The following is a 72,089-nucleotide window of genomic DNA, read 5'->3' as shown; positions in this document are numbered from 1 at the left end:
AAAATGCAAGGAAAATAATCAAACATCGGTTGTCGGCTGTCGTAACGTACCGGAATATCAAGCTCTCTGGTAACTGTTAAGCGGAAACTCGACCGACAGCCGGTATCAGATACTTATATTCTAGAACCGGTGCAAACGGTAAATAATCCTGTCTGCAAGAAACGCTTGTCTAAATCATTCTACTGAAAAAGCGTACTAAGTAGTGAGCCTTTGCATTAATTACTATATTGGTTAAAAGTAAAATGTTGTATAAAATTTACGTGTATTAGCATTATACCCAAAACTTATTTTAGATTTATGAGCAGAGCTATAATTATTGCTGGCATGTGTAGTTTACAGAGTTGACAATGTAAATGCATGGCAATTAAACATTGTACGTTTTGTTATTTCATTTTCACAATAGTCACCGATGAGACAACACCTTCAATAGATGAGAAACATCCTCCTATTACACCAAACACAGGTAAGCATTTAACCTTATTTTAAGAATATTTTGTTTTTAGTTCGACTGTTCGAAGAAAAGGTAGTGCTGTTGTACTCAAACCGGCGTCGGCGTCCTACTTTCTTTATCTTTGCGTGCAATTAAGTATTTACAAAACTACTAAAGGAAATGGTTTGAAACGTTATACACTTGATCCTTGCTCTGTGATGATTTCAAATGATGGGCACAGGTCCGAAAACTCTGAGTTACCTGTCTGCAGAATTATCCCCCTTTTCTTACAGTCAAGCAGTGAGAACATTCAACCGCGCTTTCTTGCGGACTACTTTTGTTTGATAATTATTTACTCAGTTTGTATTGGCACTTAGTTTTGATTGTCATTTTTGTCAAGCTGATAAATTGTTTACTAACTAGAATTTTACTTTGATTATTTTCTTTTTCACAGGCAAAGAAGTGAAAATTCAATTCGAAATTGAAGTTGGAGACGCAAACACACCTTTTGATAAAACTTTGTATAATCATAACTCAAAAAAGTTTAAACATTACAAAGAATCATTTGAAAACAAGGTAATGTAAAATTCTTACATGTCTTAGAAATAATATGATATATTAAGTAACTATTCTAAGTCCATGTACTTGTTTGTAAATGTATAAACATTGTATACGATGTAAACTTTCTATTCTTAGGACGTGAAAGTATGAGTTATGTGAACTCCACTTAGGTCCAAACGCCAGAAAACTTACATATATCATCTAGAGCACTTAAAACGAAAAGATATGCAAAATATGACTGAGAAATATACTTGGGATTAAAACAAAAATCGTATTTTTGTGCGAATTTGGTCCCAATTTTAGTTAAGAGCGTTTTAGCGCTTTCCATTTTGAGTCAATGTTCACAGATGAGAAAATTATTCTGAAAATAACATGGCTGAAAAAACGCAGTGGAGGTCAATTATGTAGGCCCCAGAAACGCTATTTTGTCACTTGGCATTTTTCTTTTATTTTTTGGTGTTCTGTTATAGTTTTTGAAAGACTATCATATACTATATAAAATATAAATCAAGTGTTTGTCACTTATATCAGAGTAGTTTATATAACATTCCTAATTCTTTCTTTATCTAAAATACATCTTAATTTGGTTGTAGCTGAACAATTTATATTACGGTACTCCAGGATACCTTGGCGTGGAAGTTTATGCATTTAGGTAAAATATTTTTATTTAATTTCTTACATAATTTAAAACTTTGTTACATTTGTCGGAACGGCTTCGTGAATTGTTATATGTAGATATTACATCTAATGTGAACAATGTATGGACAAATAGAAGGAGATTGGCACGCTGAAAAGCTAAGATCAACGTTAAAAGAAACTTTCACTATTGAAACAGTTATCCAGGCTACCAACTGTTTTCTTATCATCGACCTTTAATCATAAATAACTGATATAATATGCGATTCTGTTCTTGCATATTTAACAGAGCGTATAGGAAGAACATTGTTATATTTCAAATATTTATATTTCAGAAAAGGATCGATTATAGCGGATTACAAACTTACTATTGAGTCTTATGATAAAGTTGCTGAAGCCAAAACTCATATCACGAAAAAAGTTTTGGATAAGATTCCAGATAAAATATTAGAATTCAGTGTTAATAAAACCTTTTTAGAAGACAATATCCAGCAAACAGTTAAACAGTGTAAGTAACATTTTAGTATGCTTATTAATCTTTGATACTTTTTATTTTTAAAATAATCGTATTATTTTATAAGAGATCCAATAGAATATAATTTGTGAATGGTGAGTAACGTGTTTGAAATTATTTTTGTTTAATAGGATTGCAGTATTTTAAATGAATCGTAACACATTTACTTTGGTAAATCGGTTAGATTGTGAATCAGTCTAGTAAATCGACTGTTTATAAAAATAATTTAAAACACTAAGCTGGTTAAAATTTGTTAGTATGTACGAGTATTTAAAAAAATAAATTGGTCGCGCGGCTAAAAACTAAAAACTTTAATCTATACTTAGAAAACAGTCTTGAAACTATGCAAAAAGTTATTACATTACATTTTACGCATGTATGTTTTAATTTCAAACATAACTCAAATGCAATTAAAACTATATTTGAAAGTGATTAATATCCCACACTAGCAAAGCATTTAATTCCAAACTCAAAGGCCTTCACAAACAAGTGCAAAACTCGACTTTTCTTATTACCAAATTCAAATTAGATTAATGAAAGCCTTCATGGTGAAAGTCTGTCAAAAGTCAGTCATATACGAATTTTCAAAAAAGCTTTATAAGCTTCCTACTCAATCCCAAATTTTATGTAGTAAAATACCTTTATTGGCATTAAGATAAAATGTTCAATTACATTTTTTTCTTTTCTAAGCAGTGATTTAACTGTTATCAATTCTGTCTTGCATTCGCGCTGGCACTTACAGAAATAAACAAACATATTCACTCATACAGATATTTTAGAAGTATTCTTTTTCGAAATTAAAACAATAAGTGTGTGATCAAATATTTAATTTTGAAGATCGTTTTAAGGTTTAAATCATATTCAGTTCCAGGCAGTATGATGATGTTGAACAACATCACTGAGTTATTTATTAAATATTTGCTTAGGTTTCTAAGAATTAAAATTTAAATAAATCTTTCAAGTTGTCCTTGAGGGTCAATGCCAATTAAAGGTCAAGGTCTTGAGTAGTTTTGTCTGTTCAAATATGATTCATTAACATTCATTGATAACAATGATAAACAAATATGAGACAAATTCATTCATTTTAACCAATATTTAATCAATTTTATGAAAATTCAATAGTTTTACACGAAATATATCTATGTCATTCTTCAATTTCTCCATTTGACGATTTCATCTTACGTGATGGTTAGTTGATCAAAATTTTACTCGCATCAGTCTAACACAATTTCGGCAATTTTACCAAATTTAATTAATTGACCTTATCTGTTTAGGTCATTTTAAGGTCAAAGTCATATGAATATCGCTCAAAATAGTAAATGTTTGGTAATTTTTGGTTTGTCCAAGTATAAATTGAATTGGTATATGGACCAATTTTAGTAAAAATCAATAACTTAACTGTAAGGGTCAAGGTCATGTAAAGGTCGCGGTTAAGTTCAGTTTTGGCTACTTGAAGGTTGTTTTGCCTCATTATTCAAAACATCCAGTAATAACTAAGTTATGGCCAATTTTACCAAGTTTTCAGGTTAATGTTAAAATGACGGCTTTATGCTTAGTGTTGTTTTGATCTAGTATAAGTGAAATTAATCCATAACTAATACAATTATACCCAATTTTAGCAAAATGCAAAAAACTTTATCATAGAGGTCAAAGTCATATAAAATTGAGTTTAACCTTCTTGAAAGTATTGTTAAAAGGATTCTTATGTTCAAGTTCATTTATTGCAAAGTTACATAATATTTACAGCCAACCTCAGCAAACATTTAAGAAATTAGCATCGACGGCCAGTATTTTTTGCTCAATCGATCATGTAGGAAAGTAGAACTATAACAAAACTACCTGAAAAGTTTGTTTTAGTAAAGAAAGTTGATCAATAAAAGAGTAATTTCTCATACAGGCAGTCATACAAACAGACAGCCGGACTGACGGACAGTCTTAAATAAGCATACCCCATTTCAAACTTCGTTATGCATAATAATTTAAAATAATGGAGAAGGGTTTCAACAGCAATATGAAATATCTCTTTATAGTCCTCCTAAAATTGAAGCCTGTAAACGTTATGGTATTTCTGATGTTTTTGCTTTCCTTACGGTTTTCTTTATTTATAACTTCCAGTCGAATCTGGTTGTGAGTACTTTTCTCAAGCAGTTTGTCCAACGGGATACCGATGCGAGATGAAAAATAAAAAACCCATTTGCACTGAAATTTGTTGGAAGGAAGATGGTAGTAATTTGTGTGGAAACCATGGAACATGCTACGTAGATATTAAAACATACAAAGGAAAATGCAGGTAGTTTCACATATAAAATTATTTATATCATGAAAGACAACTTTTAAAAGTCGATTTTGGTCCTTCATTACTGAGTACCTGTCTCTGTCGAAATATACATTGGTGAGTATATTCTGCCTATATCGTATGTTAAGTACAGCTCGAATTCGCTATTGTTTACATTGACAAATAGGTGTGTCGTTAATTCCTTATAGAAAAACATACAATTGATCATCTAAATCTTTTACCACCTACAACGTGCACAATTGCAGATTTGAACACGAAATCTATAACCAAAGCGCCTCATAACCTGAAGTATCTAACCACTACGCTACTCGGATGAACGTATACACACATTTATTTGTCTATAATGCAAAAAAGCAATATCTAATAATTAAATAACTTGCGCAACCCATTATCTTATAATAGTATGATCGAATTATGTAAACGTTATCATGTTCGGCTTATAGTTGTGCAATAAAATTGTTCAACAATAATACTTAAGTGGTTGCACTTGTATAAAGGAATAAAATCTATAGAACATAAGCAAAACGCTTAGATTTTAAAAATATTCTATTTAACACAATAAAATAACCAAAACATGAATATTCCATTTACGGTTCATGAATATTGTCTAATTAAGGAAATGTGTTACTGAATATGAAGAAATGATATAATTCGTTTAATATCTTAAAATCCTGGAAAGAAATACGGGTGCGATTTTATATTGACATGGAAATTATGATGTCTTAAAAACGAGAAAACGAATATTTATACAACTGATCGTTTATGTTAAATTTAATTTAATTTAATTGATTCTAAAAAATTTCCATGTTACTTATTTCCTTTAAATCAACAGCTGTTCAAATAGCAATGGGTTCGTGTACCACGGGGTATATTGCGAGAGAAAAGCAGAAGAATTGAAATTAGACTCCGTATATATCATAGCTATTGCATCAGGAAGTGGTGGTGCCGTTTTCATTATTGCAGTTGTTGCTGTCGCATGTCTAATTCATATGAAAAGAAAAATGAAGACATTATTGTAAGTTTGTTTCTTCTACTTTAACAAGCATCTATGCATGACAGGAACAATAAAAAGTATTTTAAGCACTATGACAATTTGTAACGTAACATAAACAGCATAAGGTATTCTAACAATGTTAAATGAAAAAAAGTCTTGACTAACAGGAAGTTCAAGGACTAGACCAGTTCAGGTTCTTTTGGACAGGAAATGTTTTACTATCACTAAGTCTATATGACATGGATTTCAAAACGGAGTTTCATAGGAACGGATGTCAAAAGGCCAGAGTTTAGTTTCATTATTCGTTTAAGGTCACTTTGTTGAAATAATATTAATTCTCTTTCTTTCGTTTCACAGTTTAACAAACACAGATGTTAATTCTGCAGAAATGGATGATTTTGGTTGGGAAAGGTCAAGCGATTTAAACGCAAATCTTTATCGAGCGAGAGTTAAATCAGTAGCAAATGATAATAAAACACGACTCCAAGAGCAGGATGTGACATATTTCCAGGGTCGAGAACATAGACTATACAAAGACGATAAGGGGGATGAGGTAATTTATCTTTATTAAATATTTTACTTGTATTGTTTTATGTGACAACAGTCATAAACTGTCACAGTAAAAGGGTATTTGATTAATAAATACAAATCAGAAGCACTCAACTTTCTTTTACAATAATACTGTAAATAATATAGCTCGTGAAAAGGTTTTTATTAGTTGAATAATACAAGAGCGATCAGTGATCACATGTGTCGCCGCCTGATGATAGCCAGTTGCATGTTGCAGCAAGTGTGTGTCAGGAGACAACAAAAATTATTAACATGGCAAACGCGTTTTTTATTCAAGGGCCATAACTCAGCCAAAAACCATTCAACCAAATAAACCGTGTATTATGCGCAAGTACTTGAGCAAGATCAATCCTGTAAAGTTGTTTCATTGAAATTGGATAAGTGGTATCAGAGGAGTAACCAGGACAAACGTTAATGTGAAAATCATTAAAGGGCCATAACTCTGAGAAAAATCATTGAACCGGAAATGCCGACGATTTGCTATTGAACATTCCTGTAAAGTGTGGATGAAATTGCACCAATAGTTTTTGAGGACTAATCAGGACAAGTTTTGTGACCTATAAACAGACAGACAGACAGACGACGTAAAAGTGATCCCTTTGGTACCCTATGGATCACTTTTTCGTCGTTTGTACGTACGGCTGTCTATGGATCAATTTTTGTCGTCTGTCTGTCAAGATGTCTGTCTGATCGTCTGTCGTCATAACTTTGTAAAGGCGACACAAAATTCGTTCATATCGTTATATTTTATTCTGCAGGCTTATATTTACCAGCCATCTAGTCATAAATCTTCAGCTGAAACTGAATACAATACTGGCCCATCTGTGTATGATTACATTGACACAGATTCAAAGGTAAATTATTTGTGTTTAGTTAATTCTCAAATCTAGGTACAATCAATACGTTTTAAGTTCTAATTTTTAACATGCAAAATATATAAACATTCTTTACTTCTAGAAATAGTGAAAAACAGAATCCCTAAAGACAGCCCAACACGACAAAATTGTAAAATGTTGCAGGCTCGGTTTGATTTAGCCTGTTCATGGACGGTAATGGAAATTGAAAGTTACCGTCCACGCCCCCTAGCACCGGCTTAAGCAGAATTCAACATTTTAACACGGAAATGGTGTTTTGAATTTAGAAACATCCGCAGATGTGTTCATACGGCGGTTATCATGGAACCTTCAACGTGACACAAGTGTCATTCCATGAAAAGCGGCGTATGGTCCCCAAGTAAAAGAATGCGTGTGCCCTAAACGAGAAAACAATGGGCGGAACTAATTAAAATGGAATTTTGAAAGGGGATCTGAGGTTATGAAGCCTGCATATCACAGGCAAGACGTCAAAAGACAAATTTAAAAAGCAGGCAACATATCCTAAGGGTGATTAAACAGTATTCAAGTAGGAATACTGGAACCACCAAAATTGAAAAAGGCCAAATACAAGAAACTAAAATACCATCTTAAATGTATACACAACAATAAAACTTGATTTCTCTGATATCTGATAAATATATTCTAAAATGTCGATATTTGTTTGAAATTTTATTTCATCGCTAAGAAAACGTGACATTTGTTAAATTAATACGATAATAAAACGTATACTTATGTATTTGAAAAAAAAAAAAATAGAATGATCATGCTTTTTGTGTCGGTTTTATATGTAATGTCGAACTGTTCCATTTCTTCTTTTTTGTTTGATTTCAGTTTCAGATACAGAGACCAAATATCCGTATTGGACATCTTAATAAATATTAGAAGATTTAAAGATGTGTAAATTGAAGTGTAAATCAATCAGCTTTCAACGCATTTAAAGCCAACAATGATTTTCACATTCAAATAGTCTACAAATATAGCTCTTTGCTCCATTGTCAGAACTATATTGTTAAATGAGCATAATATTTTGACCTTATAAGCAGATGTAGTGTTAGTTTGTGCATGGGTGGTACACTTACCTTATTTTTGTTGCATTAATGTTTTGAATTGTATCTAGATAATTATTATAGGAAGATAGAAGTATGCCCCATTGACTGATGACAAATATACCGGTTTTCTGGACCCACACTCTTTTTTATCAATACTGGCACGTACCTCTTTCAATTAATTAATCTTTTTGTAGATACATGTATGCTTTTATTTTGCTGTGTTTCTTTTTCATTTGAAAATTATTGTATTCTTACCGTAAAGATGAAATAAGTAAAATGTTCTTTAACTCATGAACACGTATTTGTTGCTGTTGTTCAATAAAACTAATACAAAAGGTTACATTGTTAATGATTTTCTAACAGAATGGTTCATTTTGATTGTTTTTTTTATATAAGTGTTCAAAATAGGTTAATGTTTTTACTTGACTTTCAAAACATTGTGAATAATACATCTTATGCAGAGGGACACCGCATTGGAGCAGCGAAACCACTACTGGAAAATTCAAGCCAGATAAAGGTGGACTACACCTTACTCTAAGCACTAATGTAAAACGTTTTCCTTGTCCCTGCATGCTGCAGTAAAGTTTTGAAGAACATAGCCAAACTTGAAAAGAAAATGTTTCACACACCAAATATCAAAACCAATAACGTAATGAATGCGTTATTGTATTGGATTTAATTATCTTCTATCGCAAATGTAAAAAATCACCATGTTTAGATAAACATTTCTATACAATGTGCAAAAGGGTTGGTTCAAACGTTTTTGCAACTTTATCGGGCACCCATCTTTATCATTGATTCCAACACTTTTAGGTGTTGAAAATTGAGTACCGCTCAAGCCGGTGCTGGGAGACGTGAGGGATGTTGCACTTTTTCATTATTTCTCGTGTACAGACTCAGTCATGGCGAGTCTGCAATTTTCATGTGATTCTGTTGCGATTGATGCTTCCAAGTGATCACACTTTATCGAGATTTTTTTATCTATGCATTATTGTATTGAAACATATTTATGAAACACGACGAAAAAAATGCCAAGGTAGCCAAAAACACGAATGATATCGAAAGTAAACACTTTCCTGGAAATATTGTACTGAGGTATAGAATATAATGTCTTAAAGGCGTTTGTTCTAACTCATATCTTTTCTTATATATATTGTCCGTTTTTATATTAAGATTTATATATACGGTGTAAACCCATTCATGAATCGCTATATATGTGACTGTGCAAAATGTATCATTGGTGTTCAAAAGATATATATTTTATAATTATTATGAACATGGATATTGTTATTTAATATCTAGTGTTTATCTTGGTAAGGCAAAGGGATAATTCTAATTGGTTGCTTGTTTTGTTAAATTACAAGTCACACCGACACCGTGTGTTATATTGCGTTTTTCCTGCTTTACTGACGGAGGAAGACATCATGTGCAATATTCATGACGAACTGATCTGTATTGTTTTTTACCTTGACCCCTGAATGACCTTCTAGAACATCCAAAAACTTGAACATTGGTCATAACTTCTTATTACCGGTAGTAAGTGGAATTAATTAATCACATTGAATATCTAATTGTCCAAAAACAAGTAATCTATCTTGTCCATAAATCAAAGGACAAAGCACCACTTCGGGGGCATTGTCAACTTATCGTGACAGTTCTTGTTCTACATACTTTTGTCAGTCTTCAGCTCAGGATAAACACATATATGTGTGTATCACACAAATTGTGAAATTGTTGAAATATTCATAAGCTCCCCGTGATGTTCACTCGTGCCACACTATAGTATACGAAATAAAAATACCTGACTTACCTCCCCTGATTAGTTCTTCTGTTAATCTGATGACTTATGAATATGAAGAATAATTTTCAACATTTCAGTGATTGGACATGGGGTCGTTGCCCTGGCCTTAAAAAGATAAGAACTACTAGAAAAACTGTCAGTGATGCATAAAAATCAAAAGAAAAGTTGGGGTCATGTCTCTTGCAAAACATTCTTTTCAGTCAAACACACTGTAAAATCAGCTAACCCAAAATTATACAAGTGGTGTAACACCTAAGAAGTCAAGATTTCTAAAAATGCCACTATTTCATGATGAAAATGCTATTTAAATGTCAAACACAGACTGTCATGAGCTTTCTAAGAAAGACCATGAAAAATGCTCTACAGAGCAAACAAACGCTGAGAACTATTTGAATCTGTTATAATGCGACTATCGTTTTTCGCGGAGGATTACTTATTTAGTGTGTTTTAACTTTTAAACACTAAACAAGTATATTCTTAGCTTAATAGATAATGGTAAATATACCTATGATTTTGCAAATGTTTTGCTGTTTGTGCAAATGGTAGTGAACTATAATAAGTGGAGGGAAATTATGTATTTAACTGCATATACTTCGTGTTGCGAGATATAAACATGCCTGTATTTATCCTGAGCTTCATTCATGTTAGACTGGCCAAGTTATGTAGAAAAAGAAGAACTATTGCAAAAAAAAATATTGTGCAATAACGTTTTGATTGCTTTTGGTAGATTGAAAGTTGTATTCTCGCCATTTGAATTACATATTAAAACCAGACAAGCACTGCGCTTGTCTTGCTCACAACGAGGTTATGGTGCTCACAACGAGGATTAAAGAAAAAAGGGTATATCTTCGTTTCTATGAAGACTTTCAGATAATAATTTACGCTGAAGACTTGTGGGCATCTGTTTAAGGTTAGAATGCACAAAACTTCACAAGAATCGACGTTTTCAATGTTAAATTTGGTCTGGAGAGAAGTTATCTCCAGTTTTCCAGCTACCACGAGTGAATTGTCCACCAACAGGCAATATCTTTACATGTGCATACTCGGAAAACACATCGCTAGCTAACTGCATTCCGATATTTTTACATAAATGTCTGTAATGTTCAAAAATTATGAAAAACTCACCTTGTTTATTGTGTCACACGTCCTAGATGGGTGCTCACAACGAGGAACGGAAGTTGCTCACAACATTTTAACCGATGGACATTTTTCACTCGTTGTGAGTTAAACGGGCGTGTTAATCCATTTTGTCCATAGAAAACGGATGTTTTTCTTTTTACTATTCAACCTATTTCATACGCTTTAGGCACTCTAGGTTTCTAAAATTTCTGTCTTTCCATGGTCAATCTGGTGATGTTTCGTGGAGAACATCGGAAAATAAGAGTGTAAATTGATTTCAAAAAAAAATTCGTGCACTGATTTCAATCGGACAGAATTCACTTTCATTCATTACAAACATGTTAAAATGGCTGCCTACCATAGTATATAGTCAAATTTATTAAAATCGATTACGTGTGATAAAACTCGATCAAAATTGAAACCGACTCTAAACTTGTATTGCGCCATGTTAAATGAATATCGTTTTTAACCTGAAATTTGGTAAGTTCTCATTCGCACGCTAAACGTAATGAAGACCGTATGCGATGCTACTGATAAGAAAAGTATTATTGCCTGCCAGCAGTGAAGTATATATGGAAGCACGGAGGGGACATTCCGATTCTTTTTCAATGTCCAATCTCGTAGTCACGAGATATAACTCAGAAAAAAAAAACACAAAGCAAAATGCTAGCTCGTTGCCACAAGATATAACTTAGGAAAACAGAAAAACAAAATGACATATTTGCGTACAAAGTATCTTGTCCGCACCACTTAATTATCTCGTACGCACGACTTGGTAACTTGTGGATTTACTCCCGAATTGCGCGATTAAGTTCACCACAACTTTCCGTTTTGGGGGCAATTAAAATGTCGCCTGTTGAGATACAACATCAACTAAATATTTTGTATAAGCTCGACTATTCGAAGAAAAGGGAGAGCTACTTTGCTCACTCAGGCGTCAGTGTCGGCATCTCAGTTTGGTTAGTGTTTGCATCTCGAAAACTACTGAAGGGAATGAGTTGAAACTTCACATACTTGTTTTAGAGAATAATAGTATAGGTCACTATCAAAGGCCCATAACTGTAATACGGACTTTGACATAAACTATGTTCATTTGTGAACTACATCATCCAGGCTCTTGTTTTATTATAAAGCAATGACAATAGTCGAGCACGCTGTCCTTCCGAAAGCTCTTGTTAATACATAGATTAACCATTTTCTTAGAAAGAACTTTTTTTCATAATCACTTCTTTTGTAAATAAGCTACAGCTCTCGAAAGAAATATGCGAGACATAATATTTATCATCGCGATTTTTTTTATTTTGACTCCCACTTGGATAAAAGAATTCAACATTGAATTGCTGTAAGAGTTAAGCTCAACAATGTTAAACTCTCGCTACTTTATCTATATTATGCAAAAGGGAGACACAAGACTTTTAGTAAAAAAAATATTCATGTCAATATTTGTCATTTAACTGATGCAAACAGGACAACGTACATTTCATTTGCACTATTAAATCCACGTGGGCGATAACAGTTATTTTAAAGTGTCTTGTTACAGACTCTTTTTTAAAAGCTCTGCCTGGGGTATAGTCGTATAAGAGTTGAAATTTATGAATATATTTCATGCATGCCCGACATCGGCCACATCATGTTATGTTTTTGAAATTTAATTAATGTCAGTATAATTTAAAGATATGTAAATATTGTCTGTTTTAACATATGAAACCAAATTAAAATTTATGTGCCGCAAATGTCAAATAAAGCCTCACAAATTGTAAAATAATGTCAGCGACGACAACAGAAGGTGACAATGTCTTTGTCTTTAGTATGCAAACTGTCAGCATTGTACAGCTCTAACTGTTTCCACAAACTGTCACCGACCGCGACAAAAAATGTGTTAATATTGGCACAAACTGGACATCCATTGGATATAAAAACAAGGTTAGCTTTTAAAAAAGCTAGTAGCGACTCGCTTCGTAATTTTTTTTCCAGGGGTGTGTTAAAATGTAAAAATGACAGTTCTGTTAGCTGAAGAGACTTGAGCGAACATCAAAATAAAAGTGACATAAAGTTATGGAAGCCAGTTCTCTCAGTTTAACAAAGAGGAATATGAGTATATATGAAGATGCATGTAAACAGATAGAATGAAGCCCCTATGTCTATGCACATTTACTATATGGCCTGTTGACCTTGCTTCCGAAGGATCACTTTGCTTCCAGATTTTTGACCAAATAAATGTTAGATAGGTAGAATTCATAAATATGTCTCTTTATACGAAGTTAAGTTGTAATATGATATTTAGTATTGGAATGAGTGACAGACATAAGTCCTAAAGTAAACACAAGTTGTCAATCAATTCAGCCAGAAAAGCCGGGATCCTATTAAAGATATAGGGATCCCGGAAATTGACTAGTCTAAGATGTTTTTCAGATAAGCCGGGATCCTAATAAAACATATAGGGATCCCGGGAATTGAGCAGTTCAAGAATATAGTTTTCAGAAAAGCCGGGATCGTATTAAAATATAAAGAGATCCCAGGAATTGGCCAGTTCAAGAATATAGTTTTCAGAAAAGCTGGGATCGCATTAAAACATAAAGGGATCCCGGGATTTGACCAATTCAAGTATGTAGTCATTGATTTTTCCAATTAATAAGGCATATAATTATAAGTATTGTGATTTCCGCATTTTAAGTTTGTTAATAAATAGCTCTAAATATATTTATATCCTAAGTTAAATTAATTTAACGTTCATTATATACAATAACACAGTATATAAACGATTTGAACCCCAACCGGATCTTGTGAGAAGATCTCAACATCAGTTCCGTACAAACAGGCGGGGTGACCCATAAAACTTTTTAAGACGGCTTGCATTTAATCTGTGACGGTATGTAAACATTTGAATCATATTACGAAATATTTTTTCTTTGCATATAGATACATCTATAACCAGCTTCTTTAAATTTATGCGCATAAAACGCCTTGCTCTTCGTTTCGTGTTTTGTTTATGTCAACACACGCCGATTACACAAGCAAATTTATGCCTAAAATTGTTTTATTTCACTATAACTCATATCTGAATCTTAACTTTATTGTCTTACCTCGTGTTACCGCACAGACACTTGTGTAGATATCTCTGAATATTGATAAAAACGTAGTAAATAATAAAGGCGAACATTCTGATAACTTTACCTGTCTTGCTAAAACAATTTTAATGATCTGTACCCTACTTGTGTTTTCACTGAACCATAACTTGCGAGTCACTTTTGATGATTTTTATTGTTTTTGTCCTATGTTCCAAATTATATCTTGCAGAATATGAAGTAATTGTGTTACAAGGGCATGACACATCTTTTAGTTCTATACAGTATACAATGTAAGTAACCAATACTGCACATGAATGGACCATCATTATGTTTTCACTTTCCATGGAAATACCAGCATGAATAAAGTAGCTGGTAATACAAATTAGAAAGCAAATTATTTCTTGACAGGAATTTATCAACCAACAAATCTTATCTGCATTTACCATTCATTTTCTTTGAAAAGATATATAAAGCTAAGATATAACATAACTACTATAAACGTTTTTTACTATTAAGTTCAACGGCATTGTTGTTGGTTTTGACGTAACCGTTGTATAACGTTACATATCAATCCATCCTCCTCGAAAGATCATCACAGGATTTTTTTTGGCAGATTACTTACTAGTATTCCAACATGTTGAAAGCTTTATACCTACCGTTGATTTCAATGTGCTTTTTGAAACGGTTTTATATTCTCATAAATGCCTCGACTTTCTTTTTCTGACATGCATGACTACACTCTCAATTAATCATTTTAAGGAGTTTCCTGCATATTGTTGTAAAATGTCTAAAAGGTAGTTTTCACTATTGCAAGTTTATTTCTACTTATTTTAAATAGACTTAGTTTAAACATCTTTAACAGGCTTTTTGATTTTTTGACAATTCTTGATTGGAGATTATTTTTAAGTCCCTCTTGTCTTTAATTTTTTACAGTTTTTGTAATATCAATTGATTTTAAAGTCCTTTTTAATTATCTCAGTTCTTTTGGAATCATTCTAAAGTCTTTTGAGTATGGTTTTAATGTTTCTGTTATTGTTGTCAAACTAAGAAATTGTTATTTTAAGCTTTTGTTATGGTGTCCAAATTATGAACACTAGTGTTTCCGATTTTTTTAAGAGAAAGGGGGCAATGAAGACAACTAAATTCTTCCATTTTGCCTGTCAATAAACAAATAATTTGTGTGTCCAATATGAGTAGAATTCGTATACTAAAATAAGGAAATTATGACCAATTTTTAAGTTTTTGGACAATTTAACCTTCGAGGTGAAGGTCATTCAGGGGTCAAGGTCAAAAGAATATAGGTCAGTTTGAAGGCCTTGTCCAAAGATGTGTTGTGCCTAAACATGAATTAAATTGATTTACTAATAAGGACACTATGGCCAATCTTAAATGTTTTTGGACAATTTGACCTTCAAGGTAAAGGATATTTAGGGGTCAAGGTAAAAAATACAGGTCCGTAGGAAGGTCTTGTGCTAAGGAATGTTGTGTTCAAATATGAATCAAATCCGTTTACTAATAAGGAAGTTATGGCCAATGTTAAAGTTTTCGGACGGATTGACGGACGGACAGTTCAAAACTAATATGCCTCCCTTCGGGGTATGAACGACATCTTGCAAAGAAATGCTGCTGTGCAAAAACGTTTAAATGCTTTGGTAGATTAAAAATTATATTTTCACCATCTGAATTACATATAAAAACCAGACACACACTGCGCTTGTCTTGCTCACAACGAGGTTATGGTGCTCACAACGAGGATTAAAGCAAAAAAGGGTATATCTTCGTTTCTATGAAGACTTTCAGGTAATAATTTACGCTGAAGACTTGTGAGCATCTGTTTATGGTTAGAATGCACAAAACTTCACAAGAATCGACGTTTTCAATGTTAAATTTGGTCCGGAGAGAAGTCGTCTCCAATTTTCCAGCTTCCCCAAGTGACTGCGTCGCGCGATATTTCCATCAAATTGTCCACCAACAGGCAATATCTTTACATGTGCATACTCGGAAAACACATCGCTAGCTAACTGCATTCCGATATTTTTACATAAATGTCTGTAATGTTCAAAAATTATGAAAAACTCACCTTGTTTATCGTGTCACACGTCCTAGATGGGTGCTCACAACGAGGAACGGAAATTGCTCACAACATTTTTACCGATGGACATTTTTCACTCGTTGTGAGTTAAACGGGCGTGATTAAGTAGACGATTAAAGCATGCGGGCGTAAGAAATTATTGCACGTTTTTCATTATATCTCGTGTACAGACTCAATCAAACCTAGTCTGCAATTTTCATGTAATTTTGTAGTAATAAAAGCTTCCGAGGGATCGCCCTTCTTCCAGATTTGTTCCTAAGGATTGCACATATTTAGAAATACTATGTTTACTTTTGTATATTAAACATTCAGAAGAAGCAAGTGATTACAATCGCCATGATGTAAATGAAAAATCGTTACGAGTTAAGAAGCTCGTATAAATGTTTAGAAGTCGTACACACCTTTATCATAATTACAAAACAAATCTTTCAATATTTTGTATCACCATTTGTCATCTCAAATTTTAAAGGATTGTTCTTTTTACTTTAAAAGGCGATTCTTGAGTTATGAATTTCAGAAAGTTGGAAAATTAGGAAAAGTTTATTGCTTCATCAGCATTGTCAAGGGTCTCATTCAAAACGACACGTTCTACAATTATCATTGAAATTCAATCCAACTGGATTGATTTGCCGACGGTCACTTATTATTTGAAGGACAAAATCAGCAAGCAGCAGTTTATAGGCTCTGTAAATCATGAATTAAGACTTTTTTTACAAAAAGTAAGAGTTCTTTATTAGGAAATCGCCAGGAAACCTTACTTTTTAGCATGATTAATTTGTAATTAATGACAATAAAGCATACACATGTACGTTGTTAATAAACATACACGTATGTGACATTAAAATTTCCGATTCTCTTCTAGTACAAAAAAATAAAAGTTGCATATTGTACCTAGGATTGCGAGATAAAATTTAGTTGTACGCATCAATTCAGCAAAAAAGATCATTTCCTAATTGTCTGTAAGCTATGCAATGTTTGCACGGTTATTGAACTGATTTACATAGTTTTCACTGGTACAAATATCTATAATATTTCACAACTTCTACCGATCTTAATAAATACAAAAGTCAGAATATAATTTGGTCATTTTTCTATTAATCTTTCTCTACTTTAGTTAAATAACCTGAAATGAAAATTAATTTTTCGAAAGACAATTTTTGAAGCGTAAAATCTGAAAATGATCATATATATAGAATGCACTAAATGTTAGAATTCGGTGGATTTAGTATATTGTGACCAATTGGAAGTCGATTAAAAACAAATTTACGCTTGTATGGCGTCCATCGTCACTTTTATGAAATTTAATCATTTAAAAACAGTTACAAGAAAATTGCAAAAAGGAGAAAATTATTTGTCCTTCTCATAAAATGTTTTTCTTTGTTCTTGAAACAGTTTGTAAGTTTACGGCCATAAAGTTCAATATATGTCCTGACGTGTTTGGTAAATTGTCGGGTATTCTATTCTTATTAGATACGTTCAACGTGTTGAGCGTTCCCTAGAGAACAATAAATCTGTCTTTAAAAGAGGAAAGTCTGGGAAACTGTTGTCAGTAGCTAGCACTCACGAATGTCTAAAATCTCTTTAAGTATTTTATGTATGCACTTTACTTCACACAATGTTTCAAAGTTTATAACTGGGTACCTCTGCGTCGTTCTTTATACATTTGTCTGATTACGATTACTTGAAGTATAAATAATTATTGGTTCGATTACTGGTTATATATTTTGTGCCCATAAAGACCTGTTTTATGATCCATGAAGAAATAAAAAGTAAGTCAGTTATTTAAAAATTAAATCATTTAATATACAACAATGTTATGATGCCCTTGTCTTATAATATTATACTTAACTAATCCAAATTTTACAATGTCAAAAAAAAGTTCATACACAAAGTAAATTATTTCAACCATTCTTATCATGTACTAATAGCTTTTCCTAAATAATAGTTAAAACTGATACGAATTGAGTTGAATATTTGAATAAATAATAAATTTAGGCAAACAAGACATGAATCAACAAGAAAGATGTTCTTTTGACTTTCTGTTATAGCTGAACGTGCCTTAAATGATCAATTTATTATTGCCTAGAGTACTTTAATGATTATTGACATAATTTTCCAAACTGTACTTGTATCTTCAATATTGACTGTAACAAACTCTTGATATTTTAAATGTAAAAAGGAGTAAAAAAAGATTTGCTAAATGTAAATGTAATAACAAATTGTTTGAGCTATGCATATTTTGCACGTGTCTTTTAGATAATTTAAATAATATGCATTTTGACATCATAACTTTCAAAACATTGAATGTCAGAAAAGTAGATAAATACTTGCAAGTTATGAAAATACATGTAGTTTGATAATTATTCAATTTTTCTTTGAATTTTCAGTTTTGTTTCGAAGTTTAATGTGCATTCAAAACACAGAGACGTGTCAGCAAATTTTTGTACAGGCTCTAATAATTCATATGCTGCAAAGATTTCTCAAGTTGTTGATTTCGGTCTGAGCATATGAAATTAAATTAAAAGATTTCAGACTGCAATAAATGACAGTTTGGAAACTCTAATTACACATGCTTTATCCTTAAAGATACAGATTAACTGGTCCCAAGAACGCGTTCAACATTTAAGGCGGGTTTTCTCGAAAATTTTCTTCTATTAGTGAAATAAACTTTGACAGTAATAAATACGAATTCCTACAGTGCGTCAAAACTATACCATGTTGTCATTGCTTTGTAACAACATAAATTTCGTTTGAATTGAAAGTCAACAGATTTCATTGTCTTCACTAAAAAAATCTTCATTCAATATCGATAATTTCAAACAGCGATTACAGAATAATAAAGTTATCAACTGGAAAATGTATTTACGGTAAAGGTCATGATGACATACTCAGTTTCCTGTAATATTCGTAATAGAAAGAGCATCTAAACACGAGGCTATCTGATTCGTACGAGGGGGCGAAGTCATACACACCTTTATCATAATTGCAAAACAAATCTTTCAATATTTTGTATCACCATTTGTCATCTCAATTTTTAAAGGATTGTTCTTTGTACCTTTTTAAAAGGCGATTCTTGGGTTATGAATTTCAGAAAGTTGGAAAATTAGGAAAAGTTTATTGCTTCATAAGCATTGTCAAGGGTCTCATTCAAAACGACACGTTCTACAATTATCATTGAAATTTAATCCAACTGGATTGATTTGCCGACGGTCACTTATTATTTGAAGGACAAAATCAGCAAGCAGCAGTTTATAGGCTTTGTAAATCATGAATTAAGACTTTTTTAACAAAAAATAAGAGTTCTTTATTAAGAAAACCTTACTTTTTAGCATGATTAATTTGTAATTAACGCCTATAAAGCATATATACATGTACGTTGTTAATAAACATACACGTATGTGACATTAAAAATTTCCGATTCCCTTATAGTACAAAAAAGAAGCATATTGTACCTAAGATTGCTAGATAGATTCCGTGTAAGCTCACTTAAATTTAGTAGTACGCACCAATTCAGCAAAAAGATCATTTCCTAATTGTCTGTAAGCTATGCAATGTTTGCACGGTTATTGAACTGATTTACCTAGTTTTCTCTGGTACAAATATCTATAATATTTCACAACTTCTACCGATCTTAATAAATACAAAAGTCAGAATATAATTTGGTCATTTTTCTATTAATCTTTCTCTCCTTTGGTTAAATAACCTGAAATGAAAATTAATTTTTTCGAAAGACAATTTTTTGAAGCGTAAAATCTGAAAATGATCATGTATATATAATGCACTAAATGTTAGAATTCGGTGGATTTAGTATATTGTGACCAATTGGATGTCGATTAAAAACAAATTTATGCTTGCATGGCGTCCACCGTCACTTTTATGAAATTTAATCATTTTTTCAAAACAGTTACAAGAAAATTGCAAAAAGGAGAAAATTATTTGTCCTTCTCATAAAATGTTGTTTTTTTTTTTGGTCTTGAAACAGTTTGTAAGTTTACGGCCATAAAGTTCAATATATGTCCTGACGTGTTTGGTAATTGTTGGGTATTTTATTCTTATTAGATACGTTCAACGTGTTGAGCGTTCCCTAGAGAACAATAAATCTGTCTTTAAAAGAGGAAAGTCTGGGAAACTGTTGTCAGTAGCTAGCACTCACGAATGTCTAAAATCTGTTTAAGTATTTTATGTATGCACTTTACTTCTCACAATGTTTCAAAGTAGGACTCTTTTCTTTTATAACTGGGTACCTCTGCGTCGTTCTTTATACATTTGTCTGATTACGATTACTTGAAGCATAAATTATTATTATTATTAGTTCGATTACTGATGATATATTTTGTGCCCATAAAGACCTGTTTTATGATCAATGAAGAAAGAAACGGTAGATAAAATATATACTCTAGAGCCGTATATTGTAGAGCCGTAAACGAAATATGACTTACTTTTTACATTTATTTGTTAAACAAAGTACACAAGACATACATGATCTAATAACTTTCTTATCAATTAAAAAGCAGACTTTTTAAAAAGTATTTTAATTCAGTTTTCAGAGTTTTGGTTGACAAGTTTGTACATGTATTTAAAATTTATGCAAGTTCTTATGTTTGTTTGGTCTGAAATATCTAGCACAGAATCTATAACTAATCTTAACTTAGCTTGAAACAAACTTTTTTCTTTAAAACAAAGAAATAAAAAGTAAGTCAGTTATTTAAAAATAAAATAATTTAATATGCTACATGTTGTATACAACAATGTTATGATGCCCTAGTCTTATAATATTATACTTAACTAATCCAAATTTTGCAATGCCAAAAAAAGTTCATACATGAAGTAAATAATTTCAACCATTCTTATCATGTACTGATAACCTTTTCGAAATATAAGTAAAAACTGATACGAATTTCACTGAGTTGAATATTTGAATTAATAAAGAATTTAGACAAACAAGACATAAATCAAAAAGAAAGTAGTTCTTTTGACATTTTGTAAGAGCCGAAAAGGCCTTTAATGACTTACATTTGACCTAGGAGCAGAAAAGGCCTTAAATGAGCAATTTATTATTGCCTAGAGTACTTTAGTGATTATTGTCATAATTTTCCAAACTGTACTTGTATCTGCAATATTGACTGTATTAATCGTTGGATATTTTAAATGCAAAAAGGAGTCAAAAAATTTGTTAAATGTAAATGTAATAACAAATTGTTTTAGTTATGCAAATTTTGCACGTGTCATTTAGATAATTTAAATAATATGCATTTTGACATCGTAACATTCAAAATATTGAATGTCATAAAATACAGCTGAAATAAGATAAAAATTGACAAGTTATGAAAATACAGGTAGTTTAATAATTATTCAATTTTTGTTTGAATTTCCAGTTTTGTGTCGAAGTTTAATGTGTATTCAGAACACAGAGAATTTATAATTTGCAAGAATTTCTCAAGTTGTTGATTTCGGTCTGAGAATATGAAATCAAATTTAAAGATTTCAGACTGCAATAAATGACAGTTTGGAAACTCTAATTACAAATGTTTTATCCTTAAAGATACAGATTAACTGGTCCCAAGAGCGAGTTCAACATGTAAGGCGGGTTTTCTCGAAAAATATTCTTCTATTAGTCAAATATACTTTGACAGTAATGAATACGAATTCCTATAGTGCGTCAAAATAAAACCATGTTGTCATTGTTTTGTAACAACAAACGTTTCGTTTGGATTGAAAGTCAACAGATTTCATTGTCTTGACTAAAAAAATATTTCGTCATTCTATATCAATGATTTTAAGGATTACAGAATAATTAAGTAACCGGCTGGAAAATTATTTACGGTTAAGTCATGATGACATACGCAGTAACCTGTATTATTCTACAGGAATATTGCTGAAGGCGATGAATGCTCCCCTGAACCTGCACATTTGACAATGTTTTCAATGCACATTAGTCAATAAAGGCTGTAAGAGCAAAAGTGTAAAAATCGTATTTTTGCACCACTGGAATGGATCCGTATATACTACCTTACTTCGTCCAAAGTTAGAGGACAACGTAGGTATCTACCGGTAAATGAATAACCAATGCACGAACACATATTTCGATCTATACTCTTACCTAAAGAATTATTAAACAGTAACAAATTAAAAACAGATCAAATTAACAAAATTATTTATTTGAGTTGATATAACTTAAGAGCTAATAAATTGAAGATTATTTATATCTTTTTAAATTGATTTAGGATGAATATATTTTCATCATAAATATAGTTTTGTTTTAATTTTTGGTGGATGCGCATAATATTTAGGGACATTCAATGTTTATATAGTGATAGTTTTATAAGTTGTTATTTTTTTTTTCATTCTAGAAATTGCAAATTTCTATTTGATACGCCGGTTAAAAATGGGATTTAACTATAAAAAGGCACATGGATAGCGTGCGTCGTTTAGTTTCTACAATAACTTCTACAGGCAAAAACGGATTTTAATATTACTTTTTACAAAATCTCTTTTAAATGTTAACTTTCATAAATTTATGTTGTTTTTGCTTTATATTTTTTGTTGTTGATGTTTTTGTTCAAACTTGTACAACTAACCACTCCGGACGTTAAGTTTATAGAAAAAATGAAATGGAAGACAGAAGGTGGAACAAATAGAAAAAAGATACACACATTTTTAAACGAATTTTTGCAGAAAGCAATAATTCTTACTTTGAAATATAACTTTCCTGTTGTTAAATCATGGCAATTTCTTTATTTTGCCTTTAAATGTTTTCTATTTGCTCTTTTTCTCATTAAAATAGCTTAAGTATCGACTGTTGCTTTTCCAAATAATATGATAATTGGCTCCTCTATTAATGATTTATGTTCATTAAAACAGCAAAACTCCGAAAATTATTTCAAAGCATCTTTTAGAAACCAGTATTAAACTGAAGCACCAACATTTCATGAACGTTTTAAGTTCATTTCAAGGAAGAAATAAAATGAATTGTATACGGAAATGAATTTTTGAATTTCATTGAAAAATATTTTTAGTTAAACATTTGTCAGACAGCTATGATACTAAATAAATTGGACATTGCAACCGTACAATGTGCTTATATTTGCTCAAGATATCACATATAACTTTTTATTTGAGTAAAAGAACTTGTAAATGTAATATCCCTCCTGTCATTAATTGTAGTTTAAGGCAAATAATTTTATAACAGTCATATGTTTTACAAAAGTTGAAACAAAAAGCAACACCAAAGGTGAAAGCCACCTCACCCGCTGAAGCTTATTTATATACTCTACAGAGGATTTGCATTCAATGAAATGGCCTTTTACGATCACACAGGATTAAAATTGACTGCAATTCTGATGTCCTAACCACACTACAACATGGGATACCTGTGCATACGCCAGTTCAAAATATGGAACGGAACTGTTCTTTTGAAAAGATTAGAGTTACGAAAAAGAAATCAATCCTTTCTGTGGTCTTGTACAGATATCACAAACTATACAGCAAAGAACATAAATCAATTTTGTGTGATGATTCAAAAATCCAAGGAAAGTATTTGTATGTTAATGTACACATACGAAATTGTTTGTTTGGTTCTCTATAGTATATGATATGATAAACAAGATCGGCGTTCAATAAACACGAACAAGCGGAATGGAGCCCAGGAGGACCCCGAACAAAATACAGGGCAGGGCACAAGGCAGAGCACGGATAGAACAATCACTAAAATGATACTGAAAAAGAAATAATAGTAACCACCAATGGAATTAATGAAAACAAATAATTGGTCGATTAATAGGCCCACATAGTTAGAGAGACTTGGAGTACGGGGAAAGGCAGAGGCAAAATAAAAAAAAACAAAAAACAAAAAAAACTAAGGTCAAAAAGGAAGATACCGTCGACGGGAAAAACAACAAGAAGGGGACACAAAAGTGTTACCATAATAGTATGAAACAAGAAAGACATACATCAAACTAGCTTGGCAACTCGCTACGCTACCTGTATCTTGTTCCTTTCACAATGAAAAATATTTAATCTGTCTGTTTAATAAACACCATTCTTCTTACGCAAAATCAGCTGAACAATTAAATGAACAGTTTGTCAGCAGCATTGTTTGCTATTTACTGATTTTAATGCAAAGCAGCTGAATAACTTACGATGTTAACTAGAATCGTAACAAGTTAAAGTAAAGTATGTAAGTGATTATATTCCCTAAAGAAAAATGGTGTACCTCCTGATCGTTTCTCATACTTGAACAGTTACATGTGTGCAAATGACATTTTAAGTCATCGGTACAACCGACGATTTCATAATCAAACTGATTGATTTGGTTAAAAATTTCGGCACAAATTTTGGAATCCTTTGAAAGTTTTAATATTAAATTTGTAACAAATTCTACATATTTTGTTTGTGTTTAGTTCTGTCGTTTTAAATAATTTATATCTAATTAGTTTATACAATGTGTTTGCTATACAATGTACGGGGGAAACTATATCTAATTCAATACTTACAAAAGAGACAGAAAAAGGTTTTTTTTTTCATGGGTATATAACAAACATACAAAAACTATACGCATGACTTGTGTATGATTTTACAACGTTGATGGCATCAAAACAAATACTAGAGTCTTTCCGATTAAAAAATATAACCACTTAAAAAGTATGGAGGGCGTTAGTTGCCAAAATTCCAGACATGTAAAGTGTTCCTTTTGAAAAATACTTTTGAAAATGCAAACGTGCATGTGTAGCATTTTTTAATTGTATTCGTGAACAACAAATAATATGCCTCTTACTCCAATCTTTTAATTGAAGTCACCTGCTTTTAAATAACAAGTTTACATGTAGATCTTAACAATTGACTTAACATGAAAAAAAACAGCAATATATTTACAAGACTTTTTTGTATCTTCCATTGCATATAAAACATAAGCATGTTTGTACACTTATCAAGCTTCTAGATATGTAACCGTATCTGAGATATATAAATGAAATGTAAAACTCGAATACAGAAAATACAGTTTAAGAAAACGTGTTTCCAGTTGTAGAATTGCAACAGTACATTTACACAGTAACATGTTTAAAAAAACAAAAGTAGATTTACAAAATTAAACGATTTTAAAATAGAGAAAATAAGAATCCCTAAAGATAGCCCAACACGGCAAAATTGAAAATGTTGCAGGCTCGGTTTGATTGTGTCTGTTCATGGACGGTTCTGTCAAGTACAAACTACCGTCCACGCCCCTAGCACCGGCTTAAGCAGAATTCAACATTTAACATGGACTGGTACAATGTTGAATTTTGAAACATCCGCAGATGTGTTCATATGGCGGTTATCATGGAACCGTCAATGTGACACGTATGCGCCATTCCATGAAAAGCGGCATATTGTCCTCAAGTAATAAAATGCGTATGCCCTAAACGAGAAAACAATAGGCGGAACTAAATATAAGTCATGCATGACGCCCCGCCCTTCTTTGAGTATTTGAAACTCCTGTTACGGAATAGTACGGACGGGTAAAAAACCCGGCGCCTCTCTCCTATTTCTCAATAAAGTGAAGGAAAACACGACGTCCCTTTTAACTTTTTAAAATTTTTTTATAAAAAAATAAATAGTTTTGGTATCAAATGAAAGATTACTCCATAAGCTTTCTATGAATGCTTCAGAAATTAAAATGAATTAAATAGAAGTATTAGAAGTTTTGTTTCAAAATTGATCATTTTTTCCTCTGAAAATCACACTCTCAAATTCGGTAAGAAAAAACACAGCGTCCCTCCAAACTTTTCTTTTTGATTTCGTAATCAATTTTGATAGTTTTGGATTGAAATAAAACTCTTTTAAAATAAGTGTTATAGTCTATAATTATATAATGCCTAAAAAGTAAAAATGAATTAAGGAGAAGTATCAAAATTTTCGTTTCGTTTATCAGGTTACTTTCTGAAAACCACACTCTGAAATTAAGTAAGAAAAACACGGCGCCCCCTACTTACTTTTTAATTTTTTGATAAAATTTTATAATTTTGGTGTCAAATGAAAGAATCCTTCATGAACTTTCTAGTGATGCCTTAAAAATAGAAAAAAATTAGGTAGAAATATCAAAATATTTTGTTTCAAACGGCGCTCCCTTTAGATACTTTATAAATTAATCAATTTTCAAAAAAGAAAATGAATATAGAACGAAAATTAAAACCATAAGATTCAAGTATATTAAAAAAAATATTTATTTATACTGAAAATACCTTATTTAAGATAGCACATATGTACTTTCTTGATTTCTAAAGAAAATCTCGATGGCCGCTTTAAAATCCTATTTTTTCAAATACTCGCATAGTTTTTGTTAAAATGAAATTTTTTTTTCAATGATACAAATATTGAATGGTGTTAAGATTATGAATAAAATTGCTGGCTTGAAGTTAATCATTTTTCCCCTGAGAATTTCCCAATCTGCGATGTTTCTCAGGAAAACAAGAGGTTAAATAATAAGTTAGTGCATAAGTTATCTTAATCATTTTGTATTAAATAAATGGTATAATCAGCAATTTTCCAGTGATGTAGCTAGTAAAAAACTTTGTAACAAATGCAACAAAAATATGTTAGGAAGAATGCGGCGTGTTTTCCTTCAGTTTTATGTAGAAATATGGGAGAGACCTGTCCCCAAAAGTTCATAAATACTCAAAGAGGGGCGACTTAAAATGGTTTAACATTGTGAATCTACTTTTGTCATTTTATACGTGTTACTGTGTAAAGTACTCTTGTAGTTCTATAACTGGAAACACTTTTTCTTAAACTCTATTTTCAGTGTTCGAGGTACATAAAGATATCTATATAGATATATAAGTGTGCAAACTTGCATATGTATTGTATGCAATGGAAGATACGAACTTGTAAATTTGTTGTTGTTTTTATGTAAGGTAAGTTGTTACGATCTATTTATAAAGGCGGGAACCTTCAAATAAATATTTGATAAAGGCGCATATTATTTGCTATGCACGGGTTCAATGAAAATGGCAGGCATATAAGTTTAAATTTTCAAAAGTAATTTTTAAAAGGAACACTTTACATGTCTGGCATTTTGGCAACGAACGCCCTCCATAAAAAATAACTAATTAATTTCGGAAACTCTATTTATTGACATTTTCTTGAGTTTAATATAAATTGTATTTTGTTTAAATTTATTTCTCTGTTCCCCGTACAAAAATTTCGTCTTTTGAGTAAAACGTCAAAAAAAAGTGTAATTAGCACTTGAAGAAAGTATTTTACGTGAATTAACAACTAAATTCTTTTCTTTTTTTTTTTTTAGATTAAATGAGTGTTGTTTGGTCTTCATTTCAGTAAAATGTTCTAAATATCGTCTGCTGTTACACTAGCATTTATCTTGATTTATATTGTACAAGCAACACATCTTTTTATATTATATAGTTCTTACAGAAAGTGCATTTCGTTTTATGATCGTATTATTAATAAATGCTTACCTTTTCTAAACAATCGTAATTTTATATCAAAACCGATGCATTGAATGTCTTACCAACTTCTACACAAAACGCCTTTTGTATACATATATAAGGCGAAGACATAAACAGTAGTAAAGAATCAATAAAATTGTATTTAAATTAAATATTTAGAAAGCCATTGTTATTTTGTACAGGAAAAGTTTGGTTCTTATATGAAACATAACATATGAAACATTAACTACGTTGTTATTTTCTATTTCCATAAATATTCTTAATTTCTTTTATAAAACCAGGTAGGTATATAAATGTTTTAATTAGGATATTGCCCCATTGTCTGTACGTAAATAAAGCAAGTCAGTTTTAAAACATGACCTTTTAGAATTTTTGTAAGTGTTGAGATTTTGATATAAACTGTCAGTTCGATGATTTTACTTATTTCAGGTGCATTTTCCCTAGGGAAAATGATGTGGAGCTTGTTAGAATTGTCATTAAACACCGACAAGTTGATTGCTTCGCTACGGCTTCGTAAATATTAAAACGAAACTACTTTTCTTATAGATTTAACTATGCAGCAATCTATTCCTTCTATTTATTTCCTTTCATGTACACAAAAAAATCTGTCAAATGAATTTTAAATATATAATAGAGAAAATAAGAATCCCTTAAGAAAGCCCAACACGGCAAAATTGAAAATGATGCAGGCTCGGTTTGATTAAACCTGATCATGGACGGTACTGTCAAGTTCAAACTACCGTTCACGCCCCCTAGCACCGGCTTAAGCAGAATTCAACATTTATCATAAACTGGTACAATTTTGAATTTTGAAACAGGATTCCGCATATGTGTTCATATGACGGTTATTATGGAACCTTCAATGTGACACGCAAGTGCCATTCCATGAAAAGCGGCATATGGCAAATTAAATGCATGTGCCCTGAACGGAAAAACAATGGGCGGAACTCAATAAAATGGAATTTTCAAAGGGGATCAGAGATTATGAAGCCTTAACATCACAGATAAGACTTTAAAAGACAAATATAAAAAGCAGGTCACATATCCTAAGGGTGATTCAACATTATTCAAGTGAGAAATACTGAAACCACCCAACATGAAAATAGCCGAATAGAAAGCAACTAAATTACCACAAGAACAACAATAATGTCGTGTCGAACTTTCTTTAAGGATTGGAAATATAACATCTCTGATTGAATGTACGGGGCGACTACATTGTTAGTGATGAAAATCAAGCTAGTATATAGAATATATCGATTTTCAGCTGAAATCTGAGAAGAAGAAAAAGAGTGATGAAAAGCTCCAATTTAAGTGGTAAGTTGATGCTGCGTTTTGGAAACAAATTTGGGTGTTAAAAAATCAAATGAATTCCATTAACTGGGGAACCATATGAACGATCAAGTTATTGCACAGTATAGAACAATCTGGAAACAAAGTGATCCCTGGGAAGCATTAATCACAACAAAATTAAAAGAGAATTGCAGACTCGATTTTATTGAGTCTGTACATGAGGGATATGAATACGTGCAACATCCCTCACGCCCTCTAGCAACGGCTTGAGCGTTACTCAATTCTCAACTCTCAATAATGCCGACATCAATGATCCCGAAGGACCAGAAAAATATAACAACACTGAAGTGAAGTACGGGGCAACATTTTACAGCTGCCACACAGCACTTGGCACCAGCTGTTGTGAAGTATAAAATCTGGAAACAAAGTGAACCCTCGGAATCATTAATCACAACAAAATTACAAGAGAATAGTCGGCTTGTATGAACTATAGAGGACCTGACATATCCTCACTCCAATGAAGTTTTTAAAAATAAAATACAAATTACTGTTGTTAATATAACACAATTGTTTATAAGGAAGTTTGTATCATTGATACATGTATAAAATTGATGGTTTGCCAAACACAATAACATCAAACTTAATATTGAGTTTTAACTTCACTGCAGACTAGACAAAATGAATTATTTTGATACTAAATTTGATTAACGTTGCATATATTTTAAGAAATTTATTAAACTTTGTTTTTTTATTTGATATTGATTTTATAATTCCGTCGACAAATTAACATTATTTTACTTCCAGTCTTACAAGATAAAGTATACATGACTAAACCAGTCTATTTTAACCACAAATCTACGTTTGCTATTATAAGATGCTTTGCAATGATATTCAATCACATAATCTCATTTAATAAAATAGACGACCACTTAGATGCCCATTTATTCAGAAAGGACATTTACTTGGATATGACGAAGATAAAACGAGTGTGGTGTGTGAGCTGAAGTCATTAAACAAAAATTAAGATTGATTCTGCAGATGATCCCTACACTTTAAACAATACTTCTGGTTGGTAACTGTCAATTTTCAAAGGCGTTATGTACTGTTTAATTGTAGATGAAATGACAAAGCCTGTGGATATAATGGTTTTGATTTTCATCTCTATGATTGTTTGGTCTATGCAAATTCTATAACGATCTAGGTTATACCCAGGTTTGTCTACACGTTCTTTCTGTCTGTCTAGACCCTATATACCGTTGGTAGTTTTTTTGTATTTTGACAATGAAATCCCCTAATTCGGAATGCACTGTTCCAATTTCAAAGCACGGTAAATTATATAACACGAATTCGGCAGGATAAGGAAGAGTCCTAAATGCTAAATTGCCCGTGTAAAAATATGAAGATGGTATTTATACACATGTAAGTGAACAGCTAACATTTTACTAGATGAACTATAAGCTTTCTGGCTGCAAATTGATATACCCACGCGACATGTGTAGACCAAAATCAGCCACTATTAACGCAGTTCATATTTAGAATTTTTCCCTTGAATGAATGGTATTGTCCAGATTGAAAGATAGACAAGTCCATTTTCGCTATCTAGAAGGGTTAGTGTTATATAAATGTGTAATCAATATGTAATTTGTTTTACTGAAAATTGTATTGACTTTTCTATCATTTACATAATAAACTCACCATTTTTAAGACGAAATAGGACGGTTAATGAGCATAAGTTACAAACGTTATCATTAATTGATATTAAAGATTGTCATAAATAATTATCATTAAAACAACTGATCAAAATAAATTTTTGTACTCTGTCCTTTTACGCTAGCACTGTCCTTTTACACTAGCACACATCTTTAACTTAAAACGTCCAATAACTTGATTCTTTTTCTCCAGCTTTCTGGCAAAGCGATTGTTTTTTTAAGTAAATGCATTCTATCATACGTACGCAATGAATCATCTCCCTTATATAGTTTAACATTTGTGAGAAAATGTACGAACAGTAACCATTCGCAATACAATAAAAAAAACTTCGTTGCCTCAGTTAAATAAAGCAATGTTAGACAACACATAACGATAACTTTATCTTGTTTTAGATTTATTTTAAATACATACTATTTCAAAAAAATGAAAACAAATATGGTATTTTTGTCATGAATAAATAACATTTATTTTTATTTTCAAATAATTACTAGTTATTACAATGCACTTTTTCTTTTCTTAGAGGCGTTATTGTTGTTTGATATTGAAAAGTTCAGTTTTTATAGTATTATTCATATGTTCAAACCCTAGAATATAGCGACCGTCCTCGGTAGGAAATTGTGTCTGTCGAGTACATTGCCTTTAAAAAAGGGTGTTTCTATGTAGACACATTTAAATTACGTAATAGTAATGTACATTTCAAGGAAATATGTTTTACAAAATCTTCTCTTAGGGCCCAGTTACACAGACGGTCGGTCCCCAATCGGTCATTTAATTTTAAATTTACTCGCTGTTTTGATCGGTTGTCATGCGTGATTTTATTTCTGGTTTTCTGTGTAAACGGCCATCGGTGACAGAAAGCAAACTCAAACGAGAATGGGTCGATGATTAAATGCTGAAATACTTTTGTTTATTATCATTTGTAAATCGGAGATAAATCGGGCGTAACGCTGATTAATATTTGGTTATCTTTGTCCCATCGGCGATATCGGTGATTAAGAGCTTGCATATCTCGTGATATAGATTGCCGTCGGTTATTTTTAAAATATTTTCACCGATCGAGAATTTTAAACGTGTTTAAAAATCCCAATCGGTAATTTTTCACCGATGAAACTTATCTTTCCCCAATAGCAGTTGATAGGTGGAAAACAGGTGACCAATAGGTGATATCGGTGTTAAATACGTTGTCATCGGTTCACTCCATAATTTGGCTAAAAAACTACCGATCAATCACCGATGGCTCTGTGTAACTGGGGTGTAACATTACATGAAGTACATTGAATTTGTTGGTTTGGTAGACACAACATTCACATTCAATTTGCTACAACCAAATTTGGCGCAATATTACATAAGGTTTGCAGACAGGGAAAGCAATATAAGATATAATGATGCAATAAATAACAATGTGCAACATCACTTTGCTAATACTTTGTCATATAAGATGAAATAAATAACATCCACGAGAGCGCTCAACATGTAATATGTGAACATTCCCGATAAAGTATCCAGCAATTATCTAAATACACTTTGACGCTGATGAAAGCAATCGCCCATCTTGCTTGAAAGAAAAAAACCATGTTGTAGAGAAACCTTTCAGAATATGTTAATTATGTCATGTTAAGGTGGAAAATAAGTACCATTTCTTATTTAAATGTCTAGGACTTTCAAACATTCGAACACAAGTTATTCTTTGAAACTTTTACGGCAAACAATGCATTTAATCATTTGACATTCTATTAAGTAACATAAACTATGACCTGATTAAAAGTGTTGGATTGTTTGGATTGTATATTTTTATTATGCTCGGTTGGAACTTGAACAACTTGAACTAAAGTATATTAGCATTAAATAAAATTATTTATAAGTATATATCACTAAATATGCTCTTGTTTAACTGATAGCATTTTGCATTCATGTCAATTGTTGATCTTTGGCCATTGTCAATATGTTATTAACCTTTTGTTATTGTCATTTCCATTGTCATAACTCATATAATTGTGTTGAATCTACGTTATGTTTGCATTTTAAAGCTTATTTTCTTTTCTTATGATAATTACTAGAGCTTATGTTGAGTTCTTTTGCATACCTGAAACTTTCCAATGGAAGATTTTTGTTAAAACTAGTACTAAGAATGGTTTAGCTATGTCCGCTAAGACCATGAGGAAAGAGATAGTATAAGTTAATTGAAGAGTCGTTTGTACATTTATCTACTCAAATGGTTGGTGAGTGTCACTTTCTCTCGATTGTGACAGTCTTCCAGTGATGATACTTTTATAGTACATGTAAAGATTTTTCATTCGCCGAAAATCATGGAACGATGTGAAAGACAAACTTAAACACTAAAATAAAAAAAAAAACACACAGAAGAAATTGTCAAGTATATATCAGCGTTTACCAAGTAGATAAAACTTTAGGACATTATTTAAGTAATCATCATGTATCAAAATAGTAGATACTTTGAGTGATCTATGTGTAAAAGCTTCTTCATTAATTATACTACGAGGAAAGGGGACATTATGTAAACATCCAGCCTATATGATATCTTGCTAAAAATAGAAAGCTATTTCAAAGATGATAACATATAAAACTAGAACTGATAGCTCTTGGTATTGATTCTATACTAAATGAAATAAATATAACGACATATCTTATGCCTTCTTAGCCCGGCACAATGCAACCTAAACACAAACACAACCAACGTAATATATAGCGTTTGATTTCTTTTGTATTATAGAACGACTATTTCCTAAAATGTATGCTATAACAGGGTACATGAGATTTATTCATACAATCTACATGTATTATGTAAATGTACAGTATTAATGCATTCATGTTTCATATTGACATATAAAAGATTGATTGCTGATGTCAACTAGTGAAGAATCACATTAAGAACTCTTAAATCTTAGACAAAGTATCGCATTCTCTTAACAAACTATCATTATCTACCATCAAATATAGGTGTGATTAAGAGTTACTATATGAAATCAAGACTATACATTTTCATATTTTTGAGGCAGTAACTGATAACTATACCTTGTACATATATAAAATCTGTAAGGTTGAAGTTTAAATAACGAACTGAAAATGCGCTATTGCGCTTCATTGTTTTCTGATGTAGCTAAGGTCTATTAACCATATTTTCTGGGTCAGTTTTTCACAACACCACCATACAGAAGGATGGGCAGTAATTCATGGTAAATGGTTATTACAAGAAATAAAATATTAAATAACAAAATCAACATGGAAGTACTGTCACTGACGACATTCACTAAAATTCATCCCCCACATAAAACCACCGGCAATGAGCCCAGCAGATTCGTTTATTGAATATTCATCCTAACAAAAACAACCATATCTAACTTTGATACATCACGGACCAAAGGAATAATGGAAATTTTGCCATAATACATTTTAATAGGACTGTCAAAGGTGAACAGTTCATAATTAAGTGTTTAATATTTGTTTTACTATATATATATATTGTTCTTTTCAAAGGAAAAGCAGTTTAAACGATAGATTTCCCAATTGCAATATGCCTTTTTCTAATAGAGATAATTAATATGTATATGGCATGAAATGGAATTATGAGTGTCAACAGTAATTTTTACATGGAAAACTTGCCTAAAATTTGCACATCTATATTTTGAAATACTAGGGTTAGTTTTGTACGTTAACATTTCAGAAGTAGCAAGACATTCTATTATCATTGTGATTGAAGATTAAATTACAAGATGTAAACGAAAGATCATTACGAGCTAAGAAGATCTAGAATAGTTGGGAGTCATTAACACCTTTAACGTTACATAACAAATCTCACAATATTTCATATCACAATTTAGTCCTGTCAATTTGAAAACATTGCCCTCTTTATATTTTGAAAGGGAATTCTTTTGAATTATGAATTTCAGATAGTCAGAAAATTAGGAACGGTTTATTGCCACATCAGCATTGTCAAGCGTCTCATTCAAAATGACACGTTCTACAATTATCATTGAAATTTAATCTAACTGGATTGATTTGCTAACGGTCTCTTATTATTTGAAAGACAAAACCAGCACACTTGATGAGAAAAGCAGCAGTTCATAGACTTTATTTAAATTAAAACTAAAGATTTCAGTTCATCATCGTCTGAAAATCGTATGGTTATGAGCTTGAATAACATGTCATGTTTTTTTTAGCTTTTAAATGGTCAAAACATATGCATGTAAATAGAATATGAAATTCAATAATTTTCGTATATCCTGCAATATAAAGATATAAAATTGCACATTGTATTTAAGGTAGCTCGCTACTTTCCTACCGAAATTTGACTACATTTCAGATCTTGATGATTTTTGGTATGCAAACATGTAGATATGTATGCTTTACTTCGCAGCATTATTTTGTAAAGAATGAGCGCTAAAATGACGTCAAAGGGCCACCTTTCGGCGGCGTAGGAATTGCAACCTTTAAACAATAAAACGGCCTGTTTTTATCAATTTTCATCCGATTTTCTCCGTTTCAATTTTATAATGTTCAGTAGACGTATGTTTTTACATTGATGTCTTTCTTTTAAATCAATGTTAAGGCATATGTCTACTGAACATTATCAAATTTAAACGGAGAAAATCGGATGAGAACGCGTTTCCTATGCAAAATAATGCTGCGGAAGTTAAGTTTTACATATCTAAATCTTGAATGTACGAATCTTGTTTATCGTGTTGTTATTTTTTCTGGAAATTTAAAGCAGTGTCAAATTTGTTTTCCCGAAATAAAAATACAAATTACGTCTCAATTAGTAAATAAGTAAATTAGAAAACCAAAAAGGCACAGTCGGGTTAAAAATTAAATATGCTAATCTTGCGCATACATTTCAATAAAAAAAACAATTATATATTTCAAAGTAGCCCTAACATAATTATTAATTACTGACAACAATCGTTAGCAATTGACCTCAGCAAAATTATAACGTTTTACTCGCTTATAATTTCGTTTAAAACAGCAAAATATCTTATGCGTTGACCCTATATTTTTATCGCATAAATATTTTCATTCACCATCTCACTACACGTTCGAACAATTATGGCAAAATTCACCGTGCTGATTTTTTCCACAATCTTTATTGAGATATTGTGCGATATTTGCATCATATATGGACGTCAGAACGTAGGATAAAATAATGTAGAATCGCAGACAATTAAGCAAATGTTACAGAAAGACATCATTACAAAGACATTCATTTACTGAACAACAAAAATAAAAATTCATAACAACAGACCGTTTACTGATAGAAAACGCAATTTCGCCGCCACTGATTTGACGTCTCAGTAACGCTGTTTATGTATAAAATAATGCTGCGGAAGAAAAGCATACATATCTACATATCTGCAAACCAAAAATCGTCAAGATCTGAGATTTTGTCAAATTTCGGTCGTAGCGAGCTACCTTAAGATTCATTGTTAGTTATCAATTGATGTTTAAGAAGGATCGTTTCTTAGAATTCTGTCTTTCTTAACATGCATGGGCAAGATTTGAATGTTAAACTAATCTTTACTCTCTTTAGCCGATAGAAATTGAAAATTCTGTTAATTCATGTCAAAATTTAAAAATATGTATGGGAGAGAAGAATATGACATCATAACATTGGTATATATATATAGCATATGGAGTCATTTTTTAAAGAAATAATTGTCTGACTTTTTTTATTTTAATTGTTTTAAAGAAACAAGATTGTTTCAAGCATATAAGTTATTTAGTTATAGATTTTGTGCTGGATAGTTCAGATTCAACAAACTTACGAAGATTTTCAATAAAAACTTTTTAGCCAAAACTCTTGACATATTTATTATACATTTTAAAACTTTGCTTTTGAATTGATTAATAGCTTGAAGTTCACATATCTACATACATGTACTCCGTTCGTCGAATACTTACTATCGTTTTTCTTTCTGAATCCATAAAACAGATCTTTATGGGCACAACATAATCATCATAAATCGAACCAATAATTATTGCACGCAATAGTATCAGTAATCAGACAAACGTATGTAGGATGACGCAAAGGTACACAGTTATATTTCAAAGTCAGAAGTAACGAGTCCTGCTTTGAAACTTTGTGTAAAGTAAAGTGCATACATAAAATACTTAAACAGATTCTAGACATTCGTAAATGCTACCTACTGACAACAGTTTCCCAGACTTTCTTCGTTTTAAAGACAGATTTATTGTTCTCTTGGGAACGCTCAACACGTTGTACGTATCTAATAAGAATATAATACGCCACAATTACCTAAACACGTCAAGACATATATTGAACTTTATGGCCATTAAATTACAAACTGTTTCAAGACCAAAGAAACACATTTTATGAAGAATGACAAATCATTTAGTCTTTTTGTAATATTCTTTTAAAATATATAATGGTTGCAGTTCATAAAGGTATTGGGTGAATCAATGTCAGTGTAATATGTTTACATTCTATGAAAGTTGCAGTTGTTCACAAAGTCCTAAACTCAACATGGTCTTGCATTTATTGCATTATATAGTAGAATTTCCAACCATAATGCTTGAATCAGAATAAATTGTCTTCTGGAAAAATATTTCACGTTAGGTAATTTTCCCAAATAAGGGGAAGTTAAACAGAGTAATTGCCAAAAGATACTCTGACTTTAAATTATACTGTGATCGCTTGAAGTTATGAAACATCATAATATATTTTTATCAAAGGAAAAAATGTAAATAATTTCCATTATAAACATCAATAATAGTTTAGACATTGCATAGGTGATTAAAAATTATGAAATATTTTTTTTGCGGAATTGGTGTGTACTTCTTAATTTAATGAGATAACATATATTAGCATCAAATAAGAATTTCATATTTCTATCTAAATGCAAAAATCATAATTTTTTTTAAAATGTAATTCAAGCTAATAACCATACGATTTTCAGACGATGTCTTTCTTATAATTTAAATAAAGTCTTAATTCGTGATTAGCAATGAATTGCTGCTTTTCTCATCAAGTGTGGTAATTTTGTCTTTCAAATAATAAGAGACCGTCAGCAAATCAATCCAGTCAGATTAAATTTCAATGATAATTGTAGAACGTGTCCGTTTTGAATGAGGCCCTCGACAATGCTAATGAGACAATAAACCTTTACTTATTTTCCCAACTATCAGAAACTCATAATTCAAAATGAATTCCCTTTCAAACATAAAAGGAACAATACTTTTCAAATTGACAGGACTAAATGGTGATATAAAATATTGTGAGATTTGTTTTGCAACGATAAATGTGTGTATGACACCAACCCTTAAAAGATCATTTAGTCCGTAATGATTCGTTTACATCTTGTAATAGAATCTATAATCAAAATGATAATAGAACCTCATTTACTTCTGAATAGTTAACGAACAAAAATAACCCTAGTATGTCCATATATAGACATGTGCAATCCTTAGGAAAGTTGGCCATGTAACAAATTCCATTTCATATGATATAGATATTATCTCTCTCTATAAGAAAAGGGCATTTTGCAATTTGGAAAGCTTACATGCAAACTGCTTTTCTTTTTAACAAATTCAACAAATAAAAATGTTAAAACCCTAATTTAATGAACTGTTTAACTTTTACGTTTAAACAAATTGTTTCGTTTCTTTCATACTCCTCGACCAATAACATTGCAATCCCTCAATCATAAAGTATGAAATGTTATTTATACCAATGTAAAACATAAATGAACATACTGACTTATTACTTTGCAACGTCTGCTTTAAAGAAAAATTTGCCAACAAGTGTACAGAAACAACTTATGACATATGCACAGAAACAATTTGGTGATCAAATGTTTGTGTACTGGTATGTTTTCTGTTTTACTGAATTTGTTTAGCAGTGTGAAGGTTAAAAACATATATTTCTAAGTTATTTCGACAGCCTATATGACTGAAATACTGTTGGGAAAAGGCGTAAAATGAAACAAACAAACAAACAAACAAACAAAAGTTATTTCGATCAAAATTAAGTTCTTCACTTTCCATAAAAGACTGACCTGTGTTTTATTTTATGTTTATTTTGTATAACAAAAATATTTAAAATTTTCCCGATGAAGACATTGGTGTCACAAGCATAATACATTTTTCATATATTCTAACTATAGTGCAAAAAATCAATGGAAAAATATACTCAATGACATTTATTTCTGCATCTGTGCACAATGTCTTTTTTTTGGAATATGAACAACAGTGAAATAAACATGCTTCTATAGCAAACGATTTTTTCAAAACATTTTGAACATTTCTTTTGCAATATTTTCCGTGATTTTAATTATAAACTTTTTACGGGAATTTAGATTTACAGTATTATTTGCATGTATAACAGGCTTTAATTTGTACAGATGACATTGAATATTTATGAAAACTACTTGCATTACTTTTTGAAAACAATTCATCTAATTCACTTAACATTTAAAATGCGCTACAATAGATTTATAGACTAAAGTTTGGCTTATTTGTTAATTTCAGAGACTCACATTATTTATCAGATTAAATATACCATGATGGAGAATAAAGAATGTATGGAAGTTTGCGCATTCTCGACTCTTGTAACGGAAAAACATCAACAAATGTTCGTATTGACGAAGTTATGATGTACTTATTCAAACATACACATAGTTTATAAATTTAATTTGATTTGATTTTGTTTGTGTATTTAATTGTACGTACATTCTTGGGCTGAATCCTACAAATGCATACGTCTCAAAACCATTGCATAATAGGAAGTTTGAGGAAGCAATTTACATTTGACTGAATGTTATATATTTTGATTGCATATTATATATATGGTAAGTATAGCAAAAAGAAGAATTATAATAAAGTAAGAAACAATGTAAATAGGAGAATTTGGAAGATATTGCAAAGAATACTACACACTTGTTCAATGCTCAACAAATTTAAACTGTTTCCTCAACGGAGTTTTACCTCGTTTATGTGAAATGCAAAAAACAAACAAACATATCCTTGGAAACACAGTGAAATACATGCACAGACCAATACCGGAAGATTATCCATAAGTTTTCAATTTTGTCAAGTGTAAGAGTAATTGTTATCATTCGCAGTAAAGTACGTTAATATCTGTTTTAGAAAACAACAATATGGAATTACAAAGTAAGTACGGTGTTATTTTCTTAAAAGATTTGGACAGGGAAAAATTGCATAGCCACATTCTGGTTTGCATTCTCAGTTTCTTCCCTCTAAAATATTTGGTTTTCTTTCAACGTTCTATGGAAGAAGTATTTGAATTATATAAATGTTGAGGACAACAAAACAATGTTATTTGTAGTATTATTGACATAAAAACACTAATACTGTAATCAGCAGAACGTGGTGCTTCAACCACCGCCCCTCCCACCTCTCTCTCCGTTTTGACTAATCACAGTCTTAAAATTACTCCAGCATAATTGAATTTGGCAGACAATTTTGTAGTGTATCCCACACAATGGCTCCCAAGTTGATGTAAAAAACCTTAACTTGTTAATGGACTCCCTTAACTGCATTTTATACCAATAATATGACAAAAAGTCACATTTTAAGGATAAGTAGAATCCCAGATTGTCTTTCATATCACAAATACAATCTTTGTTTCTTATGCCATATTAACCAAGTACAGTACAGAACAATGATTTCAGAAAATTAAAATTCTCGAAATGCATACGCATGGCCCGGTACATAGCTTCTTAGGTTGAATAAAATTTTCATCATAGGTCATGTTAGATCAATGTCAAATTATGTAAAAGCTCCTACACTGTTTAACAATTTGGCAGAATAAAAAAATCCTACATTACAGGAATATCTATCAGATATGCAAAAAAATATTGGCGTCAGTATTGTTATCCAACCAGAAATACAGATATTATAAACAACGAAAAAATGATTGATAAAGTACTTTTAGCAGTAAAAAAAGTGCTTACGAAAATATGCATTTGTTTATACTACATGTAAATATCTCTTTTGAATATCACTTTGAACATGAAAATCTTTTTTGCAATGCAGATCACACTTATTAGGACTTAGGTGTCAATTAAGTTTGGCAACTGGCAAAGCCACTGTCTGTGCTCTTGTATGAACGATATATTGTTTTACTATATACATATATTTGCAGAAATTTAGACATTAAAGACAGCGGATAGGAAAAGCATTTTCTACGCGTTTCGCTTGTTCCTGTACTGGAAGATTAATTCCAGGGAGGGAAATGACGGTGCATTTTAATGAATGTTTTTGCGCTATTTAAAGGCATATCATGCCTCAGATATACACTTTTTAAATTCTTTACACAGGCCAAACATGTGTTTGACAATGTTTTAATAAAGGATTTAGAGCATGCTACATGTTAAGAAACCGACGAAAGTAGCACTGAACGTGCAGTTTTGCGTTGTAAAGATAGCAAACTGTGAATAAATTATAATTTAACTACATACAAAGTAATACATAATACTAATTCAATATAAATATAAAATTGTAACAGAGCAAGGAAAGCAAAAGATAGTTCCTCCAAATTCCAAATGTGTATTTTTAATTGAAACTGTAGCATACCTATTTTTAAGAAACAAAAATGGTATCCTTTCTAAAGCATAATGGTCTTTAACTTATACTTTCATAGAAAACTAATTCAAATAAGAACTTTACAGCCCGCTTTATTTACTTCTTTATATTTACATAGTGAAATAGTTTCAGATAAGTCAAAACACCCATATGAGTTATCGACCTTGTGTCAGACTTTTTATTACTGCTTTATGTGTTTATCAAAACAAATTCATCTATTGAGGGCTTACGTGTTAATCTTTTATGGTTCGGTGCCCTACTTGGCGCTTTTTTTCGGTGGTTTAAATGTCTAAATGTTGCAGGGGGAGTTCTACAGACGTCGCTCTCCCTTGTACATCTCTATCTTCATTCATCTCTTTGGTACATTATTTTAAAACAGAGAAAATGAAGTATAACTATTAGACATACAAAAGTATCGAGCAGATTCTGAACAAACCTTTGGCAAAATTTCCATTTTTTGGGGGTCAGTGATGAATCAAAGTCAGATACTTGTTTCTGCTATGATACATATATGATAAACGACCCATTTCTAGTAATAACCATTTACCATTAATTACTGCCCACCCTCCTGTATGAAGGTGCTGTGAAAACCTGATTCTGAACCTAGATCAAAAGTAAGAATCACAATAGGATAATTTCAGTTCTTTATTCAAACTAAAACCTAATTTTCTATATCTACAGGGTATAGTTACCAGTTACAGTCATAAATTATGCTAATGTGAGGCCTTGATTTCATATAGTAAATCTTCATCACGCCTATTTTTGATGGTAGAAAATGATAGGTTTTTATAAGAATGAGATACTTTGTCTATGATTCAAGAGTTGTTAATGTGATTCTTCACTCGTTGACGCCAGCAAACAATCCTATATATGTCAATATTAACTAGACATTATTACATTAATATAGTTCAATTTGCATAAATTATATGAAAATCAACTTGCTGTGTGCTGTTACAGCATACATATCACACGGTAGGAAACAGTCATTCTATAATACAAATGAACTGAAACGGTAAACAATTTTAACCTTGTTTCGATTTAGGTGGCTATAACTTTAGTCACTTAGAGCTAGCTAAGGAGCCATAATATGTGATAGAAAGAGCATCGAAACCCGAGGCTATCTGATTTGTACGAGGGCGCGTAGCCCCCGAGTATAAATCAGATTGGCGAGTGTTTTGATGTTCTTTCTCTTTTGTATCAAAGTGAAACATATTAACACGTTCCCTTTTGTCACAATATGAATCCCCAGAAAAAAGTAACCAATGAACGAGCATCTGAATATAATATTTCTATCGCATCCCTTTCTCTGCCGTCACAGTAAGTAAACCCTAGCAAAAATGCTCTGGAGTGCGGGTAACTAATACCTGCACACCAGTGAACGCACTGTGCATGTATATGTATACGATTTGATTCTGGAACATTTTTAACAGAAAGGTCCCCAAACTATGATACAAATACACTTATGTTCAATGTTCAGCTAATTTACTAAATATCACCAGCAAAACCTATTTTTTTCTATTTTATTGTGTTATCATCAGTGAAATACATTTCTATTATGAAATTGGATATCAAATAGGCTGGATGTTTAGATAATGCCCCCTTTCCTCGTAGTATAATTGATAAAGAAGCTATTAGAAATAACTCACTCAAACTATCTGTTTACTTGATACATGATGATTACTTAAATCATTTCCTTAAGCTTGACCTAAATGAGAAACGTTAATGTTTACATATGAATTGATTTTTGCGATATTCTTGCGGTCAATTTTAGATTTAAGTTACCTGAAGTTTTTCAGCAAATGTAATTGTCTACTTTTCACCGGTGAAAATTGTACACCTAAACTGTGGAATGCTCTCCCAGACAGTATCAGAGACTCAAAAACAGTAGATGTTTTTAAGAAATCTTTAAAAACACATTTTTTCCAGAAAATTTATAGTAACTAACTGTGCTGTATTTGTCATCACTATGAATTGGCGTGCTGTCTTTTGATATGAGATATCTGGGTACACATTTGAAATATAATAGTCTATTTTTGAATCACATTTCCATTACTAATTACTGTTTTCATCAAATTGGATTTAGATTTCAGTTGTCTTATCTTGATTTGTGTTTTTTTTTTATTAATTTCAATAGTTTTAACGTTTCTCTTTATTTTATTTTCAAGTCTTAGATTATTCTTCATATACATTTTTTTTATTTGATCGACTGAGTTTTAGACTTTTAGATTAATCATGGTATATTTTATACTTTGTAAATGTATACATAAATGTGTGTTATTATTTTTATTACTTTTTTTTTGTTTATAAAGTCATTGTAAATGTATATAATTCCATTGTAAAGCGCCTTTGAACATTTTATTTTTTGAGAAGGGCGCTATAGAAATGTGGTAATTATTATTATAAGCTGAAATATGATGTGTAACCGAGTCTGTAACATTTTAAATTTGGTGTTCTTAAGGGATAAATGTATGATGTAGTTGCTTTATAACGTCCTTTCTATTTATAGATATTAACGTCGAAATAATCTTTTCTTAAGAAATATAAAATAAGCGGATTTTTATTTCACTCAACAATTCTATTACTATAGTCAGGCCATTATAGCGACAACATGGTATTGTTTTTCAAGCAAGATGGGCGAGTACTTTCATTAGCGTCACAGTGTATTTATATAATTGCTGGATACTTTATCAGGAATGTTCACATATTACATGTTGAGCGCTCTCGTGGGAGCTGTTTTATTTCATCTCAAATGACAAAGTATTAGCAAAGTGATGTTGCACACTGTTATTTATTGCATCCTTATATCTTATATTGTGTTCCCTGTCTGCAAGTCTGACGTGGTATTACGCCAAAATTGGTTGAAACTAATTGCATGTGATTGTTATTACTGTGTTTACTGAATCCACAAAGTTAATGTATTTAACGTTCCTTATACAAGAATCTTTTCTGTAAAATATGTTCCTTGTAATGTACATTGCTTTCGTAATTGAACTGGTCCTTCGGAATCATTGATTGCTACCCAACACTTTTTTGAGAGTTGAAAATTTAGTACCGCTCAAGCCGGTGCTAGGAGGCGTGAGGGGTGTTGCACTTTTCCACTATCCCTCATGTACAGACTAAATCAAACCGATTGTGCAATTTTCATGTTTGATGTGATTAATACCTCCGAGGGACCCTACCTTGTCAAGATTCTTTTTTTTAACATAGAAACACCTCATTTTCAAAGATAATGTACTTGACAGACACCTTTTTAATTGTTATCCAGAGTTTGAACATATGAACAATACTATAAGAACTGAACTGTTCAAATATCAAGCATTATTAACGCCATCAGGAAAAAAACTTAGTTATTATTTGATTAGTAATTTTTTGAAAATAAAAATGTATGGCTATATTCTAAGGTTTAAACATATGAACACTTCTATAGAAAATAAATAAACTATTCAAATATCAAGCATTATTAACGCCATAAGGAAGAGAAAAAAACTTAGATCTCATTTGAAAAACAAGAAAAGAGAATGAAAGTAACTAATTGCTTAATATTGTTCTTGTGAAATGAAGTGCTACTTAACACCTTGAGACAAGGGTCTTGAATGCGACACATCATCTTGATGTGGAAGACATGTATGCCAAATTATTTTAAAATCCTTCATGACAATGCATGACAATGCTACAGCAGTTTGGATTCAAACTCTTCTTATGAACATAACTACCTTCAAACTATTAGAGTGACTTTGACCTTGGGGGTAGGAACATGGGTCTTACACACAACACGTCATCTTGATGTAGTAGACATTTGTGTCACGTTATTTTAAAACTCTTCAATGCATGACAAAGTTATAGTCCGGACACGAATGTGTGTACCTATAATCTCTAATTGTGATAGCGTGAACCTTCAAAATATAAGTGTGACATTTACCTTTGAAGAAGGGGTGTGGTTCTTGGAAGCGACACAACATTGTCATGTGATAGATATTTGTGCCAAGTAATTTTGAAATCCCTCAATGCATGACAAAGTTACAGTCTGGACATGATTGTTGTATAAGTGCGGAAACACGGACGGACAGACAGGCATAAATACTGGAAAGGTACATTTCATGATTTCGAGGACAAACGTGGCGTTTTCCATATAGACGACAGGTAAACTGGCAAAACAATCTTGCCTATTAAAATTGAATCTATTTTTTCAAATAATTTGATAAAAATTACTTCAAACATTTTTTTCTAGCAAAATAAACATAAAAAATTTTTTAAACTTTCACGTATAGCGGTATTTTGATACTTCTTCTCATGGTCTGCAAAAGACCGGTTCGATTGCAATGCCCTAAAAATAGCTTTCTGCGGAAATTTCGAATTATAAGAAGGCGAATAGATATATTCGGTCGTCTTCCGAGATCTAATCAAAATAAAGTAAAGATCTGAACTTTAGTCAGAATTTGCGGTTTTGCATAAAATTTCTGTTTAAAATAAATTATCTTATTTTCCATTGTCCAAACTTTTGTTTCTCATCACCGTTTTTCCTATATAAGTAGTAAAGTATATAAGTCCAGGGTGAAAATGTACAAAGTTTGGAAAACACAAACCCAGAACACAACAAACAATAAAAAGGTCAAAAAGACTTAAACAAATATAGGTATAACAAACCTAAAATTTAAAATTGATTTTGTAAAACAAATGATATTACAATCCCTTCATTTCTATAGAAGATATAATCCGGACGAAATTGGACGACGCGCGCTAGCCATGGTCGTTTTTATAGTAAGGCAGGCTTTTTTTACTTGCGTATCAAATAGTAATTTGCAATTTCTAGGATAAAGAAATACTTTAAAGATCCTGTAACACATTGTTACGGTTTTATAAAAAAAAATATGATTAATTAATTAATATTTCATGTAAATAAAGGGAGGTAATTAGAAATTTGTTTTCTATAAATTCAAAGTCAAATTTTCCAATAAGAAATGAATGCATATAATTTAATGATTACATTTAATATGTACAAATATTTGCAGTACATATTTTACATATTCTTCTATGTTTGAAGCTTGTTGTATCATTATAATTGTATACATAATTATATAATTTCACGTAAGAGTGGTATACAATGTCAATTACAAAACAAACTGGATCTTTAGAAAATCAAATGTTTCTAAATATGATACGTATCCTCTAATAATCAAAACAGAAGTTAACGATGCCTGGTATCTTGGAAAACATAAAAAACAACAACTTTATTGACGAATATATATATACCCTCAATAAAATTTGAAACTATTGGTAATGTTCAAATAACTAGCTCTAAAGTTATATCAAATGTATAATTAGATTCAAGTTAATTGAACTGTTGTTAATCTTTAACTGGTTATTACTTCTGCAAAGCTCTTTCTTTATTTAAGTGTATTTATTGATAGAAATGTGTATCAGTGCATTGGATTTTCACTGCCTCAATAGATTATTCTGTAATCGTTGTTTTAAATTATTGATATTGAATGACGAAATAATTTTTCAGTTAAGACAATGAAATCAACATGATTTTCAATTCAAACGAAATTTATCTTGTTCCAAAACAATGACAACTTGGTATTGTTTTGACGCACTGTAGGCGTTCGTATTCATTAGTGTCAAAGTGTATTTGGCTAATAGAAAAATATTTTTTCGAGAAAACTCGCCTTACATGTTGGACGCGCTCGTGGGACCTGTTAAGCTGTATCTGTAAGGATAAAACATTTGTAATTAGAGTTTCCAAACTGTCATTTATTGCAGTCTGAAGTCTTTAAATTTAATTTCATATTCACAGACCGTAATCAACAACGTGCGTAATATTTAGCAGCAAAAGAATTATTACAGCCTTTACACAAATTTGTTGACGCATCTCTGTGGTTTTGAATGCACATTAAACTATGTCTAAAACTTTGTTACAGTCAATATTGAAGATACAAGTACATTTCTGAAAAGTATGACACAAGTGCATTTTGCAAGTACTCTAGACAATGAGAAATTGGTCATTGAATTCCTGTTAAGCTTCTACATAACATGTAGGTCAATTAAGGCCCTTTATCTTGTACCAATGTGATAAAATGGTTCCATTATGATGCATACATACATTAAGACATACATTATACTATCTAAACCTTTATGGTGATCGATACTAACACGTGTTTTATATCACATGACCTTACTTCTCATCTTGGTGTATATAATCACCATTTCATAAAGTAAACTCTCAAAGATATACAGCTGTTTGAGTCACACATGCAAAGTAAAATGAAACAAAGCTAACGTTATCTTGACAAGAATAAACACTTTTAATTTTTTACATATGGAATACGTTCCATATTAGGGATAAAAAAGTCATTGAAAATTTATTGGTGCTAACCAAATGAGTTGTTTGAAGCATCATTGTGTTCCAAATTGAAAAACTAAGAAAGTTTCCTTTAGCTAAATTAAATAGATAAATTTTACACGTGCTCTAAGTAGTTTAGTTAAAGCATTTATATAGTTTTGTATTGGAAAAAATTGTGTTACATGTCTTATTTTTAGGTTAATCTGAATAAAACAACAGTATTAGGGTTTAAACAGTAACTCTGATTGTGTTATTATAAAAAGCTAAAACAAGGAATAAGTCATGGAAATAGTCTAGATATATAGAAGTTAAACTATTCAGTTCTATCACATATCTATTACGAAGTCACAGCATCTGAATGATATTAAACATCCCGAAAGAAAGATGGTCACATAAACAATGCAAAAAGCTACACGATTACAGAAAGAAATATATAAAGAAAAAAAACATAATTATATTTTAAATATTAGTTGTCTTTGACGATCCGGTCCGATTGGGAGCAAATTTGATTCGTAATCCAGGGGTCGCTTGTTGGTTCCTCTGGCGAGGCAAAGTCCGGATATTATTTTGTCATTTGTCGCTCACTGCTGATTCTGAAATCACGTGATATAAAAAGTCGGTCAGACGAAGAGAAATCGGTAATTAAATGTTACTTATCCAGCCGAGATATGTCCTAACATGTGATAAAATTCGGCGTTAAAACAACCAAACTAAACATTTGGCTCATACCAATACGTTTGTGTATGAATTTGTTGATACTGTCAGATAAGTACAGGAACACACGTAATATATGTGGATGCTCTCGAAAAATGCCTAGCCCACAAACATCAATGTCAAAAGGACTGCTTTTAATTTCATCTGTGTCTTATTTGCCTATATTCAATATTTAACTCAGTATATTGTATCAGTTCAAACGTTCATTTAGAAAAGGTTAACCGTACATGATAAGAAAGGTTGAAATTATTTACTTCATGTATGAACTGTTTGTAACATTGTGAAATTAGGATTTTATTTTCTTTGTTTTAAAGACAAAAAATGTTTCTAGCCAAGTTGAAATTAGTTATAGGTTCTTTGCTGAATATTTCAGACTAACCGAACATGAAAACTTACGCCCATTTTAAACACATACTTGTTAAACAAAAATGACAAATTAAATTAAGATATATTTTAAATTTCTTAGTATTAATTGATAATATAGTTATAAGTTTACATATCTCTTGTGTGCTCTGTTCATCGAATAAAAATAAAATGACGAGAAACAATTCGTTTATAGTTCTAGAATTTATGATTCATCTGCCGTTTTGTTCTTCCTGGAACATAAAAAAGGTCTTAATGGGCACAAAATATATCATCAGCAATCTATCGAATTATTTTTTATATTTCAAATAATTGTATACGCGATCAGACAAATGTATATATGATGACGTAGAGGTATAAAATTTTATCTCAAAGTACAAAGGTTATTATTCCTGCTTTAAAACTTTGTGTAAAACTGTGCATGCATAAAATACTTAAACAGATTTTAGACATTCGTAAGTGCTAGCTACTGACAACAGTTTCCCAGACTTTCTTCGTTTTAAAGACAGATTTATTGTTCTCTAGGGAACGCTCAACACGTTGTACGTATCTAATAAGAATAAAATACGCCACAATTACCTAAACACGTCAAGACATATATTGAACTTTATGGCCGTTAAATTACAAACTGTTTCAAGACCAAAGAAAAACATTTTATGAAGAATGACAAATCATTTTCTCCTTTTCGCAATTGCTTGTAACTGTTTTAAAATACTGATTGAATTTCATACAAGTAATGGGTGATTCCATTAAAGTGTAAATTTGTTCCAAATCGACTTGCAGTTCGTCATAATATTCTAAATCAACCAAATTCTAGCATTTATTGCACTATATAGAATCATTTTCAAATTTCATGCTTAAAAACTGTCTTTTTAAATGTCAGGTTATTTAACCATGCAAAGAAGGGGAAGTTAAATAGAAAAAGGCCAAACGATATTCTGACTTTTAAATTATACTAAGATTGCTAGAAACATTGTCAATATGTTTATCAGAGAAAGTCAGGTTAATCATTACAATTATAATAAAACAATAACCGTTCAAACACTGCATAGGTTAGAGACAATTAGGAAATGATTTTTTTTCAAATTTGATTCGAACTACTAAATTTTAGAAAAACAAGGCATCTATCTAGGAATCTTAGGTACATTATGCAACTTATATATCTTTGTACCACAGGAGATGCTGATATTTTTGAATATCATTTACGTGTATGTTTATTTACAATGTGCATGTATATGCTTTATTGTCATTAAAATGGCCCACGATCGTGAAATGTGATTCAAGCTAAAATCTAAGATTATTAGAATTGTTATTACAAAACACTTAACCTAGCATTTACAAATATGCAAATATGCAATCCTAAGACAAGGGTGATCCCTCTAAAACATTAATGAAAAAAGTGCAAATATTTCTCATGTTCATTAGCACTGGCTCCAGTGGTACTAGATTTTCAATACTAAAGTGCTGAAACCAATGATTCCGAAGGACCAGAAAAAATATAACAACTTTGTAACAATTACTGCTTAAACACTTACTAAATTTTCATGCACATACAAATGCTTGAAGCTTATTCAAACGTTTTTGATTTTGTCATTTACATAAGTAATTGCTGTAATCCGTAGTAAATAACGTTAATACCGATTTTAGAAAACAACAGCTTGGTACGGTGTTGTTTACCAATTTACTTAAGAGTAAGGTCAATGGTGGTCTAAGAAACATTGCATTGCCACAATCTTGCTTGTATTCTCATTTCTTCTCTCCAAAATACCTGGATTTTACTACAACAGTCTATGGAAAAAATGAATTGTTGTAATATAGAGGACAACAAAACAATGCTCTTTATAGAATGATTGACATAAAAATACTGATACTGTAAACAACAGGACGCGCCGCTTCAACCACCGTCCCTCCTACCTCTTTCTCTCTCTGAGTTGAATAATCACTCTACAAATTACTCCAGCATAATTGAATTTGGCAGGCAATTTCGTAGTGTATCCTATATAATGACTCTCGGGTTAATGCAAAAATACGTTAATTTATTAATGGACTCTCTGCACTGTATTTTTCACCAAGATTTGTCACATTTTAAGAATAAGTATAATCCAAGATTGTCTCTAATATCACTAATACAATTTCTGTTTCTAACGATTAAATAAATTACGACTAAATTCCATATAAACAAAGTGTAATACCGTTTTTAATACATGTAGCTAAAATCAACTTTAGTGAATAATGACTTAAGAAAATTAACTTCTCGAAATGCAAACGCTGTTGATTAATTACTCAAGTTGAACAAAATTTTGAAATATGTCATCATGCACGATGACCAATGGTGTAAAAACCCTTTACTGTGAAATAGGTGCAGTGCAATGGTATTGACATCAAAGATTGCGGATCAGGTTTGTGACCGTTTCTTCACGCAATTTGTTCCTTTACTGGAAGTAAATTCACGAGAGAGATTATAATTGAAGGCAAAATGTCATTTCTTTTTAATGTATAGGTTTGCTTTTTAACTTTCATATACTTACAGAGAAACAACTAGTTTCAATGATGACCAAAGCAGCCCGATGCATTACAGTGTTGCTTTATCTTCTTACGAATTTACCGGGGAGGGAGGTGAGGTTACTATATATGACCTTGAACCATTCCTTTTCCTTTTTATTCTTTTATTATATAACAGTGCATTCAACTGAATTATCCTTTTCATAAGAGAATAATGTGGAGTTTTGGTGGTTCTGTATGTCTGTTGAAAGGGCGAGTCTAGTGGGGGGGGGGGGGAGTTGATGAAGAGAGGCTTCACTCTACTTTGTTGATATAACTTCATTTCATTTGGTATATCATTTATTCATAGAGATCATTCTTTATAACATAACGATTTAGAACGTACGTCTGGCAAAATTCCCAATTATTCTTTGGGTCAGTGATGAAACAAAGTCAGATATGATTATTTTGATAGGATGATTGTTTGACAAACGACACATTTCCTGTACTAATAACCATACAGCTGCTATTGAGGTGATGTGACAAACTAACTAAATAGTTCATGGATCTTAGCTACCCGAAAAATAACGAAGCGCAATATGACATTTTCAGTTAGTTATTCAAACTAAAACTTCACAGATTTTCTATATCTACAAGATATAGTTATCAGTTACTGCCGGTCTTGATTTTATATAATAAATCTTAATCACGCCTATATTTGATGATAGATAATGATAGGTTTTTATAGGAATGCGATACTTTGTCTACAATTTAAGAGCTGTTAATGTGATTCACTAGTTGACGCGAGCAATCAATCTTTTATATGTCAATATTAACCAGACATAAATACATTAATACTGTACAGTCCATAAGAGCTGGCTAAGGAAGTATAATATATACCATTATGTTCATCTAATTAACTAAAACTAAAATAAAACAGTAGCAACAGCTATTATTTCTTTTTTAATATGTTATCATCTGTAAAATACATTTCTATTATGACCTAGGATATAATATCGGTTGAATATTTAGATAATGTCCCCTTACCTCGTAGTATAATTGATGAAGAAGCTATTACAAATAAATTACCCAAACTATCTGTTTACTTGATGATTATATAATTCATTTTCTTAAGCGTGTCAACCTACTTGAGAAACGGTAATGTTTACTTAGCATGTAAATACATTAATTAAACGTTTGCGATATTCTCCTGTTCATTTTTAGATTTAAGTGTGTCTTCCTAAGTTTCCTTAAGTTTTTCAGCAATTGAAACAATCTACTTTTTACGGGTCAAAATTGTACGCATAAGCTGAAATATATGGGGAACCTTTTATTTTGCCGTTGTGGGCGTTCTTTGTGGATGTCTATTGTAATTGTAGTTGTTTCTTAACTTCCTTTTGTTATTAAACGTTGAAATAATCGTTACTAAAGAAATATAAAATAAGCAGATTTTTCTTTCAAGCAAGAATTTAATTACTTTAGTCAAGCTATTATAGCGACAACATGGTATTGTTTTTCAAGCAAGGCAGACGATTGCTTTCATTAGCGTCACTGTGTATTTAGATAATTGCTGGATCCTTTATCAGGAATGTTCACATTTAACATGTTGAGCGCTCTCGTGGGTGCTGTTTTATTTGATCTTAAATGACAAATTACTAGACATTGTTATTTATTGCATATTTATATCTTACATTGTGTTCCCTGCCTGCAAGTCGCCAAATTTGGTTGAAGCAAAATTGAATGTGAATTTGATTCGTGTCTTCGTTGATTTCACAACGTGGATGTATTTAATTATCTTGAACAAGATACAAGATATGTTTTCTTGACATATACATTTCTTTCGTACTTTAAATGGGTCTACATAGAAACACCTCATTTGAAAGGCAATGTACTTGGCAAACAAATTTTTAAGTTTCACCTTGAGCGACCATATTTTAGGGTTTCATGTTAGCTTCAAACATAACAATACTGTAAAAGCTTAAGCTAAACTTCTCAAATATCAAACACCATTAACACCATAAGGAAAAGAAAAGAGAGGATGATAATGTAGCAGATTATATGACTGAACATTTAGTCCAATCAAAATCTGTCAAGACCTTGACAGAATAAAAATCTTCTTTTGTACATGTGGAGCAAGAACATTTATGAACATTGCCAGCTCGGTCGCCATGTACTTTACAAATTTATCGGATGAATGTAAAACCATTCTTTTTTTCAAACTATGGTATCAAATTGGCTCACAATATGAATATGGACGACTGACCAGTCCGGGCTCTCCCTTGCGCTCTGTCCTGTTTTATTGTTTGATGTCCTCCTGGGCTCCTTGCCGCTGGTTCTTGTTACTGGGTCGTGTGGGGGTTGCGTTCGTTGAACGCCGCCTTCCTTGTTGATATTGTTTATCACATTTTACGTTGTAAGGCTATTGTATTTAATTCAGATTACGCGGTGTTCATGGTTACTCAAAGAAAAACTTACCATTTCGGCCTAGAAATTGTATTTTCTAAATGAACATTGTTTGTTTGTCCTATATATATGTTTAAAAGATATGTTTCAAAAGCAAATTTGTCATTGTCATCCATCAAATTAATTTTTATTGAACCCATCATCCAATTACAAAAAAGACTCTAAATAACAATAATAGCTTAACCTATTGTATGACACAAGAATGTGTCAAGTTCAAGTTGAAATTAGTTGCACCTGACTGTACATATCGGATAGTAATTAAGGTACATATTCATTTAGAGCCAGTAGGACCATCACAGTTGCTAATGCAACAGGTGTATCTGAACGTATCCAAAAAGACACGGATTCTTAAGAGAAGCAAATATCCATATCGTTAGTGTTTAAATGTGTAGTCTTTGAGAGACGGTTGTGTGTTTATCAGAACATTTGTCATTAAATATGATAAACAAGATCAACAAGGAAAGGCGGCGTTCAATGAACGCAACCCCCATACGACCCAGCAACAAGAACCAGTGTACCCCAAACAAAAACAGGACAGGGCAATACTTTGAATTATTTCTGTCACTCATTTACTTGTCGTTTGATTTCTATATTAGCGTTTCCGTATATTGCATTTTGGAGTTTAGTTGTTATTTCTAGACGTTCTGCTGGGAAAGAACATTGTACTACCGGTATTTCGTCTTTAATCGTTACAACACATAGATTAGTTCTTTTGTACTAGTGTTTCCGATACAAAACCGGTTTGTACATTCATTGTTCGCTCGAGCGATTCAAGCTGTATAGGAGCGGTATTTTCAGTTTATTTACATAAATTGCATTTTTAAACACAACACATGCGTAGTGTAGCCTTTACATTGTTTTGTATGTATGTTTAATGTTTGCAAGGATGAAGCCCATGCTTATTATTTATGAGACAGGCACAAATTTATTAAGCAATTGTAATATTTACAGTATTCTACACTATAATTATAATACAAGTGTTCTCGGAAATTGCAACTGGAGATGAATTCAGTTGCGTGAATTTTACATCTTATTTGCATGATCTGAAGGGATTTAAGGTATAACCCTCTCCATGCATTACCTCCGTTTTGAAGAGTTTTCAAATAGGCTAGAACTACTGTCAACTGCACAGAAACAGAGGGTCATGGGTTTTAGACCCCAGGAGGTTTAATTTTTTATCTTCTATTTTTCTTTAATATTATTTATGTATTTGTCATGCCCGTTTTGAGAATTGCCATCCGTGTTTCACGTATGAAGGTTCAATTCGATATATCAAATACTTTTCGAGTAATGTTCCATACAAAATTTACATGGAAAATAATAAAGGAAAAATAACTAAATAAATGACGGATAGAGTTATCACTGCAAACCCCTCGTTAATGAGATCTATTACCCCATGAAGTTTAAGTTGATATCTCAAGTACTTTAAGTTAACAATGTAACATTTCAATTCTATTGTCCTAAGAAAATGAGAAACATCGAGAAGGAAGAAGGAAAGTAAATACGATATGCATATTACATGTATACATTTTTCTTTTACAAATAAACGATACAAAAATAGCACAAAGAGATCGAATGTACCGTCGTCTGAAAAATACGGAAGCGTATCAGGGCCTACAGTTGGTGAGATGTTTTGCGCTAAGTCGACTTATTTTTATTCGCATTGATAAGATGTTTTTGTATTTCTCAATAAAATTTACTGACAAAGATGAGAAGCTTTTAGGCATTGCCACTGAATTTTTCTCGATATTCTTGAAGCTTTTGTCTCTTCGACAAAAATCCTGTCGAAACTTCTTGATTTCAAGACTTTGCTGAAATATTTAGTAAGACACAAAGACGTTACTCGCATTGACAAATAGCTCACGTAATTCAACAAATTTTTTTTGCAATGATTAAAAACTTCCACGTATTACGTATTAATTATAACGTCTTCATAGAATGTTTTATGTATTACGTATTAATCATAACGTCTTCATGGAATGTTTTTGGTCAAAACGAGAAGAAACAAGTTGACATGACATGAAACTTTTTGATAAGTGGAGGCCTTGATAATCTTCCGTAGAAAAAGAGTCAAATAGAAAAATGCTGTCTTACAACTACTGTCTATATTTGTGAACGGATAGGTACGAGGTTTATTAGGGCCTCCACTTATCTAAAAGTTTCACGAATGTCAATTTGTTTCTTCTCGTTTTTACCAAAAATATTCCATGAAGACGCAATGATTAATATGCAATACGTTGAAGTTTTCATTCATTGCGAAAAAAACATTTACTGAATAACGTGAACTTTCTGTCAATGCGAGTAAGGTTTTTGCGTCTTACTAAATATTTCAGCAAAGTCGTGAAATCACGAAGACTAGATTTTTGTCGAAGAGACAAAAACATCAAGCATATCGTGAAAGGTAAGTTGCGATGCCTGAAAACTCCTCATCTTTGTTAGTAAATTTTATTGAGATGTGCAAAAACATATTATTAATGCGAATAAAAATGAGTCGACTTAGCGCAAAACATCTCATCAACTGTAGGCCCTGATAAGCTTCCGTAGATAGGGTATCAAAATTAAAAGTTGAAGTCATTTACTTTTGTCGAAAATTTAATTTTTAATTTTTCAGTATATGTAATTCCTTTCGGTTGATGTTTTTGGATGCATTTTATTATCTCGTCTGTATATAAAAAGTCAACAGAAACATATATTCATATCCTTTTGATTGTCATAAGTCATCATCATGTGTAGTCATCATCATGTGTTGAAATCTTTGTATTTGGATATATGTAAAAGGAGACATAAATCTTTGGTTATATAAACAGAACAAAATACAAACTTTATTTGCCTAACATTTACTTGATTCACGTAACATACGTACATTTTACATATATGAAGTAATGTGACGTTTACATAAAGAATCATATATTATCAAATTATACTAAACGTTATACACAATATTTAATTATACATACATGTTTTGCGTAATCTAGATTGACACTTTACAAAAGGTTTGATTAACATTTTCAAAAACCAAAAATGCTTTTTACAATAATTTGCTAATTTATTTAAGAAAAATGCATTTAATTTTAACAATTTAGTACTTTCAACAAACTTATAAAGCTGTTTGCAGTGTGTCGTTCAATTCTTAGCATTTTGTCTGTGTTAAGTTGGAGACACACATTAACCTTATAAAATGAATTGTCATGTATGTTTGTCCATTTTTTCTTTTTATTGGTTGACTAAAGAACAAAAGCTTTACGTAAGAACTTGTTATCTTCCTTCTTCCTTTTACATTTATTATTTGTGGGGATTATGTGTACAGCAGGTATGTCATTTACCGTAGTTGATTTCATTTTATTTATTATAAAAGTTAGTTGCCGTTTATTTGTTTTCATGTACTTCTTATCCAGAGAAACAGTGGTAGAAATAGAAAAAATGTATTTATGAGCTTAAGTTGTGTCTGTTCCGCATATTTATATTATTCTGTATGAAATATTTTTCAATAACGTAGACGATAATCAAAATCTTTGTATTGGTTTAAAATTGTGAACAATTGGCAAATATTTGTAAAATCTCAAAGTTTTAGGTGGAGTTTTATTTGAAATGTACATTTACAAAAAAAAATCATCCTTTTATGTGTTATCTTATTTATATACTGAATTTGTCTCAAAAGTAAACCAACGTTTGCATTTTTAATTTAAAATAGTTTAAACATATTCTCTCAGTGAATTCGACACCTATTTGCCGTTGTTTCTTTTGGAAACATTATTATTACTTATTATGCAGTATAAAAAGAATAATGTGCGATGTTTAAGAAATGATATATATCCCAAGCAGTGATAGTTCGGATGCGAGGAATTATACCATGAGGTGATATACCATACTCTATGGTCATTTCTACCATTCCATCTTTTTACATGCTATTTTAATGTTGTTTTGTTTACAGTTAATATGAAAGCAATGAAAATGCAAAGCCGTCAAGAAACTCGAATGAAGAGAAGAAACGTTTCTGCAATAGGTCGCCTTCCTTTATTTCCAAATTTTTAAATTCTTACATGATTGTTTCATGTTATCAATTAATAATGAATATAACATATCTTGAATAAGTTTAAAAGTTTCAAGTTGAATGTAATAGTACTTGTATCATAGTTTGGGGACCCTTCTGTTGAAAATGAGTCATAGTTAAATCGTATACATAACTGGAGTGCAGATATTAGTTACCCGCTCTCCAGAGCATGTCCATTGATTGGCTCATTTTGCTGGAGTTTACTTAATGTGGCGGCAGAGAAAGGGAAAGCGACATAAATTTTATATTCAGATGCTCGTTCATTGGTTACTTTTTTCTTGGATTTCATATTGTGACAACAGGGAACGTGTCTTTATGTTTGACTATGATACAAAAGAGAATGAACATCAAAACATCGGCAATCTGATTTATCTCATACAAATCAGATAGCCTCGTGTTTCAATGATCTTTCTGTTACTTATTGTCGGTTAAAAATGCAAAGCAGGAAATAAATGTTCTATTTAAAAGAAAGATTTTGCTGTGAGATTGAATCATATTCTAAAACCAAACAAAGAAAATGGACGTTTTTAAAGTAAGAATAGAAATCTATTAAGGATATATAGTCTTTTCATAATTTAAAAAATATACACCCTCTTTATCTTTGTAGGTTGCTCATTGTTGGTTGTGTTATCTGCAATCAGTCATGCAGGTACGTTATTGTTGTTCCAGTTTGAAATTAACCATAATATTTTTTAAGTAGCTAGTATTTACCAAATGATAAGTTTCTCCTTAATTTAACAACGATGGTGAGACATAAAGTTAAAAAAAGATTTACATTGAATAATCTTAAAGAAATGATATCTACGGAAGCGTATCAGGGCCTACAGTTGGTGAGATGTTTTGCGCTTAGACGACTTATTTTTGTTCGCATTGATAAGATGTTTTTGCATTTCTCAATAAAATTTACTGACAAAGATGAGAAGCTTTTAGGCATTGCAACTGAATTTTTCTCGATATGCTTGAAGCTTTTGTCTCTTCGACAAAAATCCTGTCGAACTTCTTGCTTTCACGACTTTGCTGAAATATTTAGTAAGACGCAAAGACGTTACTCGCATTGACAAATAGCTCACGTAATTCAACAAAATTTATTTGCAATGATTAAAAACTTCTACGTATTACGTATTAATCATAACGTCTTCATCGAATGTGTTATGTATTACGTATTAATTATAACGTCTTCATGGAATGTTTTTGGTCAAAACGAGAAGAAACAAGTTGACATGACGTGAAACGTTTAGATAAGTGGAGACCCTGATAAGCTTCCGTAGATATCTTTTCAAGACACCATTTACAGAATGATGAGAAAAATAAATAGTTCTGCATTTAATCAATTTTAACATGTAAACTGTATCCATTTGAAAATATTCTCAAATGTGTTTAAATTAAAATTTTATCATAAACTTCTATCCGAATAAAAAAAACATCCATATTAAATTGATAACTATGCGTTTTATAGTTAACTTTACATTGACATGTAGCATAAATAAGATAATTATAAACTACCCAAGGGAACAATTGAAATTAAAAGGATGCTTCAAGGGATAAATCTAATATATGTTCAGTCAGCCAGAACTTAAAGGAAAACACAAATTATATTAATCGTACAGATTTAATGCTGGACTGCAAATATTTTTGATTTAATAGATTAGATTAAAAAGATGACAATCTTAAATCTTTGATTTGATAATAACTTTTGAAAATTGTTTTAGTCCTTTCTTATTCATAAGTGTGGATTTGTTTACTGTTATTGATTTATTTAAAGCTTCCTTAGAATGCTATAGCTGTTCTGATGCTGTTAATCTAGATGCATGTACAGCTGCAGAGACCTGCAGAGACGGACAGGTGAAATACTTATATAATTATAGTTTTCCCTTAAGAAAGATGGTGTTCTGAGTCCTTTTGTTAGCTTATCGTAAACATAATCGTTTTTGACATGTTTTTCATTGTTTTATATGATGGCTGATTTGTGCCATTTGTGTTTTCGTCCCGCGGCTTCGCCAAGCGAAAAGCAAAAAATTAACAAGTTAAAACGCGCGGGCGCGAAGGTAGACTTAAGGAAAGAAGTATACCGGTAGGGTGCATAACGAGAACACGCTCATTAGCGGTAGAGCGGGACGAATTTTCAGCGAAAAAACACTTATTAGCTGTTGGTGGGGCGAAGTTTTATTTCGCTCCCCCGCTAATAAGCGTGTTTTCCATTCGCGTCTCGCCGTTTATCTCTTAAATCTTGCACCATGCCCCAACGGGGCGGCGTTTTCTATATTTGACTTCGCCCCGAACCCCCGCTAATAAGCGTACTTTTGCTCCGCGCCCCTGTCATTTTAACTTGTTAATTCTCGACTATTCGCTTGGGTGGGTCCCGGGGCGAAAACACGAATGGAAAAAATCAGCCAACATAGTTTTAGCTGTTTGTTTTAAATATTTTTGGTTGTGTTTTACGTTGCACAAACATTGTTAAGGTCAGTTGGCGACGTTCTATGTGTTTTTGTGAAGGAAGACCCCCAGGAGCCTTTACGTATTATTTCAGGCACGAACGTACACCTAGGTAGAACACCAACGAAGTTCCGTATGTTAGCTAGATAGCTTCCTTAAATAAAATTAGCCTGAAGTCCCTGACGTGATTCGAACCCACAGCGGTAAGGGATACATCAGGGTTTTTAAGTCGTCGTCAAAGTAACAGCGCTGCGAATCAAGTGGCCTGAAGCCAACAACCTTAACCAACTAGCACCGAACGCCCTAAGTTAAAAATAGAAATACGCATAATCAGTATTAAAAAGTTATTATAAAGTTGATACCGCGGAAGACGAACATATGTTGTCGTGATGAAATGCTAAATGTATGAGATTTACAAATACAGTTAATTATATAATTCTTCAAACACAAATGAAATCATGGTTACACTTGACTAAGCATGAACTTTTAAAACAATGTCGTTATTTTTATTCATTAGTTGTCTATCCAATTTATAGGTTTGTTTCAAAAAGCGAGAGTTTACAAATCAAGTTCAGTTTGACATGGGTTGTATTGACAAAAAGGTGATATTTAAATTACATTTAATTTTAAATTATAAAGAATGTTCGTTTTTTGCCATTAACTAGACATTTTCTTTCGTTTTTGCTATGACTGTTCATATTATTACAGCTTACAGTAGCACGAGTGAAAACTTTTTAAAGTAGAGACTTTATTATAATGTACTGGATGTCTTTTTTTAAAATGAATGCTTTTAAATAAGCTTTGTGATTCTTTTACTTTTACATTAACATAAATTTATTTACTTTTGAAATAGTACCTATATCCTTTTTTGTGTATTTCAGGATTGTGGCCAGTTCGCACAAACTCGAAATGCTTCAGAAATTTTGAAAATGAGTGCTGACAAAAGAAGTTATTGCTACGAATGTTGCTCGAAAGACAGATGTAACAAAGATATTTGTGAATATCCTTCACGTAAGTGCTAAATATCCGAAATTAAACAATCAGACAAATGAAATAATGTTCTTTTTACACTTTGAGCCATTTATTTACTCTAATGCATTTAGGATACAATGGATATTGAGAATGTTTGTATTCAAATCTATTTTGTTCACAAACGACAAAAATGATATTTTTCATTCATTATTCTATTCCTTTCAAGTCAGGAATAAAAGACGTCAGTAAAATTAAGTGCACAATTATAACTAACTTGAGATGTCAATAAAGTTATTTTAATGAGTTTATCTTTTTTGTTTTTCAACGTAACATAACCTGTTGCCCATGCTGGTGTTTTATATTTTATTTTGTTTGTAGATCGTGCTTTCAATTTAAAAGTAGGTGTGAAGTGTTCATAATTCAAAATTTCAGACTCATTGTGTAAAGATGATGAATCGGTTGATTGTGCTAGATTGAACTCTATGTTTAGCATTTGCAAAATTGCAAGAGAAGCAAAGAAAATGTGCCCCAAATATTGCGAGTTGTGTGACCTTGGTAGGTGATATTTAACTTTATTTGCCTTTTTTGTCTTTTAATCTAAAACGTATTACAAAAGACAATATTTTACAATATTTGACGAACAAGTGATCACATTCATTTCAAGATCCCTATAATGCATTTTTAATTGATAGGTATATTTTATGTGTGATTTTATCTAATTTACTTATGCGTTCAAATTTAATTATTTGCAATTAAAAAATAAAATGAACATATGAAATAAAAAAATAGATTTATGACCATTTGACACATTGATAAACGACATTGTTCCAATGAAAGAGAAAATCGTGCGGTGCACAAATATTAAAGAAAAAACCCGGAGATTTTTTAACAAAAAAGATGACATTTGTTTTCAATCCTCCAATGTTATCTTAATTGTGACTATATTATATATTTTGCGAAATTGAAGTTGATGGAAGTTGGTCTCTTTGGTCGCAATGGTCGTCATGTGACGTCACTTGCGGAATTGGTTCAATATTACGTCGTCGCTCATGCACCAATCCATCGCCAAAGAATGGCGGTCTTGATTGTCCAGGGAATGGAACCGAAATGAAGGCATGTAAACTGAAGTTATGTCCAGGTAATTACAAAACTGAATTATGTGATATAAATTTTTTATAAGAAACAACACGGAAAAACAAATTATCAGTTTTGCTTACAATTTTGTAATCAACTTTCCTTTCTACATCACATGTAACTTTTCCCACATAAGTATGCTGTCAAGCTTTCTGGTCTCAACCGTTTTTAAATTTTAGTTTACATTGACATTTAACAATAATAATACTTCTAATGATATTATTACAGATATATAAATACAATTATTTTCCCTACCTTTCTGTAAGATATCTCTCTTGCTACAGTACCACGGCAAAGGTTACTAAACACACTTTTATTTAAATTGTGTTAGTTCGTTAGAAATTGAGAATAACTTTAGTTCATATAATTTAGTAATTGAGTAAATTTTGAATAGATATAGTCAATGTAGCAAATGTATCGCAATGCCTATGCACGAATACTTTATAATCAATCAGTGCATGGAGGATGGACTTCATGGGAGACTTGGGGAAAGTGCTCTGTATCTTGCGGTGTAGGTATGCGGAATCGAAGAAGGTTGTGTACAAATCCTCGCCCAGAGCGTTTTGGTAATCACTGTTTTGGTGACAGTACTGAATATGAATTATGTTACAATAGATTGTGTGCAGGTAATAAACCAGTTTGTTGGTTCCATTTTTGAAATTTGTGTCGTACACTTTTATAATGACATCAGACAAAAACCATTATCATGAATCATGCAAAAAAATGCTTTTGCTTGAATTTCAATAATGTACCATGACGATGAAATATGCCTATGCTTATATCATTTAATTAAAAACGATATTCCAATGAAAAAAAAACCCAATAAATACCAACCAAGAACAATATGACAAACTAGGAAGATATTGACAAACTACATCACTAACCGGAAACGATAAATAAATCTTATTAATATAGATAAAACACTGTATACTGTAATTATATGTTTATACACAGTGATAAACAGTAGCTTCGATTAATAAAAAGTAATCGTAAAAGTATTTGTTACACTCCTTACTACTCAAGTCTTGATTTTTTCTTTAATAATTTCAAATCAGCTATTTACTATTGATGTATAGGAGTGTGGACAGACTGGCAGACATGGAGTAACTGTTTTGTAAAAAGCCACCGAAGCGTACAAACTAGGAATAGGACATGCTCAAAAAATGTGTTTACCGAAGATTGTGAAGGCAATAGTACAGAAATAAGAGCTTGCGAAGGAGCAACATTATGTCAGTATTTATAGCTTTAAATTGTTTAGCGTTGTCATGTATAAAAAGAATAAATAGAATAAAAATGGTATAACTTAGGAAATAAATCCGAACTTGTTTTTTTACGTGACGTCCTCATGCAGCGACAGACAGGACCTGCAAAACCGTCGCTATTTCAATGTTGCAAAACAGTTAAATATCACTTTTGTTTCACTATAAATAAACTGTATTTCTCTTCAAAAATATACAAGAAATGAAATAAACACATACAAATTTTATCAGCGTTTGTGCAAACGGTAGATTTCACGAGATTTTTTTAACCGTCTGGAACAGCCCTCAAGAACGTTTCCATTAGAAATTCTGAAGCGAAAACAAATGTTAACCACCAAAAATATAGTCCAACTATATTTTTCTTGACAAGTTCATCTTGATTTTGAGTGCTCTGTGTTTTACATATAGCACGATGTTTGTAATTAATCACTCAGCCCTACGGTCTTCGTGAATATATTACTGCGCATCGGAACTCCATACCGTGCTATATTACACCACAGAGGCACTCAAAATAAAAAATCTATTTCCTAATTTTAAAAATAGGATGTTTTATTAAATGACCTTTAATAAAATGTTTAATATATAATCATCTATCTTATAAATGAACTTATATCACTGATACATTTAAAGGGTTTACCCTACGTAATAAAGAAGATATTATAGTGATCTTTAGTGCACATTTTAGAATTGAGCAGGAAAATATCTGCCATCTTGAATATTATGTTACTGGAAGTCGGAATAATAAAGGAAGGGGATTCAAATATAACTAATAGAGGTTATCTACACATGCATAGTAATAAAAAGTAAAAATAATTATAATTTTATTAAAAAATATAACAACTAAAACGTTAAAACTCAATGTGAAACCGGTATCAAATTTAAGTCAAATTTTACCTTTGACCACGATATTTTTTCAACGTATACTTCAAACTATTAACAACTTATAAACTTAATTCAATTTGACGTATCATCAAGTATCATAGCTTCTAAATTTGACGGGAATATTAGGCGAAATCTTTACTGGAAGTGCAATCTGAAAGATCGCCGCGAAAAGCTTCAAAAACTAAGCTTATGCATTTATTTACAATATATATATATAACTACAGCAGGCCGGTGCACATAAACGTGTTTTTTTTTCGACTTTTTCCCATGTTAGTGGCTCCTGCTTATTCATCTTGTGTACTCTTGTATCATTTTTCAGTCCGATCAAGTATAGATATAATTATTATATACATGTTTACCTGATCCAATATAACAGGAGTCACTTAAATATCAATTTATATAAAGAAAATGTTTTGATTATTGCAATGAAAATAAAAACTTTAAAGAACCACATATTTTTCATACTAGATGAAAGTTTTATTAGGTATTGTTGGTTGCTTGAATATATTTATGAGGAATAGAACACTTTATTTCTTTTAGACACGGACTGTTCAGACATTAAACAGCTATTGGGAAAACAAAACAATGGAATCTACAACGTTACACTATGGAAAACAAACTTAACTTTGCCTGTGGTCTGTGATTTCAGTACGGACGGTGGAGGATGGACGGTTAATATTTGTTTCTTTCAATCATTCAGCAATTTTTTTCAACATTTCGTTTAAAATCTTGAACATTAAAACTAATTATTGAAGCGTTAGTATAATTATTAGTTATATTTCACTAAGCTAACATCGGATGTATTGTCATGTAGCTAGGTATGAAAATGAATACATTTAAAGTCACTAGTGATACATAAAGGATATTTGATTGTTTTGAGGGAATGCTATTAACACACACTGAGAATATTTCTCGGACATACATGTAGTAAATAAAAAGAAAATGCATTTATATAGTACAGTTTGATCTATAGGAATGAATATGTGGTGTTAAGCCTATCTATAAAGGTATTTTTTTACTTGACGAATCTGAAAATAGTTTAATGAAGGTCTTGACCAATAACGTGTGTGCATAATTTCAAATAATTTTCTCACTCCGTTTTTCCAAAAATGATTATTCGAATTGTGAAGAAGACACACACACAGGCTGGTGAAGACAACGCTCATTATGTTTTACTTTTTCTAAAAGAAAACAAAAAAAATGCTTTTAACTTATCTTTAAAAAGAAAATTGATGAAAAAATATTCAATATATCCGTGTGATGTTTTGGTTGTTTTGTCCACATATGAATAAAATCCGTACATAAACAACAAACTTATAACTTACTAAAACTTCAATAATTAGACAAGCCATTTTCAGCTCACGATTCAGTTCAAGGTTTATAAGATCTTATTCAAAATGTTGTTTTGTTCAAGTATGAAGATAATCCATAATTAACTACCAATTTACAGCTAATTATAGCAAAATATCAGTGAAACTTTAATAATTCGACTTTCAAGGTGAAGGTCATACATGAGTCAAGGTCAATTTGAATTTAATATACACAAAGGCCCTGACATTAAAGTAATGTTAAAATATGAAGTCATTCCATTTATAGATAACAAAGTAATAGCCATTTACAGCATAAAACAAGAGAATTTCATCGATTTGACATTGACGGTCAAGGGCAATTAAAGGTCACATCTATTTTATTCAATATGTTTCCTTGGTACCAATTTTGTTTTGCCCAAGCAAAAATCAAATCCGTACATAAATGATAAAATTATGGCAATTTAACCAAAATTCAATAATTACACATTGACGGTAATTTTTACGCTCAAGGTCAAAGAAAGTCAAACTTTCAGAATGCCTTGTCCAAAAGGTTCTTATATCCAAGTAAGAATATGATCCATTTATTAATGACCAAGTTTCTGTCAATTATAGCAAAAATCAGTAGAAATTCAATATTTAACATTCTAAAAATGAAAAGCAAAATTTTAATTTAACGATAATGTTTTTTTCCCAGTTAAATACGTTCTCTTCTTGTTTGATGCCATTAATTTGTCTGAAATTTCAGTGATTCTTCCGCATTCAATCTTAGTTTCGATTTTCATCTTGATAAACATTATTGTCAAATTGCCGATGCATTTATATGAACCCTTCTGCATTTCTATCAGTGATCTGCAAAGATTATTAAAACATTATCTTTAACATTTCAAACAAAATAACCTTCTTTATTATCTTTATCTTTTCAAGAATTATAGCAAACAGTAAATTAACAAGTCAAACAAAACCATGACATTGTACATTAATTAAAATTGAACGGTATATCCCTAATTTCCTCACAACATGAACAACTGTACAACAATATGATCTTTGTAAGAAAAAGTATCAAGACTATTTTGATTGTAATTTATAGATTATAAAGCATCGTTTCTGCTTGTTATATAGGTTTTTCAATATCGTTTTGACGGTAGTGTTGACTTCTACAGAAACTTGTTGGATTACACAAATGGGTTCGGTTCTCTCAATGGTGAATTTTGGTTAGGTAAGGCACGTTCAGTTTTTTATTTTGCTTAATGTTTAAAAAGATTTTAGCCCCCGTTTTGTATATTCTATTTATATGTCTTATTATTATTGCAAATTGAATAGATTGAATACTATGTTTGCTACAACATTTGTTTACAGCTACGACTTCAATACATTAACGAATGTGCCACAGACACATACTTTGTTTTGATTAATTTAAAGCTATATCATTTCATTGAATAAGTTCAATGTAACCTTCAGTCAAGTTATTTAAGATATAACTCAATGTTAAACCCTTTCACTGCCATATGGACGGCATATGCCGTCCCTATTATTTTCGGCGTATTTGCCACATGAACGGCTTTTGCCGTTTCTATAATAATAATAATAATAATAATAATAATAATAATAATAATAATAATAATTATAATTTTAATAATAATAATAAATATATATAGATAATTATACCATCGACACTAATTATTATTATACTAGCAGATTTGGAAGCATATATAATTATTATAATACTAAAAACAAATAATAATAATTATATGAATTAATAATATAGTAATTCCTTAGGTGATCAATAAATAAATAACCCTCTGGCAGCGAAAGGGTTAACATTATCTTTTTTCGGTCTCAAAAATATGTTGATAAGAATAAAGTTATTTTTCCGTTCAATATTCATTTTAATGAAGGCCTTAAGTATATCTACGAGATGCTTACTCAAGGAAAATCAGAGTTAAGACTTGATCTGACAGCGGCTGACGGAACAGTATTTCAAGAAGTATTTCAGAACTTTCAGCTTGACAACAGCCCGTATTATACACTTCATATAAACGGCACAGGTATCAATTAATGATATATAGCGATGTATTCGGCGAAACATTCAAAATATATATCACTGTCTCTCTTTTAATAATTATTTTTCATTATAATTTAGTTTATCATCATTATCATCATCATGATTATTTTCAATGAAAGTTTTTGATTTTCTTTTTTCTTGACATCATGTTACCAATGTGACAACAGTGCTACGACGAAATAACACTATTGCATGACTACTTTGATTATTTAAATGAGAGCAACGTTACAAGAAACTGCGCGGAGTGCGAATGACACTGTCAATATAATTTATTATAGCATACGCTTTAAAATAGACAATGCTTAACCTATGTTTTTAAATATACTTACATCTTTTTGTCATACAGATCTATTTCTTGTTTATTTTCTTTAGAATGATAACACGCGTAAAAGAAAGCCGTTAATGCAAAATGATTGTTATAAATAAAACTATGTTTAATCAATATACAGGTGGTCTTGGGTTATCAACTGATAATGGTAGACATTTTTCGACATACGACGCTGATCGTGATACAAGTGTCCTAAACTGCGCAGTCAGTCGCCATGGCGGTTGGTGGTATGGAAGCTGTACTAGTGGAAATCTCAATGGTGAATATATTACACCTGGGACAAAAAGCTCGGTCAATGTGCACAGATCCATGTATTACTATCCATTTAAAGAAACATACTCACTTAGAATATCTAGAATGATGTTTCGACGCGTGTTGAAGGATTAAATTTAGAATCTACCATTACAGCATTAAAGCATACTTACTACACACTTACTTATAAAAAAAGTTGTGAAATAGTGGAAAATAAGTGGGTCACTACAATATATGGCCAATATGTAGCAAACAATGATTGTATAAATGATGAATGTATTTATATATATTCTTTATTCTATTTTTTTTAAAGAGAAAATAACCTAAACGACATAAAATGTCGTAATATTTATGTTATTTTTACGTTAAATCATATATTAACTCTTTATACATAAATCCCTCACATTTGCATTTGATATGCTAAATGCTCATTGAGTTTTACAGTCTCGTTAGCTTCGATGAAAGGTAAAATAAGAGCTTTTTTCTAAAAGAGAATAAAAACAGCATCCCTAAAGACAAAATTGTAAATGTTGCAGATTCGGTTTGCCTTCGCCTGTTCATGGATACATAATTGCTTTTACTTTTTATGCTTAACTGTTAATGACATTATAATCATATATTCAGCATCTGTCCAACATTTTGATTTTTAAATCAACGTTTCTAACATGATATGTATAGATTCATTTTCAAACATTGTTTTTAACATTTTTATTTATCAAAATTAGTCTGCACATTGCATATAATCCAAATGCATCCAATTACTATTAACGGGACCAATGTTTTATTTATAAAAGGATTAAATATCATACAATATAAGCATTGTAGTTAAAGAGCTTAGCAGATAACTCATGTTAAACTTTTTTTTTTACTATAAAGTATGTTAAAAAGACAATACAAATAAAACTAACCATGCATATTGTTACATGTTCGTTCCTAATTTCTCTCTTAGATTGCATGTTTAACCCATATACCGCCATTATTACAGTGCTTAATATTCCCTGGAAGAATGACGCACCATGTTGTATTTCTTTCTTGACTAAAAATGAACATTTTTTTATAGGCAATTATCGTTATTTGGTTCAATATTTTATTTACCATTAAACGTTAGACAACAAAATTTACCGTTATAACATCCTGTAAAGTAGAGAAAAAATGGAGTCACTAAAGAACGCCCACAACAATAAAATCAAAATTATTTCAATCTCGGTTTGATTGAGCCTGTTCATGGACTGGACTGGAAAGTGCACGTTACCGTCCACGTTTCAAAGCTACGGCTTTAAAGAAGTATTTAACATTTAAAACAATTTTGAATTGAGAAACATCTGCAATGTTGTAAGTTAGCTTTTTTGAATTCATCATTAACGCTAGAATTTGTAAAAGACATCTTGACTGTGATGAGTCAAAGAAAATATATTTTAAATTACTCACTTAATGAGAATAGTCTGATAAATTAATATTTTAACATTAATGTGTTCCGTCTTTACTTATCATATTAGTGTTAGCGGGACTTTAAATGCTAAGATCTTTGCGGTTCAACAACGATATAAAAGGATGGGGGACATCTAATTGGATATTTTGACACAGCTAAAATTGAGTTTTGTTTAAACGCTTAGTAGTTTAAAAAGCGTGCACTGGACAGGCTGATTGTTGACAGTTGTCAGTACATTATAATTGATCTTTTTTTCCCTGTCCAACTTTTGAAGTCATGTATAATATAAAAATAATTGGGCTTCGGTAAGTGAAATGTTTGCAGGCTGACTGTTTATTACCTATAATGCTAATATAAGATGCCACCAAACAATGATTTCTACTATAGCATTAGTTTTTAATTAATTTTGAACTTAGATAAAGCACATGGTAGAAATAGTTAAATAGCTTTACGCCTTTGACGGTGCTATCAGATAAATTTTGTACGGTAAAATTGGGTCACCGATAATGATTTTTGCTATTTTGTGTTTTAATTTCCGATTTCATTAGTATATATGTTTCAAATGTTGCACTTGTACCCGATATGCTTGCAAAGTGTATGACAAATATCGTCAACAAAATATTGCAACATAAAAGATTTCTGCAAGCATTACGGAAAACTTAAAGAGCTACAATTGAAAGTGTTATATGTTCACCTTACTATTAAATGTTTGTTTTCCCAACATTTCTCTTTTCCCCTCGGTACGTGCAAGTAGATGAGAAGGCACAGGGCATCGGAAGAAGATTTGAAGAATTTGCGATGGCAAAAAAATAAACAGTGACCAGAATTTGTACCTGCGGACCAGCTGCTAATAACCTGACTAAAAACGAAGAGAGTAGCAGGGACGACCCTGGCACAGAGTGACGGCTTGAAAGACAGGCCCTTTGCTCCGCACAACCATCTCTTTTAAGAGCTACCTCCTTTTCATAGTTTCTCAAGTTACTGTAAATTTTGGTTCTCAGTGATCTACCTTTGGCTAAAAATTCATATTTATGGCTAATCCTCTGCGGAATTTGCATAGAGGTAGATAATCACCACTTTGTGCATCAAAATTAACCCTTTAAAGGCTTTCACTGGTGACACCCGTGGTCTGTACACGACAGCGTACTATACCGAACCCCCGGCTGGCACGACATTCTACAGGACATTCAGCAGGACAATGAAACTTAAGCAAACACCCCGCTGTAAAGAAAAGAAGGTACCGTAATCAAACTAATTGTATGCATCCTAACAAATCATTGCTCAGTCTAAGGTTCAGTAAATATGAATACAAAAACAAGTCTGGTTAGGCGACAGTGTTTTCAGCGTAATCCGAACATTGATGTGCTCTGAAGTTTTCAGTTACTTTATACAATTTATTTTATTTCTTTCTTGACATGAACTTACAGCGTTAATGAAATGATCGTGTTTAAGTCTAATACTGGTTTCTAAAAGATGATTTGAAATCATTTTAGTGTTTTTGCTGTTCCAATAACATAAATCAATAAAAGAGGAGCCAATTATGATACCATTTAGAAAAGCAACAGTCGATATTTGAGTTAAGTTTATTTGCTGGGGAAAAGGGCAAAGAGCAAACATTAAAACAGGATTTCAAGAAATTTCCTTAACTAAACTACAGGAAAGTTATATTTCAAAGGCAATTACACTTATTAAGTTTTTTTTTTAAAGATTTATTGCTTTTTGCATAAATTTGTTTTAAAATGTGTATTTATTTTCCATTTGTTCCAACTTGTGTCTTCTATCCCATTTTTCTATATAATTAAAGTTCGGCGTAAGTTGTACAAGTTATAAAACAAAACAACAAATAACAAAAAATACAACATAGATATTACAAGCCAAAAATTAAAAATTGATTTTGTGAAAAAATGATGAAATACATTCATGTTTATAGAAGATATAATCCGGACGATACTGGACGACACACGCTAACGATGGTCGTTCTTATACATGTTGTAAGTCGGCGTATCAAATGGAAATTTGCAATTACTAGGATGAAAAATTATTTCAACTATCACTACTAAGGTATTAGAAAATCAAATGAATCTAAATTGGAAGCGTACCCTCCAAAATTCAAAACGGAAATTATCGATGTCTGATAGCTTGGAAAGCATAACCAAAATAACTTTAATGACGAAAATATATCTATCTTAAATAAATTTCGAAAATATTGGTAATGTTCAAATAACTAGCTCTAAAGTTATATCAAATATATAATTAGATTCAAGTTAATTCAACTGTTGTTAATCTATAACTGGTTATTAATTCTGAGAGAGAGAGAGAGAGAGAGAGAGAGAGAGAGAGAGAGAGAGAGAGAGAGAGAGAGAGAGAGAGAGGGGTATATCAGTGCATTGGATTTTCACTGCCTCAATGGATTATTCTGTAATCGTTGTTTTATATTATTGTTATGAAATGACGAAAAGAAAATTCAGTCAAGACAATGAAATCAACATGGCTTTCAATTCAAACGAAATTTAAGTTGTTACAAAACAATGACAACGTGGTATTGTTTTGACGCACTGTAGGCGTAAGTATTCATTAGTGTCAAAGTGTATTTGG

The 72,089-nt window shown here is 31.3% G+C and overlaps 3 protein-coding genes across 3 annotated transcripts in view; all 3 read left to right on the top strand.

Annotated features, from left to right (window-relative positions):
* The window catches only part of LOC132760236 (mucin-2-like), a 13,645-nt gene extending 11,502 nt beyond the window's left edge, over nt 1-2,143 (top strand). Inside the window, exons 4-7 of the mRNA XM_060752175.1 lie at nt 404-463; nt 885-1,006; nt 1,585-1,643; nt 1,963-2,143. Of these exons, the coding sequence (XP_060608158.1) occupies nt 404-463; nt 885-1,006; nt 1,585-1,643; nt 1,963-2,143 (422 nt within the window). The remainder of the gene's footprint in view (nt 1-403; nt 464-884; nt 1,007-1,584; nt 1,644-1,962) is intronic.
* Nucleotides 1,548-7,784, top strand: LOC132760229 (uncharacterized). Its single transcript, XM_060752164.1, has 7 exons — nt 1,548-1,643; nt 1,963-2,135; nt 4,257-4,431; nt 5,270-5,452; nt 5,789-5,984; nt 6,760-6,855; nt 7,708-7,784. The coding sequence occupies exons 3-7, from the start codon at nt 4,316-4,318 to the stop codon at nt 7,756-7,758; spliced, it is 642 nt and encodes a 213-aa protein (XP_060608147.1). The 5' UTR covers nt 1,548-1,643; nt 1,963-2,135; nt 4,257-4,315; the 3' UTR covers nt 7,759-7,784.
* A 48,826-nt stretch (nt 7,785-56,610) lies between these two features.
* Nucleotides 56,611-69,130, top strand: LOC132760242 (thrombospondin type-1 domain-containing protein 7B-like). Its single transcript, XM_060752181.1, has 14 exons — nt 56,611-56,692; nt 57,314-57,385; nt 58,041-58,082; nt 59,196-59,275; nt 60,403-60,468; nt 60,748-60,877; nt 61,271-61,393; nt 61,806-61,976; nt 62,428-62,598; nt 63,049-63,201; nt 64,654-64,784; nt 66,543-66,639; nt 67,319-67,468; nt 67,935-69,130. The coding sequence occupies exons 1-14, from the start codon at nt 56,680-56,682 to the stop codon at nt 68,198-68,200; spliced, it is 1,665 nt and encodes a 554-aa protein (XP_060608164.1). The 5' UTR covers nt 56,611-56,679; the 3' UTR covers nt 68,201-69,130.
* Nucleotides 69,131-72,089: the final 2,959 nt, after the last annotated feature.

This window comes from Ruditapes philippinarum, unplaced genomic scaffold, assembly GCF_026571515.1.
Source record: "Ruditapes philippinarum isolate M1 unplaced genomic scaffold, ASM2657151v2 ctg2196_1_1_1_1, whole genome shotgun sequence".
In the NCBI taxonomy this organism is placed as follows: Eukaryota; Metazoa; Mollusca; class Bivalvia; order Venerida; family Veneridae; genus Ruditapes; species Ruditapes philippinarum.
The sequence above is the reverse complement of the archived record's forward strand: the minus strand, read 5'-3'. Positions and strand labels throughout refer to the sequence as shown.

Coding starts and splice junctions, on each gene's coding strand:
- LOC132760242 (XM_060752181.1), top strand. Junction 60,469..60,747: donor TGGGTTGTATTGACAAAAAG/GTGATATTTAAA, acceptor TGTGTATTTCAG/GATTGTGGCCAGTTCGCACA. Junction 62,599..63,048: donor TTACAATAGATTGTGTGCAG/GTAATAAACCAG, acceptor ATTGATGTATAG/GAGTGTGGACAGACTGGCAG.
- LOC132760229 (XM_060752164.1), top strand. CDS start 4,316: ATGAAAAATAAAAAACCCATTTGCACTGAAATTTGTTGGAAGGAAGAT. Junction 5,453..5,788: donor AGAAAAATGAAGACATTATT/GTAAGTTTGTTT, acceptor TTCGTTTCACAG/TTTAACAAACACAGATGTTA. Junction 5,985..6,759: donor AAGACGATAAGGGGGATGAG/GTAATTTATCTT, acceptor TTTATTCTGCAG/GCTTATATTTACCAGCCATC.